At 37.7% G+C, this 72,089-nt stretch overlaps 4 protein-coding genes across 5 annotated transcripts; 3 read left to right on the top strand and 1 right to left on the bottom strand.

The window, feature by feature from the left end:
- The first annotated feature begins 28,063 nt into the window (after window positions 1-28,063).
- On the top strand, window positions 28,064-31,519 carry LOC143616501 (3-oxoacyl-[acyl-carrier-protein] synthase II, chloroplastic-like). 2 transcript variants are annotated; one of them, XM_077089315.1, is made up of 13 exons: window positions 28,064-28,428; window positions 29,047-29,252; window positions 29,349-29,663; window positions 29,745-29,840; window positions 29,920-29,965; window positions 30,053-30,132; window positions 30,207-30,275; window positions 30,357-30,444; window positions 30,526-30,677; window positions 30,750-30,830; window positions 30,953-31,012; window positions 31,092-31,219; window positions 31,299-31,519. In XM_077089315.1, the coding sequence occupies exons 1-12, from the start codon at window positions 28,179-28,181 to the stop codon at window positions 31,206-31,208; spliced, it is 1,560 nt and encodes a 519-aa protein (XP_076945430.1). In that variant the 5' UTR covers window positions 28,064-28,178; the 3' UTR covers window positions 31,209-31,219; window positions 31,299-31,519. The 2 variants fall into 2 exon arrangements, with proteins under 2 accessions (XP_076945430.1, XP_076945429.1); XM_077089314.1 differs by having other exon boundaries at window positions 28,067-28,428; window positions 30,357-30,441; window positions 30,523-30,677.
- A 1,318-nt stretch (window positions 31,520-32,837) lies between these two features.
- LOC143616502 (uncharacterized) lies at window positions 32,838-39,112 on the bottom strand. The gene is made up of 15 exons (XM_077089316.1): window positions 38,645-39,112; window positions 36,964-37,744; window positions 36,666-36,757; window positions 36,373-36,582; window positions 35,890-36,291; window positions 35,636-35,814; window positions 35,095-35,245; window positions 34,885-35,019; window positions 34,749-34,820; window positions 34,531-34,644; window positions 34,293-34,454; window positions 33,977-34,207; window positions 33,808-33,887; window positions 33,634-33,729; window positions 32,838-33,516 (listed from the first exon to the last, which is right to left on the bottom strand). Exons 1-15 carry the CDS (start codon window positions 39,110-39,112, stop codon window positions 32,979-32,981), a joined length of 3,711 nt encoding a protein of 1,236 aa, XP_076945431.1. The 3' UTR covers window positions 32,838-32,978.
- Window positions 39,113-46,892: 7,780 nt separating this feature from the next.
- Window positions 46,893-47,891, top strand: LOC143616503 (uncharacterized). The gene has a single exon (XM_077089317.1). It carries the CDS (start codon window positions 46,893-46,895, stop codon window positions 47,889-47,891), a length of 999 nt encoding a protein of 332 aa, XP_076945432.1.
- A 191-nt stretch (window positions 47,892-48,082) lies between these two features.
- LOC143616504 (uncharacterized) lies at window positions 48,083-50,092 on the top strand. The gene is made up of 3 exons (XM_077089318.1): window positions 48,083-48,170; window positions 48,573-49,574; window positions 49,938-50,092. The coding sequence occupies exons 1-3, from the start codon at window positions 48,083-48,085 to the stop codon at window positions 50,090-50,092; spliced, it is 1,245 nt and encodes a 414-aa protein (XP_076945433.1).
- The last annotated feature ends 21,997 nt before the right edge of the window (window positions 50,093-72,089 follow it).

The following is a 72,089-nucleotide window of genomic DNA, read 5'->3' on the forward strand; positions in this document are numbered from 1 at the left end:
ATCCCAAATTTTTCCTGGATGTCCCCTGACATCCACATAGTCCCCTGTAATTTTTCCAGAACCAAAATCTTCTATTACATGCCCTTTTTACTAAAACCGAGCTAGAATCCCTAGAACTCGTTTAACCGAAAAGCCTACTTAGACTTCTCCAACTGACCTCAAATTTTGTGTGTGACTTATACATGATATAAAAAGCTTATCAGCAATTTTCCAGAATTTTTCATAATATTTAACTATTTTTCACCATTTTTGGCCAAAACCGAGCATTAAATTCACCAAATATTCATCCTTCATCCAAAAATTACCAAAACTTCACAGAACTCATATTTTCATGTTTTTAACACCTCTGTAAAATTTCATGACCTAACTCTAAAGCATCAACAATCTGTCCAAATTTCCCAAAACCGAACATAACCGAATATACCTTTCGTTTTCCGCCACTACAAGCTACAAACTCGTCTTTCCGCCTTATTTACCCCTAAATACAGAACCTACAAACAACATACCACAATACCAAGCAAGTTACACTCACGATCAAGCCATTTCTTTCATGGTTTCGGTTATGATTCCGAAAACAAAGATTTAACCGTAAAAATCCGTTTTTGATTCGTTTAACTCCTTTCTTGGACCAAGATCCTTTGTATAACCCGTATACATCACTTGATCATGCAAGAATCGGTTTTCATCATTGAAACCTCATTTTCTTGCAAACCAACTCAAGAAACGAATATGAACACGTAAATAACACGATTTTACCTCGGTTTTTCTTGCTAGAATCTCGGGTTTTAGTTCAAAGGTTGAGAGGTTTGAAGGATTGTTGGATTTGTGTTTGTGAAAAAAGAAAGAATGGAATGGGGTTAACCCCCTCATTCCGATCGGAGTAGTGTGGGGGGTGGGGTGGGACCCACCTCTCCAATATTAGCCACATATTTGGATTCTCGTAATCCGGATAATGTTTTGGATAATCTGGTTCAGTTCGTTTTTCGGTTAAATGTTTAATTCGGCTTAAAACGAGGCTAAAACGGTCGTTTTTCGGCTTAAAAATGAAATTTATATAAAACCGATTTAAGAACTTTAAAAAAACTTAAACCATGACATTTATTAACTTAAAACATCATATCATTAATTATCGCGCATCTTTTTCGGCTTGATCGATCATCTCTTGCTCGGTTTGGTATTAAAGGTTTCGTTTAATGTACCGATGTACCATTAAATCGAAATTCTTTTTCTGTGCCGTACTTTACTTATCCCGAAGCATTAATGCTTCGTAACATCACTAAATATTATAGATATCGTCTATAATTGAACCCTCGATTCGTTCGGGTTTCAATAACTATCGATCGATTGATCGCATAATCAATACGATGAATTATATATTCACGTACAATCCATACAGTGAACCCTGTATTCTCGTATAATTACTGTGGTAATTCATGTACCCGACATTAAATACGACGTAACTATTATCTACCGGTTAGGGTATACCGGGTTTCGTCGGAATCGTTACATTATTGAAGGATGAAACGGTTGAAGAGATGACAACGAGGTTTAATCATCTAATTGCTGAAATGGATAAGATGCAAATAGAAATTTTAGAAAAAGACAAGATTGACACTATCAAGAGTGTACTTCCAAGCTCTTACTCCACATTTCTAATGGTGTTGAAGGAAAACAATTATTTTGCAAACGAAGACTTGACCGCAATTGAGTTTTTGCAAAAGATTAAAGTTAGGAAATATGATCTGAAATGTCAAAAATCCTCAAAGGAAAGTCATGATCCTTCCTTTTATGGTGGTAGTTTGCCTCTCAGTTCAACCATCTCTCCACTAACAGCTTTTCTTACTCAAGCTGCAAGTGAAAATGCAAATGCTTCATTTGGTGATCCACAAGCTTGTTTCTATACAGCTGGAAATGTGTCTGGTATTTCTGGTTCATCTGGGACATCGGGAAATTCGTCTTCTACTAAACAATTCTCATTTCAATCAAATGTTAACATAAAGGAGGCTGAACAGAACTTTGCCTTCTTGTTTGCCTTTATGTCCTCTTATGAGAACTTGGTGATAGTAAGATTGCTACAAGTGAGTTAACTGATGAAGATTATGATCAAATAGATCCCGATGATTTAGAACTTATGGATCTAAAATGGAACATAGCAATGATCGTGAGAAAAGTTAAACGTTTCATGCAGAGAACTGGAAAAGATCTTCCTGCTTTAAACAAGAAGTTGGGATTTGATAAGTTAAAGGTGAAATGTTACAATTGTCAAGAATTTGGTCACTTTGCAAAGGAATATGACAAACCGAAGAAAGAATATACTGGTCCTCGTGGTCAAAGTTCAAATTCTACAACACCACGAGGTAATGATGCTGAAAAGAAACCATCAAGTTCTTGGTCACAAGAAATGTTGACTAGTGGTGATGATTGGTCACAACGACTTTTGTGCAACGATACTCAAGCTAATCTAGCAATGTTTGGTTTTACTGGAAATGTTCAAGAAGATAGCAGAAGTGAGATGTCATCTGATAATGATTCTGGTTCTGAATCTGATGAGTCAAGCAAAGATCGTCCAATCAATTTTGAATGCATGGCCAAGATCAGTGATTCTCCTACATCTGCTTGTTCTGCCAATCAAAATGAGGTTAGTAAAACTTCTTCAAAAGAGTCATGTGTTGATTGTGATTATAACAAGTCCAAAATTGATTCATTGAAACTTCAAAATGACAATTTGTTGAAAGAAATTGTTTCATTGAAAGATACTTATAGACAATCCTTGAACTCTCAAATTAACTCAAGAGAGAAGATTGAGGCTTTGACTATAAGTAATCATGATTTAAAAGCCGAGTTATCTGTGAAAATGACAATTAATGATCAAAAGTTTCAAGAAATCTTGAAACATCGTTCAAAGATAACTGAGCTGGAAAATGAGGTTCTTGAGTTGAAGAACAAGTTGGGTAAATTTAGAAATTCATCTTTTCTGTTAAACAAAATTATTGAAGTTTCTGGTAAACAAAAGGACTCAAAGAAAGGTATTGGTTTTGATGAAATTCCACCAACATTTCATAATGATTATAAAATTAATCTTTTTGCTCCAACTGAAGAAGATGTGATTCCTAAAGAACCAAGGATTTCAGAAAAACCCAAAATTGTTAAAACTGAGACTGTTAAAACTCAATGTGCTCCTCAGAAACCTCATGTTCAGAGTAATAAAGTATTTGTTGAGAATATGGACAAAGTTATTATTGAGGATGTGTATGAACATGAAATTATACACAAGAACAAGAACGTTTCAAGTTCTAATCACATTTTGTGTGAACCTCATGAATTTGAGGAAGCTGTGTATGGTTCAAACACGACCAAAATGAAACAAGCTGTGTCTGTTAAACCAGTGAAGACTAAGAAATCAGACAAACCCAAAGTGTCTGATGAAGATTTGTTACGTTTTATCAATCCTAATGCTCTTAAGTGATCACCTGCTCGAGTGTTTAAATTAAAGGAATGGATACAATGTTCACTGAAAAGGACATTCCAATTAGTATCATCAAACCGGAACTAATTGAGAGTGTGTTTTACATTGATACATCTAAGGTTCGGGAACTTGAACGTCAATACGCTCAAGCAAAAACATCAGTTTCTTCAGATCCAATAACAAGAGCAAAACAAGTACTAAAACAAGCTAAGCAAGTTAAGTTTGTAAAATCAACTGGAACTGACACGTTGAAAAGTTTTTCTAACTGCTCAAATTTGGATTTTTTACTTGAAAAGGAAATCTGAATGTTCTGATGGGTTTGCTAAGAGTATGACAAAGAATGTGATGCCTCAATCATCGTCTGTGCCACATGTGTCAACTCATTCTCAATATCACCATGTTGATATGAGAAGTTGTTTTCTCTGTGGACAAAAAGGTCATGTTGTAAGAAACTGTAGTCAACAGAACAACCAGAGTCTTCATCCGTTTATCAAGGACCATTCCAAACCGGTTCCTGTGATAAAAGAGATTCTGAAGCTACCCGTGTCATATGATGATGAGACACACATTATGTTTTCAAATGTTCATCCGAGAAAGGTCGTTCATATGGATGAAACTTACGGTACCATCAAACCTAAGTTTATTCCTACTAAACCAATATTCAAGAATGTTAACTCAAATGTGGTTCAGGCTGCGTATCTGAGACGAAAGTCGAAGAAACCATTAACTTATTCACAAGTGGCTGAACAACAGTTGAATGCAACTAAGGTTAAATCTTCTCAAGGAAACCAAGAGGTGCCCAAGACCGAGGCCTGAGCTGCCTTTTTGAACTAATCACTTTTGTTTTGTGTGTAGGGATCATCCAAGACCATTTCTGGTGAAAATTGGATTATGGACAGTGGATGTTCTCGCCATATCACTGGAAATCTCAACCTCTTATCGAACGTAAGAAATATTCAAGGGGGTTATGTATCTTTTGCTGGGAATTCTGGAGGTATGATCACACAAGAGGGTGAAGTGTCGAATGGGAAGATTACATTTGAAAAGGTCAATTATTGTGATAAGGTTGATCATAATTTATTAAGTGTGTCACAGATTTGTGATAAGAAATACATTACCATATTTACTGACAAAGAGTGTCTTATTCTCAAACCGGGTTATGTGATTCCCGAGGATATGGTTGTCATGCGATCACCACGATCAAATGATATCTATGTCTTGAATATGAACTCTCGAGTTTCCACATCAATCGAAACGTGTTTTGTTTCAAAGGAAACTAAGAAAGACTCCATACTTTGGCATAGAAGAATGGGTCACATACACGTTAGAAAGATGAATTATTTAATGGCGAATGACTTGGTTGAGGGGGTGTCGTTGAAAAACTTTAAGTTATTCGATCATTATATTGCTTGTAAGAAGGGCAAACAAAAGAAGAAATCACACACGTCCAAGCTATTTAATTCCATTGATACTCCGCTTGAACGACTTCATATGGATTTGTTTGGTCCAGTGAATCGAGCTAGTATTTCTGGAGACTGGTATTGTCTTGTCGTGACTGATGATTATTCGAGATATTCGTGGGTGTTATTCATGAGTTCCAAAGATCAAACGCCAGTTTTGATACAAAACCTTATCACTAAAATCGAATCACTTTACAAACAAAAGGTTAGGAGAATTCGCAGTGTTAATGGTACTGAATTCAAAAACACTATTCTGGATTTCTTTTGTGTTCAAAAAGTAATTCACCGTGAGTATAGTGCACCCTATGTACCTCAACAAAATGGCGTCGCTGAAAGAAAGAACAGAACCTTGATTGAAGCTACAAGAACAATGCTCGCTGATTCTAAGCTTCCTGTCCAATTCTGGAATGAGGCTGTAAATACAGCTTGTTATACTCTTAATTGAGTTCTGACGGTAAAAGGACTAAAGAAGACCAGTTATGAATTATTGAACAATCTAAAGCCTAACTTAAAGTACTTGGAACCGTTTGGGTGTCCTTGTACTATGCTGAAGAAAGATGCGGGTAAATTTGAAGAAAAAGCCATTTAAGGTTATTTCTTAGGTTATGCTTCTCCTAAGAAACGAGTCTTCAATTTCACGTCCGGTTGTGTTGAAGAGTGGTACCACGTTGATTGTCAGAAGTATACTACTCCTTCACAAGGGAAAGGTCCCGACTGGATGTTTGATTATAATCAATCAATCAATCAATCATACCCAGTAAAATCCCACCGACAGCAGAGCTATAGGTAGGGTCTGGGGAGGGTGGGATGTAGGCACACCGTACCTCTATCCAAAGGAATAAAGAGGTGGATGTTTGATTATAATGCTTTATTTAATTCTTTCACTCCATCAAAGGATCATCCAGATGAAGATTTGGTTCGGGCATATTTTGAAGAACATTTGGAAATTCCAAGATTTGCAAGTTCAAATGATATTGAAGCTCCAATTGCTGCTCCAATTGAAGAACCTGTTGTGGCATCTCCTGTTCTTAATGATGATTCGTCTACTTCATCTGATGATAATCAAGTCATTGAACTTGACAGTGATGTTTCATCTCCTGAGTTGGGTGAACATTACACTAACTTATTCAAAAACGTTGTTGTTTCCGAAAATCCTACTCTTAGGATTCATAATTATCATCCACAAGAGAACATTATTGGAAATCTTGATGTAGGATTTCATACACGACATCAAATTGCCTCTTCAAGTGACGATAATGCTCTTTATGTTCACTCTGACTTACATGCATCTGAAGTTGCTGCTGTTGCTAAGTTTACTTGTTTTCTATCTCTAGTTGAGCCAACAACACCTCGTGTGGCTTTGCAAGATCCTTCTTGGGTAGAAGCTATGCAAGAAGAACTACAACAATTTGCTCGTTTAGGTGTTTGGGATCTTATTGACAAACCTGCTAGAGTCAAGAAAGCTATTCCGACTAAGTGGGTATACAAATGTAAGAAAGATGATCGTGGGGTAATTGTGAGAAACAAAGCTCGTTTGGTAGTTCAAGGTTTTCATCTGCAAGAGGGTATTGATTACACTGAGGTTTATGCTCCAGTTGCAAGATTAGAGTCGATTCGAATCTTCCTGGCCTATGCTGCTTACAAGAATATCAAAGTGTATCAAATGGATGTTAAAAGTGCTTTTCTCAATGGTGAACTTCATGAATAAGTGCTTGTCTTACAACCTCCAGGTTTTGAAGATCCTGATTATCCTGACCGTGTTTACCGAATAAACAAGGCATTATATGGTCTTCATCAAGCCCCAAGAGCTTGGTATGGCACGCTCGCCGACCATCTGACGGATAATGGCTTCAAACGTGGAACTGTTGACTGCACTTTATTTTACAAAAATATTGGTGATGATCTTCTACTTATTCAGATTTATGTTGATGACATAATTTTTTGGTCTACAAACGACGGGTTATGTAAGGAGTTCGAGAAGTCTATGCAAACCAAGTTCGAGATGAGCTCGATGGGAGAGATGAATTTCTTCTTAGGGTTGCAGGTTCACCAGTCTGCGAAAGGAATCCTCATTCATCAGACAAAATACGTGAACGATGTCTTGGAACGGTTCAAGATTACTGCCGTAAAAATCCCTTCTACTCCTCTTCCAGTGGGTCACAATTTATCACCGGATGAATTGGAGGATACCATTGATCCTACCCTTTATCGTGCTATGATTGGTTCATTAATGTATTTAACTGCTTCTCGACCCGACATAATGTTTGATGTTTGTTTGTGTGCTAGGTACCAAGCTAGTCCCCGAGTGACTCACCTGGCAGCGATCAAGCGTATTTTACAATATCTACAGGGAAATCCTGACATCGGGTTATGGTACCCCAAAGATGATTCATTTGATCTTACCGCCTACTCAGACTCAGATTATGGAGGATGCAAGATCAACTTCAAATCTACTACAGCAGGGTGTCAATTTTTAGGAAGCCGGCTTGTTTCCTGGCAGTGTAAGAAGCAGACAACAGTCTCCACTTCAACCGCTGAAGCTGAGTATGTTGCAGCCTCGAGTTGCTGTTCCCAGGTTTTGTGGATACAACAACATCTTCGCGACTATGGTTTGAAGTTTCTTACTACTCCAATTTTAATTGATAATTCTGCTGCTATAAGTATTACCAAGAATCCCGTACAACATTCTGAAACGAAACATATCGAAATTCGATATCATTTTATACGGGATTGCTACGAAAAGAAATTAATTGATCTTGAGAAAGTGCACACTGATTTTCAAAAAGCCGATCTATTTACCAAAGCGTTTAATAAAACACGTTTTAATTTTCTGCTTGGTTTAAATGGATTGAAGACTCTTGCTGACATCTTGAGAAAGTGCACACTGTGAGTCTTTATGCGGCTTAACCGTATGGGTATTCATAAGCATGAATATTTCACTCGCTTTCTAGAGCAAACCCAAAGTCATTAAACTTGATCACTGCTGTACTTCGTACAATTTAAATTACTGACTTGATCAAAATCCGTTGTTAGTCATACAATTGTTCCTCCCTTGCGTGCTTCTTAATACCAATAAGAAACGGCCCCTGGACCCCAGGGGATACAATGTATGTAAGCCGACAGATGGACTCGTTGATACTCACTCACAGTAATAGAAACTTGATGCATTGCTCAAAATTTAAAATTTCAAAAGTTTTGATCAGCATTATAATGGTTTAAGTCAAGTTGGGGTGATTTGGCAAAAATCAAATTAAGCTTGAACCGAGATTAGGGACTGATAGTTTCTGATATTCTGTGCGCTAATTGAACCATTAAAATCATATCACAAAAATGCTCGAAGGTTTGTTATAAGATTTAAGTGGACAACAATATCAATGACCGACTTAACGCCAGTCATAATATCGCTGAAATATAAAACTGTGATGGAAGGGCAATTTGGTCAATATGATTCTCTGCTCAAACTCAACAAAAATACAAAAATATGTACTGCTTTTGATAAAATCATTGAAAAACACAAAAAGATTGTCATTTTTAAAATGTTCGGATATTCTTTTGTAAATACATTCTTTAAATTCGTTAAATTCTTATAAAATACCAAAAATATTTTACTTTTCGTATTTTACATATTATTTAATAGTTTTTAAGTTATGTTTCGTAAAAAAGAAACGATTTTAATGTATTTGGTTATCGGGTTAAAAAGATTCTCGATAATGATTTTATTTAATTTATTTAATTCAGTTATTTATTAAGTTAAGTTAAAATTAAATAAAATTGTTTTAGTTAAACACTAATTCGTTAAATTATGGATAACAAACTAGGGGATTCTTAGCGAACTAGATGCTAGTTCGCTAATCTAACCTAATTTGCTTCCGCTCACTCTCTGTAACGAATCATCCCATTCGTTATGCATATTTAACGAATCAGTCAACGAATCATTTGTTGATTCGCTAACTTAAGGTAACGAATCACAAGGCGATTCGCTAAATTAAGTTAACGAATCACATAGCGATTCGTTAAGTTAAGTCAGGCGAATCAGCCCATTCGCTATCTTTAATTTAAACGAATCACGTGATTCATGCAAGTTGTACCTAGGGAGGCGTGCAATAATATAAAAGGAAGAGACACTGAACAGTCTCCACACTGTTCTCCTTCTTCCTTAACCTTAAAGAAACTCTGCCAAATTTTTCTTTGAATTTCGACCTCCTTATTTTGAGATTTCAAAGATATATTTGAGTTTATAAGGTATAGACGATTGAGACGATATCCTTTTCGTCAAGAATGGTTGTGCTTTGATGGTCTAATTATGAGTTTTTACGGGTTTAAGGGTTTCGAGTTTTTGAAATCCAATTACTGTGTAATTTATGTTATTAAAACTGATGAATTTTGATACCATTGTGATCGGAATCATTTTCCGATACCCTTGGTGGGCTTCAATCATCCTATGATTGTTGTTTGCCGGGTCAATTGTTGTTTCTTGTTATCGGGTTTTACAGTGGGTTCGAGTAACCTATGTTCTTCAAGATTTTGAGTCTTAATCTCATCTATCTTCGATTACTTATGTAATTCCGAGTACAACGAGATCAATAGCGTGATGATTCGACGATAGTTATGGCCAAATCATTCCAAGGCTCTTACTGTTGACTATCCGTGTTCATCCCAATTTTGACCTTGACTCTGTGAAGTCAAAGATTAAGTTTAAATGACCATTCGTTAATATTAGCGAATTGGAACTGTTTCGTGTCCAATTCCTTAAACTTTTACACGAACTAGGATAGCGAAAAGGATCTTACACGAATCAGACTGTGATTCGCTTAACGTATAACGAACTAGAGTCCAGTTCGTTAAAATTCAAATAGTATTTCGCTAAGCCAGTTCGTTAATGATTTACTTGATAGCGAATAACCTGATTCGCTACTGAGATGTAACGAATCAGAGTAATTCATAGCGAATGACATTTTAATTAAATTAAATTTCAAATATTCAATTAATTAAATTAAAAGAATCTAAATCGTCTAAACGCGTAATTAAATTAACTACACATATACTTTGACGATATATGGACATCAACTATAAATACATTGATATATTGATCATCTTCTTACACTCGTTTTTACTTATATAGTTACTATGGCTGACCAAGAGCAACCTTTCCAAGATCAACCTCCACAGGATCAACAGGAACAACAAGCCGAAGTTATTCTACTGCCGTTTGATAAAAAGCACAACATTTGTGCTTATGTAGATCAAGACGTACCTGACTTAGAGACTTTTGGTGCCATGTTGACATTCTTACACCGTACGTACCTGACTTAAAGACTTTTGGTGTTATGTTGACATTCTTACACCATTCCAAGATACACTATGCCATTACTGCTAGACCTAAAGTGTATCTGAGTATTATTAGACAATTTTGGAACACGGTTGCTTACGTTGAAGATGATAAGACCATCACGGCTACAATCAATCGGATTCCAATTACGATTGATGTTGCAGTTATTCGCCGTGTCCTTCATTTTGATGATACTGATGATTATCCGAGTGAGTTTGACAGAAGTTTGGTCAGAGGATTATTCACTCGTCTACACTATAATGGTGACATTCTGAGGTCGATGTTGAATAAGAACGGCGTGTGTGCACCATATGTAACATCCCGTTTTCTAGTTTCGGTTAATAAATGAAAATACGAGTTATTATGAGTCGGGCTAGTGTTGGGTTAAATGGGTATGGATGGACTTGGGTTAAAAGAAAGAAGGAAAGACCATGGGCTTAAGCCCATGATCCAAAATTATATAAACCATTAATCCCTCATTTAATTCATTCTACACATACTCCATACACCACCCAAAACACACACTTAAGCTTCTCTCTAGTTTTCTCTACCCATCTAAACCGAAACCAAGAGGGAAACCAAGAAAGAATCCGAACACCGACCCGAAGTAATGCTAGTATGATGTTTTACTAACTTAAACCGATAGATATAGTCACGAAATGACGAGCCGACACCGTTAAACCGTTTAAGTCGCGAGTTCCGGGTGGAATCGGGTATAAACCGAACCTAAGATGAGCTTAGAGATCACCCTAGCTCAGATCTAAAACGAACGGGACGAAAAACGATGAAAAACGGTGTAAAACGAGGTAAAACGTGTTTTTCCGGCCACCGCCCCGGTTTTCCGGCACGGCGGCGCATTTATTTTAGGAAAGTCAGAGAATGTTTCTGACATTCTCTGACAAACCCTAACCCTAGTTCGTCAGCGAGCGTAGCGAATTAGCAGGCGATTCGTTGAGTTGATTCGCTAAGGAAAGATAGCGAACTAGCCTTAGTTTGTTTCCAGATTCGTTAAGGGAAAAGATAGCGAATTACCCTTGATTCGCTATAACCAGTTCGCTAGAAATTATAACGAATTAAATGGACCAATTCGCTACATAGACTGGTTCACTACGTGAACTGATTCGTCAAAGGACCAGTTCGTTATAAGGTCCAGTTCGCCTAAAAACCAGTTCGTTAAAGGGTTCAATTCGCTAAGATAACCCAGTTCTCTAAGGCCAGTAACGAATCAGAAGTTTAATAAATGACAAGAACAGTCCTTGGACTTAGAAAAGAATGAATTAATTACAAATCAGCCCTTGAACTTTGAGTTAGCGGATTAAATAACAATTAAAAATCGTAATGGAAAATGTGTTACAACAGTTAATGGAAATAAAATTTCTTCAAGCTGACCTGGCAGCTCAACCCCAGTCAGGGGCTCTGCCCCTTGGACCCTGCTAGGGGCTGCCGCCCCTAGACCCCGCTGCCAGGGGCGCTGCCCCCGGACCCCCGTTCGTTGTGGGATACATAAAGATAGAAATTCGACGTAAGTAGTGTTAGATAATTGATACGTGTAATTGTTATACAGTTAGTCGTGCCCAACTGAAGAAAGGAATAACTATTAACGGAGAACGTAACCGACTTCAGGTGAGTTTCTAGCCCCATTCCTTGTTATGTTTTCGGGGCTGTGTGCATACTCGATGTGATTAGTTAATACACTTATCCTAAGTGATAAGTGTATGCCTTATGTGTATTATGTGAAATGTTTCAATGGTTTCTTGTCGGTATATGAACTATCTTCGGAATCGCATGTACTGTCAGGGAATGGTTGATGTCATATGTATATTGTAAAATGAAGAATGAATGATGTATGTATGAAACTTACGATTATGTATATAGAAAGTATGTTAAAAATGGTATGGAAGAAAGGGCACCGGACCCTGATAATATCCGAGGATGAAAGGGCACCGGACCCTTATAATATCCGAGGATGAAAGGGCACCGGACCCTAATAATATCCGAGGATGGAGGGCACCGCACCCTAATAATATCCGAGGATGAAGGGCACCGGACCCTAATAATATCCGAGGTATGTAGGGCGAATGCTCTTTATAACGTATGGCTAGTTATGTATATGTATGAAGAATGATGAACAGGTTATGTATGTAAAGTGTACCTACGGGCACGTATATGTGTATGTAAAGTAAGTGATGTGATTAACTAGAACTCACTCAGCGTAGCTGACTTTTAGTATGCACGCAGGCAAATAGGTTGAGGCAGCTCGCTTGATGAAAGCACATGGCAGAAAAATAAGAGTCTGGCATCTGAAGATTTGAGACGTTATGTTTAATGTTATGATATTTTGAAAGGAAAGAATGTTTATTTTAAGACAAGTTATGGATTTATATGTAATGTTTTAGGAATGTTTTAATGTTCCGCGAAATTTTAATTAACTCTGATATTAAGAACTGCGTTTATGAGTAAATCCAACACCAAATTAGGGTTACCGGTAACGGGGCCTTACACCATACAAGTACCTCCTACACGTGTTATTACATTGTATGAGTGGCTGAAGGGGTGGTTTTGACGAATGTAGATTGAGTATACAGTCGGCATTTGTGGCTTTGATTCTGAACAAGCCATATAATTATTCTGAGTTGGTATTCGATCATTTGAAGGAACAGGTTTAGCAAACCCTACAAACGAAGAAATTCTTGATTTATCCTCGCTTTCTCCAGCTTGTTATTCAAGACTTGATTCCAGATTTGGTTATTGATCAGCAGGGGGTGGAGAATGTACTTCGTCAAGAACATATGACTGCTGATACCGTTCACCGTATGTTGACGTATCGAAAGGAGAAACCACAAGATAAAAGGATGATTGGTCATAAAATCAATCATGATTATGTATGTCCTCCTAATGATCGCTGGATCCACGATGATTCGGATTCCGAGCGCGAAGGGGGTAAAGGTGGGAACGATGGTGACGATGATGATAATGATGATTGAAATGATGGTGATGGTGGTGCATGTAATGCTGCATATCAAGAACAACAAGAGGCAGTTGAAGCTGCTCTAGCTGCCACCATCAAAGATCAACATGAAAGGAAAAGAAAGGGTAAAGCAGTGGCTACCGGTGAACCATCCAAGAAGCCTCGTGTGTCTAAGGGGGCTGGAGTGATTATTGGGGTCCCACCACCTCGTCAAACAACGCCACAACGCTCGGCGGTGCCGCTTACTACTAGCACCCCGATGCTAACTTTGACGACGACCCTAGTATCACATGACAGGTTTGGTCTTATTCCACAAATGGCTTTAACTGAGATACCAAGACCTCCAGCTGTTCTATCTACCGTATCTCCGACAGTATCATTTCCTTCTTCTCCTCCTCCAGCAACTCCTCCTCCTCCACCTCCGCCTCGTGATATCTCCTATATGAGAATCACTCGGCCTCAAGGACCCGTTCAGCCGGTACACCCATCCTTACATAATTTGCCACCAAGTCGTCAAACCGAGATGCTGATGAATCTGCTGCACCTTTATGAGAATCAAATGTCAGCACCAAGAGCGCCTCAGGGAGTATCAAAGACGAATGATGGGTTACGTTTCATACTGCCAGAAAGAGACAAAAGCCCTCCGTGAGATTGTTACGTCTCAGGGGGTGAGATTACAAGAGCAGGATGAAAGATTGAAAGAGTAGAATGATCTTATTCTTCAACTAACCTGTAAAGAAGATGCCTTAAAGCGTATCAAGAAAGATGATAAGGATCCTGATGAGTCAGGTGCCGGGGGTGAGCCGAAACAATCTCACGGTTCAAAGCGCTTCAAATAAGTTAAAGACAAAGAGCTCAAGACGAGGGGGTGTCTGTTAGTGCACGGTTTTGCGTCTAGAGTCTTTGTATTTAACGTTAATGTTTTGTTTATTATTTTAATGTAATAAATAGTTTATTCATGTCTAGTTCGTTAAGGTATAGGCTAGTTCGCTAGGGGATGTTAGCGAACTAGCCAAGCAATAGATTGACTCCTGATTCGTTAGGCATGTTAACGAATCAGGGGGTGCTTCGCTAAGTTATTAATGTAACGAAGGGGAAGCCGGTTCGCTAGGGGATGTTAGCGATCCGGATTACCCCCTATATATATGTGAACACTGTTCACTTGTAATTTAAGTTTTGCAGAGCTATTAACGTATTTTGTGTAATTCCAGATATCAAAGCTTCATATTAATATTATACAATTACTAATCCTAATATAGTGATAATATATACATACATTACAATTGAATTAAGGTAATTACGAGATAGATCCGTATACGTATTAATCGATTAGATCCAGATCTTAGATCTGTTAAGTGTGATTGATACGAGTAGGATTCACGGGATCAAACAAATAGGGTTAAAATAAGTTTAGTTTTTTTTAAATATTAACCCCTTTATATTTCACTTGTTTCCATTTAGTCCCCAAAACTTTTATTCCAAAACTAGTCAATTTAATAAATTAGCATGCTTTAAAATGTAGTAAACGAAAGTTTTTTTATGTTAATGTAATATTTATTTAATAAAATATTATTGTTAATTGATTGTTCTTATTAAAAATTAAAAAAAAAACAAAAAGTGTAAAAGTGACTGGGCGCCAAGTGGCGCATAGCCCCTGGTAGTGGAGAGTTATGACTACAGCCTGTTTTTATACAAAACCATAACTCTGACTGGGCGTCACGTGACGCATAACCCCTGGTAGTGGAGCTTTATGACTACACATGGTCTTACAATAAACTGCATGTCCACCAAACAACATAAAATTAGGATTTTGGATACATTATGAAGTTTATCAATGATATATAAGAATGACCGTGAAACATAACTAATTACGTAATATTGGTATTGTTAGGAATAGTTAGATTAAAACGTGACATAAGTTCATCTATTTAAACGTTCTTCTAAAAGTATATCTATTGGACAAGGAAACAGAAACATTCATATTGAGACAGTGTCGTGTGGACTAGGGCATGAGTTCAGTGTTGGAAGTTTGGGCAAATTCCCAAATGAAGAGTGGTAGAAGGAATCTTTTTGAAAAATTGCATAGTCACGGGAGCCGTAAATGGAGTCCAGGTTCAGAGTTGGCCAAATCTTTACCGCGAAATCGCTAGAGACATCCATTTTGAAGATATTATAATCGAAAATGTGTAGAACCCGTTGACTACCTAAATGGAGGTCGGGGCTCTAAATTTTAGGACGAAAATGGGTATTTTTTTTACACCACGTATAGAAGTTTTTGGACGAAAACGGTTAAATATATAAAACTAAGATAAAAATGGGTGGCAAAGGGACCCATGCCCCCATAAAAAGCTATGCCCCTAATTGAATTTAAAATGACTAGCGTTTGATAGGCTAAACAACAATATTATGTAAAAATAAAAACAAAAAAACAAAAATTAAGAAATGATGAAAGGACTATTGATAATTATCCCTAAACAAAACATGAGATTGGGATTTGGGCATCATGAACATCCACCAAATATTTATTCACATATCATTTGTTCTTCTTTACACTAACATTCTTTTTCTCAATAATGTTACATAATGATACTTTATAAGTTATAACCCTTTCACATGCTCAACTATATATCTATAAAGTGTATTACTTTGGTACATTTATGACAACCTGGTTGCTTCACATCTCAAATTAAACAGGTAAATTCAATGCCTAGTTTAGAAAATCTGGAAGTCCACATGATTATTTGGTGATTTTTCATACTTTTTATTGGCTAGCTGGTTAAAATGGCTTAAGTTATTCAGATGGCTCGTTTTTAAAACGACTTATTTCACGATGCATGACCTAGTTGAGCTAAGAAAGGTTTGAGCATTGTCAGGTGTTAATATTACACCATAAACAAACTCTGCATCCTGACCAGTTTATATTTGGTTTGGACGTTAATGAATCGACTTTTTCATTTTAAATTTAAAAGATTAAAACAGTGTTATTAAATTGGGCTTACAAAAATTACAAATTTTATTTTAAGGATTCAAATGGGCTGTATTAGAACGGGATTGGACTTAGCTATAATACTGGGCTGCCATAGAAGAAAGGAGGAAAAATGGGCTGGAATTAAGAAGCAGAGCGAGACAGTGATGAAAAGTTGAAAACTGGATCCATTAAGCAAAAACTAGGTAACAAAATTTGTCACGTTGCAGCGGTGCATCGACATGAATTTGGTTGGTATTTGTTAGTTAGGTTCGTAACGGTAACGCCAATAATACAGAAAATAATAATAATCATAATAATAATAATAAAGAATACAACGAACAGTAAACATAAATTAGTAAGGCTCAAAAAAGTAACACTAAATAAATCTTTAAAAAGTATTGACGTGACACAATCATGTGCTTACGACAGCAAACCATACCTTTATACCTTTATAGCGTATTAACTGGTAACAAATGTCTCTTTACATGTACAATCCTAGTCTTTTTGTTATATAGAAGAATTATATATTATTAAAATAAAATAAAATAAAATTTTAATAACAGCAACAAATTCATATTCAAAAAATAAATGATAGGGTCATGGCGCATTGCATTGGTGTGTGGTTGATGATATATGGTTGTGTTAGTTGGCTGATATGAAGAAAATTAACAAATGAATACATGTATTATTTCTAAATAACTGCATGGAAATTAGTTTGTTTCTAATTAAGTTAATCAGCTGCAAGAGTTGGTGGTTGGTGACATGCACCCAAGAAGTTAACCGAGGCATGTTTGGCGTACCAATCCTTTCACATGGAAATGGAATACATACAAATACTTTATAATTTATTAATTTTCATACCAACCATACTTTATATGGTTGGTGACATCCATCATGTTCCTGCCCTAATGGCCAGGAACATGATAGATGACCCGGGTGTCCCGGGTTCGAATCCTGATTTCGACCGAATTTTTTCAGAGCATTAAAAACTTGTCATGTCTTCAGGTGGGGTGAGAAAATTGGGTTTTACCGGGAACGCCAAGCTAAACTTGGATGCCAGCGTGGATCCCGATCATGTCAACATAGCTGGCCTGAGTGAGGTGGTGGGGCGCGACTTGGTCGCGCAGTCATAGCTTAATTGTGAAAGTCACCGTTCATAAAAAAAATAACTGACTGTAAACAACACAATACAGTATAATAAACCTAGTAGAATGAAATATGTAGAGGTATAAATGTAATAATTGGAAGTATTCAATATTCACACTATATATAAAATATAAATAATAAATTTTATACGAACAAGTGTAAATATATATAGGTAAATCAAATCTTGAATTAATGTTTCTTTAAATTCAAATAAATCGAAGTTAATGATATATAAATGAAGTTGGAGGAGAGTCACATTAACAATTGAGTTTTTGTTTATGCTTTTAATGCCGACAACGATATGTTAGAGAGAGTGTTGTGACGTGGTTGGGTGAGATATATCCATTTTGGGTGGTCATAGGAATTTGGAAATTCAATTGATGCTTTCTTTTTTACTTATTTAAAATATTTCATTATTATGTATACTTTATATTTTTAAAGACCAACGAATCATTCAAACGGGCTATTGGTTAAATTTATCACATCAGGATACACTCGTCTTTCGATCTGGAAAAAACCGTCACCTAAGGCCAACGCCCGTGAACACTCGCCTGAAGGCACTACGTACCGTCCGGTTGGATAAAACTCGTTCAGTTCAAGGATCTAACTAGTGAAAACCATCTACTCGCTTAGTCTCCCAACATCACCCTGGTGCCTCTGAAACTAAATGATGGGGACGGGAATCGAATCTGGGTCACATGGAACACCAAGTCTTTGCGTTTATATATACCAACATACGTTTAGAAACCCGTTTCTTACACGAATAACATAAAGAAACATTTAATAACTATTAACGTTGCTACGATAAGTAATAGTACCTTAGAAGGTATGTAAGTCTCTGGGGGGTTGCTAGTTTGTCACTTTCAAGGCTTCCTCCTGCAGCAAGAAAGAACTCGTTCGAAAGCAGGCTATAGATCGGGGTCTATGGACCATTCTCCGACGCTCAACATTGTTATAGGTCTGATCACGTTTTCGTCACCTAGATCACAAAATCAAGCTTCAATCATCTCCATTTCAGGCATGAATCAAGACTTAAGTGCTCGTGGGTAGAGATTTTAAGGTCCAAGCTAAAATCTCTCTTTCGTATCATCATATTGCATGAATCATCTTCAAGGTATAACCCCCTTTCTTTCTACTCGATTTCTTTTCGTTTATCGATTCTTACAAGTTCTGGTTCATCCAAATCAAAGGGCTTTCTAAAATAAACCATAAAATCAGTAACTTAAACATAAAAATGTTGGATTTTGATGCATGCATGTGAATGATTTAATTCGTATATGTGTCAGTAATTACATGTGCGTTTTTCACTCGATTAAGACTTGTTTATGACTAGATGCACACATGCATGTATAGATCTAAATGATTTGATGATATGAACATTATTTGTATTAATATTACTATAAATATGATGAGATATTAATTGCATGTCTATTTGATATGATTAGCTCACTTGTACATGCTTAGATCTAGTTAAAACGTGCTTAAAGTTTGTTTTTGTAACATGCAAGATCTGTTGATACATGTTTAATCGTCTTGGTCTTTGTTTACATTTATTTGGTCTTTATGTAATAGTTAAAGGTATAGATTTGTAATTATGGTTTGTCCATTCGCTTAGCATGTTAAGCGAATGGAGTTTTGGATGTTAGGTACATATGGTGAACTTGTGAGCGTATGAGGAGTATTTTGTAGAAGCCATTCGTTGGTCTGTCTGCAAATGGCTTTGCGTAGAGATTCGGCTAATGGCCCCTATTCTATATAAACACTGTAACTTATGTTAGGTACATATGGTGAACTTGTGAGCGTATGAGGCGTATTTTGTAGAAGCCATTCGTTGGTCTGTCTGCAAATGGCTTTGCGTAGAGATTCGGCTAATGGCCCCTATTCTATATAAACACTGTAACTTATGTTTTTGGTAATGAATCAAGTTATTTTATGAAAATTATGTACACACTCTGTCGGATTCTCTCCAAAAACACATAGTGCACACACATAACCCTAATCGATCAATTAACAATATCTAAGAACTAGATTCTAGCTCGTATGAACCGATTGATCGTTGTTTGCCGATAATCATGAGTTCTTAAGACCATAACTGCTAAATGTTATTAACTTCTGGAAAAATAGATGGTTTCTAGTATAAATATGTTTCATATTTGAGATTTGATGATTGGATGTCATACTATGTGTAATTTGATGATTAACGTTGTGTTAAAGTTCAATTCTTAAATCGTTTATGGTGTTTTAATGAATAAAATCAAGATCCGAAAATTTTACAAATTTCTTACTGCATTTGAAGTGAAAATTTAGTATTTTTACTTAAAATAATTTAATAGGTGTTTAAATGCACTTGCGTGCGCGTTTTACGGCTAAAACGTCGGTTAAACGACTAGTTACCGACCCTAGAATGAACACAAGTGTGAAACTAGTTTTGGGTAGATGCTTAATGGTATTTTAAGTATGATATGCTTGATTTATGATATGAGAACTGATCTTTATCTTTAACATGCTTACATGCTAATTTCATGATGTTCACTTAACCGTTAAAGTCCTAGAAACCTCCATGTTTAGGCGAATTTGGTTTAATGTGCATGTTAGGGATATAATAGTTAAAATACATGCTAAGATGGGTAAAATAATATATGTAACACCCCGTAACTGCAGCGGAAACGTAAACGGGATGCAACAGACACATCTGATATCAACAGCATTGCTTATAAAGAAAACACCACTACATTAATTTACATCATATTACATTGTTCGAAGTTTAGTTCCCGTCTAGGCGTTACACATAAGTTTTACCAACAGTACATTAACATATTTAATACAAAATGATCACTAAGCTTCCACAAAAAAGCACGCATCATCAAGCATGTAGCACTTATTCCAGTTTGGGAGTACCTAGAAAGCATGTAAAGAAAACGGGTCAACTACGAATAGTTGGTGAGTTTCACTAATTTAAGTAAACAGTGATAAATCATTATCATAATAATATATTAGCGATGTAATTATGCTGAGCCCACAAGTGAAACCTCTGACTATCACACACAACCCCCGTGGCATATCCCCCGCCCACGGACCTGCCCCATACCGCTATGTCTAACATTACATAGTAAAATATATATAACAACAAAATAGACATGTGCAACTGGCTGGGAAACATCAGCAAATCCATGCCGGACCAGTTGGGTTTGTCAGACCAATAGTACTATCCACACTCTACCGGCTTTCAGTTAATCACTCGTGTTGCGGGGCCTTACAATGTTAGTAACTCAGACAATTACCATCTTAGTACATTTCCGTACGATTCCCGTACAATAAAACATATATAAATACACGCAAATCCATGCGTTCAGTATGTACTTAAACATTTTAGTAACAACATGCTTTCCGCCCCGGGAAAATATTTAAAACAATTCAGGAAAAGGGGCTCGTGAAACTCACCTTATCCAACACAGTACGTGAGCTATTAATCCGGATCTGTAATACGATCCCTAAATTCGTTACTATACATTCACTATTTATATAATTTTAATCGTGTTAACCGGTACATCTGGGGACACTGTTAACCCAGTACTGTACCCGTTCCGGGGGCAATGTTAACCCAGAAACACTTCTCAGGACTCAGATTGTGATATCGTTTAGAGTTCACTAGTCAAAATTACTACGAGTCGTTTTTCCGTTTTACGTGCCTAGCACGGTTATCCGTTTTTACGTTTCAAAAATGAGTTTGGTCACACACGACCCGAAAATAGTTGTTGACTGATAATTTAAGTAAAGTTGTGAATTTAGAGCTCGGTTTAGACGCCCCGATTGGCCGCGGGACCCGTTTCCGTCTTTGGCGTACCGGAAACTGTGAAATCGGTTAAAATTACTCAAATCATCCGAATTATTTTCGGATGATTCATTTTTAATTGTTTAACTCAATTATATGAAAATGGTTCATTTTTAGGGTTTTTATACACCAGTCAGCTCGCTTATGCGAACTTTACCGATTTACGCGTTTTAAGCTTTAAAAGTTTGTTTTTATCTTCTTTTTAGCACAAATAATTATCCGTTTAATCTCGGATCTCGAAATTTTGTAAAAATCACTTTTTGACAGTGGGGATTTTTATAAAAATATTTCCAGAATTAATTTTTATATTTAAAATTTATTTATCTATTTTTAAACACCATTTAAACACTAAATATGTCGTAAATACCAAACGACCTTAGAAAAATCCCAAATTTTTCCTGGATGACCCCTGTCATCCACATAGTCCCCTGTAATTTTTCCAGAACCAAAATCTCATTTTACATGCCATTTTCACTAAAACCGAGCTAGAAAACCCTAGAACTCGTTTAACCGAAAAGCCTACTTAGACTTCTCCAACTGACCTCAAATTTTGTGTATGACTTATAAATGTTATAAAAAGATTATCTGGAATTTTCCAGAATTTTTCATGATATTTAACTATTTTTCACCATTTTTGGCCAAAACCGAGCATTAAATTCACCAAATATTCATCATTTGTCCAAAAATTACCAACAATTCACAGAACTCATATTTTCATGTATCTAACACCTCTGTAAAATTTCATGACCTAACTCTAAGCACATCACAATCTGTCCAAATCACAAACATTACACAAAAACCGAACTACCTTGTGCTTCTAGCTTCAAATCGCAAGGATCTCGCTTTCTAGCCCTTGCTATCAACTAGATACAATACCTACAAGCACAATAACACCACACCAAGCAAGTTACACCCACAATCAAGCCATTTCTTTCACGGTTTCGGTTATGCTTTAAAAACAAAGATTTAACCGTAAAAATTCGTTTTTTGGTTCGTTTAACTCCTTTCTTGGACCAAGATCCCTTGTATAACCCGTATACATCACTTGATCATGCAAGAATCGGTTTCATCTCGGGTTTTCACCCTTTTTCACTTGAAACTTCATTTTCTTGTAATTAAACTCGAGAAAGGAAGATGAACACGTAGTTAACTCGGTTTTTACCTCGTTGTTCTTGCTAAAACTTTGGAATTTTGGATCTTAAGGTGGAGAGGAGATGGAGATCATGGAGTGTTTGTGTAAAAAAAATAACAAGGATAAAGGGATCATTCCCTTTAATCCGATCGGAGTCAAGGAGAGGGTGGGGTGGGACCCACCTCTCCATTCTTGGCCATTCATTTGGATTTCAGGAATCTGGATAACGTTTTGGATAATCTGGTTCAGTTTTTTTTCGGTTAAATGTTTAATTCGGCTTAAAACGAGGCTAAAACGGTCGTTTTTCGGCTTAAAAATGAAATTTATATAAAACCAATTTTCAAAACTTTAAAAACTTAAACCATGGCATTTATTATCTTAGAACATCATATTATTAATAATCGCGCATCTTTTTCGGCTTGATCGATCGTCTCTTGCTTGGTTTGGTATTAAAGGTTTCGTTTAACGTACCGACGTACCATTAATCGAAATTTCTTTTTCTGTGCTTTAATTCACTTATCCCGAAGCTTTAACACTTCGTAAACATCACTAAATATTATGTATCTCGTCTATAATGTATCCCCGATTCGTTCGGGCTTCAATAACCGTTATTCGGTTAATCGTATTTCCAATACGATTAACTGTATAATCGAGTATAATCCGTAATGTGAATCATACATACTCGTATAAACGCATTATAATTCATATATTCATTGTCAAATAACACGTAAATAGTATATACCGGCTAGGGTATACCTGAATTTGCCGGAATCGTTACAATATATTTTGATGTATTGTATGCTCGCGCGTTACTTTCATTTTACTTAATTTATTGTTAAAGTACGAGAAATTGCCATGTTTATGTGAAATACGGTCATGCGGATATGCAATCCTAACTTGCCATGTCTCATAGAGGACTTGAATGTCATACACATTTAACTAGCCCATATTTCTCAAACCACAACACATATTCTTAATCTTAAAGCTACTATATGTTTCTCGGTAACTTGACACTTCTTTGTTTATTTTTAAAGACTCTTGTTTAAAGTATGTCAAGAAAATACTATTAACTAAATACCTGAATTACAAAATGAGAAAATTAGCATTTGCCTCCCTAGAATATATCGTCGCGAGATGCATTGACCACTGAAAATTATTTTGTGAAGGTTGTGCCATTACATTTCTCGGGCGGGTCTTTTTGGCTCCTTTCCGTCAGTTGACCGTCGTTGACTAACAAAAAATGGTTGAAATGACCATTTTACCCCTAAGCCTATAATTAATTCTAAAACTTATCTTTCAAAATCGTGTAGATGATGATGTTCGAATCCCCGACCTTTGGTTTAACAACAAACAAAACCTACCATTTGAACTGATCTGATGTTTGTTATACCTATACAATATGAAATATATATTCTTCACTTCATTAAAGACTTCCTCATCATCATCATCATCTCTCTATCTTAAGATGATGTTGATGCGGCTGATAATTATTATGATACCCGGGTACTTCAAACCCTTGAAACCCTAACAAATTCGAACCAATTACCGACCAATTATTGGTACTTTTACTGTTTTATTCAAGATAATTTCTTAACAATGATGTTCTTGAGACAGCTAAAGAAGAATCTAAAGTGACATTTGTGGTGTAAATTCTCATTTTCACTTAATTAATCAAGAAAAAACATGTTCAATGTAAATTGATGAAAATCTACAAATCACACAGTGATTTCATAATTACCACCTTCATTAAGCATAGAAGCAGTATCCATTTTATTACCACAAGGTACCAGTTTCTGCAAAACCCTAATTCTCTCACTGATCTTCTCACGCCGATGTCGTGCCGCCACCATCTTCCTCTTTGGCTTCTCAGCCACCTCATCGTCGCCAAAACTCACAGGCCGGAAAGCCGCCTCCCGGTATATTATCTCCTTCATCTGCGCTATCGCCTCCGAGTCTGTCTTGTCGGATTCCGACGGAAGTTAATGGTGGAGGAAATAGGTCGACCCGAATCCAATCTGGGTTTCTTGGATCTTGGTGGGTCGTCTAGTTCTTATGCAACGGATTGACTATTATTATTATTATTATTATTAGGGTTAGGATTTGAGATTTAAAGGGATCTGTGTGAAGCAGAAGCAGATGATGGTGCTGAGTGTTTTGTTTGTAATGGGAAAGTAGGGATAATGGGGCTTCTTGATTTTGTTACCATGTGTTTTGGTAGTTATTATTATTATCATTATTATTAAGAGATGATTACCAAAATGCTCTTGGCATCCGTCAGTCAACTGACGGAAAGAGCAAAAAAAACCCGCCCGAGAAATGTAGTGGCACAACCTTCATAAATTCTTTTTCAGTGGTCGAAAGGTCTCACAAACATATTTTCCAGGTAGACAAATTCTAATTTTTAATTGAATATTTTAAAATGAATATCAACATATTTTAACTACCACTAACTTTATGAAATACTAAAAAGATATATACGATAAGAACATGGTAGTTGGTGTCAATCACTCTACCTCCCTTTACTACCTCATTATAATTATAATTCATAAATATAAATTTAATGATTTATTTGTCTTCTATATTAAACCTGTAAATTAATTAAAAAAAAGTAATGCTTTTCAGTCCACTTGAAACGTAAAAGTAAATTAAAATTAAAATTAAAATTAAAATTAAAATCATGCGAGCTCGAAGTCATTTTGCCTATAACTATCTTTCGACCTTAAAAATGTCATATTTCAACCTTTTTATTTTTTATTTTGTAGTGAGGAAGAATATTATATATATATATATATATATATATATCTATAATATATATAAACGAAAACATAAAAATCATATGTGTCACGATGTGTTCACTCCCCTCTTTTTTGGAGTCACCAGATTTGCTTGATTTTTAAATGGAGGCTTCTCATGTATTTTACCCGAATTCACGGGTATGGGTCTTACCAAACCCAGACCTTCCTTAAACAGGTTATAACATCTCATTAAATTAAAAATTATTCTCGCCAAATTATTGATGTGAAAATCCTATAAAATAGGATATAATAAAAATTATTATATGATCTTTTTTAAAAAAAAGATATTATTTATAATTAAGAAACAATCTTATAGTAAACAAATTAAGCGGGTATTGGGTCTCACCAAACGAAAATAACTTTTAAACCGGGGGTTATAACATCGTAGTTATTTGCGAAACCTTTTTTTTATCAAACTCTAAGTATATTATAAATTTTCTTACAATAAATAAAATTAAACTCCAAAAACATATATAAATATTAAAAACAAATAATGTAAAACAGCCCCCGTAATATGGTGAATAAAAACTAGTATATAAATATATATAGAGAGAGAGAGAGAAAGAGAGAGATAGAGAGAGAGAGGGAGGGAGAGAGAGAGTAAACAACATGCATGGCCAAAACCTCCTGAGTTGAGGGTGGTTTTGTTTTTCAGGTGTTGTTGAAGGGACCAAGACATTCTGATATCTCGTTTCATTCTATTTCCAAGTGTATTATTTTATAGAATTTCTACTGTATGTGAACGAGACATTTTTAATATATCATCAAACTTTAAATAAAAAAATAAAAAATAAAAGGACCCTCTATCTCATTCATGCGAGCATGAAGTCATTTTTGCCTCTATCTTTCAACCTTAAAAATGTCATATTTCAACCATTTTATTTTTAATTTGTTCTCTGTGTGTAAACAACATGCATGGCCAACCTCTTGAGGATGGTTTTGTTTTTCGGGCCAAAGACATCTGAGCCCGTTTCTTGAAGGACCGAGACATCCTGATGCCTCGGTTCCATTCTATTTCCACCCCGTCCGCTCTAATAAGTGTGCTATAGATATAGAATAGTCCCAATATTCTAATGTTTTCATGCTAATATATTTATTGAATACTCCAATATAAATATGTTTGGGATTTTATATTATTATATATAATTAAAGAAGAGTTTGGCGCCGCTGGACTATGATTGGTTCGTTTGGCGGCGCCTGAATCACCACTACAACGTCCGAAACAGACAACATGCGTGATTTACCAACGACTGAATTTTACGGACAATTTTGTTTTAGTTCAAGGACCAAAAAGAACGTAACCGAAACCGACCAAATTGATGTCGACTCACCACCGTAACATCGGGAACGCCAACGCTTGAGTTTTACAAACATCCGGGTTTTATCGATTGAATAAACGCCATTTTAGATATTTTATTTTTTCATATGTTAATTTGACGAACTTTTTTTTGGAGAGTTTCAACGCTTAGGTTTTTCCAACATTGTTTATACTGTAATGTAACAAACGTAACTAAAACCGACGAAATTCGTGTCGACTCACCACCACAGCGCCGGGTACCGACAATTCTCGGGTTTACCAACTTTCAGGTTTTAACGGCCAAATTAACGTCGTTTTAAATATTTTATATGCTTTAATGCTTGTGTCTTAGGATTTAGGGTAACATGACAAGTATATAAGCATATTTGACCGGTCTCAGCGCAATGCGCCGGGTAATTTACTAGTTATATTATATTAGGAATAAGATGTCATGTGAAGATCTCACATCACACAAACTCACTCACGTGCTTGAGATTTCATTTCTTTCTTTCTTTCTCTGTTTTCTCCGTCACTCCCCGTATATTATTATCCTTATTATTATCGTCTTCATATTTTATTTTCTCATCCCATATTTAAATGTTTATTCGTAACATGTATTAAAATATATAAAACATTTTTATTTTTTTTTGTCAGCACGTTGTTGTAAACAAAAAGTTTTATTTAAAGCATGTACAACATTCATTTTATTTGTACGCTGTTTAATGTATATAAAATATACGTTTTAAATAATTAAAAAAGAATGACAAGAAAGATATTTAAGTTTAGTTTAATGTCCTTACGGAAGTTACGTTACCAAGGGAATTGGTAGAGACGGGTTGATCGACACTTACCGAGCACATCCACCACCATCACCATCTGTGTGGGTACGTATGACGTTCTTGAATCATTGATATAAAGGTGTCGTCGGTAATGGTTGATTTGTAGACATGATGTAAGTCATTGTTTCCAAACTGAATTTCGCTTCACTAATCCATTCAATTTTGCTCCACTATATAAAAGCGTAAGAATAAGAACCAACAAACCAATTGTTTGATAACGATGCCAGTGTAATGAACTTTTTAGTTATTTTCTTTGTTATTTTGTATATTATATAGAAAAATGATAAATATAAATTCTCCTATGTGAATGTTATAATACATTTTGGAGTGGTTGATATTCGTTTTTTGATTTTTAATTTTCTTTTTATGTATGCTATAATAAACATAGGATACACGCATTTTGATATAATAATCCTACACTGGTGGATTGTGGTAGAAAAACTTGAGTTTTTCAGTGGAAACTCAAGTTCGAACCATACTTGTATCACTTTGAATTGATTATAACAATGAAAAATTTGAACTAAGCCTTGTAAAATTGTCAGTTCAGATCCCAAGCTCCCCTAAATTTTCATCCCATCTTGTGATGACATAACAACGGTCAAATGTCCACTCCTGGGCAGTAAAGCTACCTAATTAGAAAATAAAATAATATCATATGTTTGTAATTAAAATAATATCATATTAGGTGTGGGCCCAAGCAGTGGTTTTGGACGACTCACTCAGATTTCAGCCATGGCTTTCTTTAACACACACACACTCTCTCTCTCTTACTTGTTTTGGTTTTCTTTCTCTCTCTCTCTCTCTCTCAGATTCAACGCACTCACTCACTCAGCAAAGCCACCACCACCACCAGCCGCCACAGCCACAATCAAAATCAAAATCAAATTAAAACGACGACGTATCGTATGTTATTCGAACATTAGTGAATCAATTAATTAATCAATCAATGGCGTCTGCCAGTGTGTTGTGCTCATGGTTAGTAGCCGCCTGCTGCATGTCCTCCTGCCACCAAAATCCCTCTCTATTCTCTTCTTCTTCTAATACTACTACTCGCCGTAGCAGACGCAATAGGCTCCTCTTATCTTCTAAAGCAGCTAATAGTAATAATAATAATATTATTATTATGTCTTCTTCTTTTTTAGCCCCATGCCACCACCGATTCTCACTTCCTCATCCGAATACCCGCAGACCTTCAGGTATTATTAATATTATTATTCACCCCTAATTACTTTCATTTTTATTCCACCTTTTACATGTCATGTTATTATTCAATTCAGCCCTAATTGTTATTATTATTATTATTATTAGTTTTTTTTTAACTTATTCAAAACCAAATGTCTCATACATGCTAACCACTTAATGCCGAAAAATATATCGGATATTGGTCAAGGAGATATCTGTAATTTTAATATCATGTAAAATTCATGTATATAGCAATTCAACACTAATATTTATGTATAGTCTCCTACCATTAACAAATTAACATTTTCCAAATTGCAACACACTAATAATCGTAGCAAATAAGAATGGATTAACACTAAAAGTTGATAATTAAGACTTAAAACACTGATCTCGAGAATATATCGGTCAATATTGTTGATATTATCGATACCGATATTCTGACACCAAGGAACTGATAACCGATATTTCACTGATATATCGACTGCATAGCATACATGCATGAAATGAAACTTTTACACTACATGTTACTGATTACTTTCTACCCTAGTCCTTCCTCTATGATTAGATGTAATTGGATTTCTAATCATGCAAATATTTAAGATGTATGTCTACTTTGGGTTAAATTAAATTAGGTAAAGTAATGGCTATAGCCATTCAACCTTCAATGGAGACGGTCACCAAAAAGAAACTACCAACAAAGCAAAGGCGAGTGGTTGTCACGGGGATGGGTGTCGAGACTCCAATCGGTAGCAATCCCGATGAATTCTATAACAATTTGCTTCAAGGCGTTAGTGGCATTACGGAAATAGAGGCCTTTGATTGCTCCAACTATCCAACTGTATGTCTTTTTATTTTTTTGTTTGTTTGTTTTATAAATAAATGATAAACAAGGATGTTGTTGATTGAAATCGAAATTGGTATTATAAACTGGCAGAGAATTGCCGGAGAGATAAAACAATTCTCGACGGATGGATGGGTGGCACCGAAGCTTTCCAAGAGGATGGACAGGTTTATGCTCTACATGCTAACTGCTGGCAAGAAAGCGCTTGCAGACGGTGGGATAACCGAGGATCAAATGAAAGAGATTGATAAGTCCCGGTGTGGAGTCCTGATTGGCTCTGCCATGGGTGGTATGAAGGTTTTCAATGACGCCATAGAAGCTTTGAGGGTCTCGTATAGGAAGATGAATCCCTTCTGTGTACCCTTTGCCACTACTAATATGGGATCTGCAATGCTGGCCATGGATCTGGTGAGCTTTATTGAATGTGTTTTTTTTTTAAATCTTGCAAGTGGTTAACTTATCGTTTGCGTAATATTGCGTCTGCTTTAGGGATGGATGGGTCCGAACTATTCTATCTCTACAGCGTGTGCGACGAGCAACTTTTGTATACTGAATGCAGCCAATCACATCATCAGAGGTGAAGCTGTAAGTGACATTGTTTTTACCAGTCAATTGAACATCTTTATTTATGTTTAGTTATCTGACAGTGTAGAGAATGTTGCAGGACATGATGCTTTGTGGTGGCTCGGATGCTGTCATTATACCTATAGGTAATTTGATTATTATTATTATTGATATTATTTTTTAGTGCAAGTTGTTCGTTTGTTTGTTAACGAAATCGATACTTACTGATGTAGGATTGGGAGGATTTGTGGCATGCAGAGCTCTATCTGAGAGAAACAATGACCCTGCCAAAGCATCTCGACCATGGGATTCGGTAAGACTCACTTTACTTGTAGTATATCATTATTTTAAATGAAATAATTTGATGAAAATCCATGGTTCAAATAGGGGCGTGACGGGTTTGTTATGGGAGAAGGAGCTGGAGTTCTATTGCTGGAAGAACTTGAGCATGCTAAGGTGGTGGATATTAATGAATAGTTAGTGTTTCTTTCTTTCGTTCCCGCTGGCTGCTAATGAATGATTTGTTTATTTGAACAGAGAAGGGGTGCTACAATCTATGCTGAGTTTTTGGGTGGAAGCTTCACTTGTGATGCTTATCATATGACCGAGCCTCATCCTCAAGGTATGTATATTCTTTTGTTGGTTGGTTTATAAATGAAATGAAGATGAAGCATGTGATTGATGTGTTTATGTTTATCATTAGGCGCCGGTGTGATTTTATGCATAGAGAAAGCGTTGTCGCAGGCTGGGGTGAGCAGGGAGGATGTGAACTACATAAATGCGCATGCTACATCAACACCCGCCGGTGACCTCAAGGAATACCAAGCACTTCTTCATTGTTTTGGCCAGAACAAAGAGGTACTAACCAAACAGAGAAATATGTGTTTTTTTTACCATATTATAAAAAAAAACTTTTTTAACATTTTGCAGTTGCGAGTGAACTCTACAAAATCGATGATCGGTCACCTTCTCGGAGCAGCTGGTGCTGTAGAAGCCGTTGCAACTGTACAGGTAATACTTTGTTTATATTAATAATGAAGTCAATTCCAAATTCAACAATCTAAGATGTGAAAGCCTTGTTTATGTCATCCGTAATTTGTGAAACTGCTAAAATAGATGCCTTTTTGTTGTAGGCAATACGGACAGGTTGGATTCATCCAAATATTAATCTTGAAAATCCAGACGAAGGCGTTGTAAGTTTTTGACATTTATTGTAGGATGTTTGAGATTATTAATAATAATTATAATAAGAATGTGATGATTTGATTCCAGGACACAAAAGTATTAGTGGGCCCAAAGAAAGAAAGACTGGATGTGAAGGTTGGGTTGTCTAATTCATTTGGATTTGGGGGTCACAACTCGTCAATATTATTTGCGCCGTTCCAATAGTGTGGATGATGGTAGGGTAAAAGCCGCAACATTGAACCGCTTCTGTCTGTTTATCTGTGTAATCTTAACAAATTTGTTTTTTGGTTGCAGGTGTGGTGTGTTGGGTCTAGAAACATTGGAAGAAAGAGTGGATGGAGGGAAGCGACTATCGGCTGTCTTGTATGATTTGGACCAGATCCTTTCCATGTGTACTTGTTACAAGTAGTATTGTTGGATTTTTTTACAACATTCTAATGGTTTTGAATTTTGATGATGATGAATATGTTTTTCCATTTATTATTTTACAAGACAATTATAATTTTGTCATTTAAGTCATCTTTTATGCTTCAGGTAGATGAGGGCAATTTAGTAATTTTAGTTTGTACAGATTAGCTGCAACAGAAACAAGGGAAATCTGAACCACTTCTACCAACTCATATTTGACTCAACCTAGTTTATTATTGTGACACTGATTTTCTTTGCTCGTATGTAATCGATCGAGTTGGTGAACCAAATCCTTGCAAAGTTTCTGTTCTAGTATTTACGTTAGAAGTAACGTATAAGTACTCGAAGGCGGGTTGTTCGGGAGGAAAGGGAAAGAAAATTAACCTAAGAACTGACCTGATTAAAATTAAGTTGTTTGGGGTTCAGGTTTAAAGGGTTGGGTAAATTCGGGTCGGGTTTTGGGTTTAACAAGATTTAAAATTTATTCAACTTATAAAACCATATTTCGGTCATGCTTGGGATTGAGTTTGAAAACAACTAACATAAACCATTTCAATAAATGAAAGTCCTGGATTCCTTGACTCAAACGACTGTCATGGAATAAACGAATGTTGTAGAATCATGTGTGGAATGGAATCGTATGTTTTTTGAATCGATTGTTGTGCAACAAATAGTTTGATAGGCCGCTTATTGTTATGGTTTACTTTTGGAATTTCAAAGAGGTTAGCTTAGAATGCAAACCGAATACAGAACAATCAAATGAATACGAAGTGCAATTAATATATAACTTAAAAAGGAGATTGAATACTCCTAACAATCTTACTATTGAATTTACTATTCAGTATTTTAATATTTTATTAATTGTTATAACTAAATCATTAACTATAATTCCATAAACAAAAATAATGATTTTTATTTTGTTTATTTTACTTTTTTTTCAACTAACTAAAATATTTAACAAACTATATTTTTAAACACTAAACTTAGGGAATGTTGGCTTAACGTGTTTTATTTGTCTGTTAAACGATTTTCTTAAACTTTGCTTTCATATTTTTTATAGTTCGTTTTAAAATACCAAAGCTTTTTTTATTATTTAAAAATACCCATCGCCGCATGGTTTTATATCCGCGTCTCAACATTTGATACCTCGCCTTTAAAATATTTTTTTTTGGCTTAGTAATTTATGTTTACGAATTTGTGTTGGTTCGCAGCTATAACGTGCCGGGTGTTTTGATTCTACACATGACAATTTGTTATATTTTTGCATTGACGGATTTATTTCTTTTGCTTAGTCTCAATGACGTAACTTGAAACAGACTGACTTCGCATTGGCTTGCAACGAGTTTGTGGTTTAACGTTTTTACTTATGTTTATTTGTTCGATTTACGGTCTAGTCGTGAAGCATGGGACTCAATTCTAGTTTTAAATGATAGTAAACAAAGCTTTGTAAAAAATGTAATTGAATTTCACCAATATCACATCCCAATCAAAAATAAAACATTGCAAATGATTCAATATCTTCTAGTATGTATAACACACAAAATTTGATAAAAACACGATCATCTTCTAACCGCGTTTCTTCTGGTTTTTCTTTTTTAATTTCAATCCATTAATCGCTAAAGCATTCGAGACGCTTTGCCCTTGAAGCTTCTTAACCACACTAGACATACCTTTCCTTGCAGCCGCCCGATGCTCTGGTCTACGACTAACCAACTTACGGTCCAGTGGCCAATAAGCATACGGCTCAAACTTCCCCTTCCTCTTCAAATCTCCGCCTGCCTTCTTGCTCGAGTATTCTGACCCCGTGTAAGCCCAACCCGACTGACCCGTTTTCCTTCGTTTTTCTGTTTTCCGAGACGCCACACTCCTCACATCAGCTTCAGACTCTGTCGTCTCTTTCTTGAAACGTGTCTCGTCTTCAGCGGAAATTATTAGCCTTCCGTCAGCGTCTATCACTGGTTCATCATCGGACTGCAGCTTCCTTTTCAAACTATCACCGGATTTTAGGGACGATCTTGTCCTTTCACGGTCAAGCAAGTCGAGTGGCTCGTCTTCTAACTCTTCATAACCGTCTTCTGCCAACCTCTTCCTTGCTCTTTTGGACCTGAATTAAAATTATTAAAAATAAAATACTTTAATCTATTATATATATATATATATATATATATATATATATATTTCTACTTTAGTATAAATAAATATTTGAGTCAAAAGAACAAACTTGATTGATAACTTTTTGGAGCTATGTGGGCCCATATCTTCGGTTTCGTCATCACCAAAATCTGAGAATATTTTTGTATGATTCCATCTGCTCAACCTGCGAACAAAAAAAAATATACAGCTTAATTCACGCTTAAATTATCGGATTCTAACTAACGATGATATGTGACCGAACCTTGACGTGGTTGCTTTTGTTAGACGAGACTTAGTTTCCTCGGTGTTGGCAGAATGTTTTCGCTCTTTTCGTTCGTTTATCTGCAGTAACGATATTGTTTAGTTAAACACAATTCGAAAAATGGATAGATCGATCGGTCCACAACGCAACGCAACGCAACGCAACAAACCTTTCTTATATTTGTGAGCAGCTTCATATGCTCTTCGGGCATCACCTCCTTAACAGCATCAAGACCACACTTTTTCACAAGCATTTCGAAAAGCTGCTTCACCTTTGCTTTGAAATGATTCTTGCTGCTACTTTGCCAGCTCAGCAACGCGTCCACCATGCTCCCCATATGACTTTGCAACCCTTCAGCTTGTGACTTGGCAACCAATACCTTTAGAAAACCTAAACTGGCCTGCACCAATAAAGAATTAGAAACACGGTAAAATAGCAAATGTTACACAAATAGTTATAAGTATATATATTGGTTCAATGGATACTTTATTTATTTCTCGGCTCTTTCTTTGAAGAAGGAGAAACGTTGACGGAAGAACAATGAAAGCGTTTGATAGAAGATCGTTGAACTCATATGTCAAACGAGCAATGCCCTTAACCGCTGCACTAATCATGTGAGGTGTCTCCCCAGCAAGGCCACCAGCCACCTACACCAACCAAAATGAATGTTACTTATCGTCTTATCAGTGATAATTAAAGCACCCCAAAATGTTTTTTCTATACCATGTTGAAAAAGTTATATAAGTTCTCCTTGTTTCCACCCTTGTCTTCATCCGCACAGGCATGGCCAATTTGAACAATAATCTCATATGCTCTGTTTCTCGTTTTCTTGTTAGACTGCATGCAAATCATAGATTCAGATATATGAACAAGTGGGGATGTTAAACGAGTAGTAAAATGAAGATTTGTTAATTTAACAGCATGACTTAAGTAGCAAGTACCTCTTTGAGTCCGAGTACAATTTCAGTCAAGAAAGAAGCAACAATTTCACGTTTCATCTGTTCTGAATTGTCCTGCAAAACAATACTTTTAGCATCTAGCCTCAAGTTTATGCATCAAGTGAGTGTTGCCTGTTACCTTTGAGACGTGTGCAATCAAAAAATATAAACAGTCAAGCCTGTGCCGTTTGGCTGAAAAATGACATGAATGCATCACTTCAAACATCAGCTTAAGCAACTCTTCAAGCTTTCTTGCTATGAAACTGTCATCATGCTGTCCAACAAAATTTAAATAAATAAATAAACCACAAAATTTACAGAAAAAAAAATTATTACATAAATAGAATACCTCGAGGATTACTGAGAGAACTTTGTAAGCCTTCTTTTGAATCGAACTTTCAGTATCCTTCAACGCAGGTTCTACCGCAAGAAATAAAAGATCAACCTCCTGTGTACCTAAGCCTGGTAAAAGTGCGACTGCCAAGTCATATAGCTTTGCCCTGTAAATGAAAAATAAGCATTCAATTCAAATTAAACTTGGTATCAGAAACCAATGTCGGTGCCATCGCAGACAGTTCACTGGTCCACGTGGCAGAAAATCGTTGGTACATGTCAGCAATTTTTTTAAAAAATGAAGTTTTTAAATTAAGCTCCATACAAGTGTCGATGCTATTTTGGGAGTTTATTATCTGTATCATATATGAGTGCTGAGCGTTTATTTCCGTTTTGTTTCTTGCATCGCTTTTTAATTTTAAAAACGTTTACTAATTTATTTTTAAGTTTTACTGCTGGTATTGCAATAAAGTTAACCGATACAGACTAAATTCACAACACGCGGGCTTCGTTAACTAGTTAACTATTAAAACTAGGATTTATTTAAAGATGCTTACCGAGTTTGTGCCAGTGAAGTTTCATTTGTAGAGTTATCAATTTCCATATAGCTGGAACCTTTGGTGTCTTGTGTTTTGCCAGCTTCCTTTGTCACCTTTAGTAATTTTTGCATTGTGCCCTTAAACAGCCTCGAGACGACATTTTTGTCAGCAATAGATGCAAACTCACCAATTGTTCTCTACAAAACGGAAATTTAACAAACACTTGAGACGAATTTTATAAATATACAAGACCTCAAAGTCAAACTTGCTACCTGCAAAGATCCACCGTCATCTTTGGAAGATTGAACAAAAACTCCTGATAGTGCAGACAAAATCTCACGTGCAGAGGATCTTAACGCGTCCAAATTACGAGCTACAAATTTTGAAGTGTAGAGGGAAACTGCTCGCTGTTGACTAACGCTGGCTTTACCAGAGGGTTCACTTTCCCCTTCTGTTACTCTTTTATTCTGTTGAACGAGAATCTGCAGACTGGAGCATATTACTCCACGAAAATCAGGCTCTTCGCGGAGAGAACGGCATAGTTCGCTCTCTAAATTCTTAAAACTCTCAAAAGTATCAACGGGATAGTTGCAAAATGAAGGCAGTAAAGACCATAGAGAATATACGAGCCCGTCAAGACTCCTGGCAGAATGAATACGTCCTTCTTGCTCATGCTAGTACAAGCAAACATGTCAAAAGTCAAAACGCTGGATGAAACTGAAACGTGATATAGAAGAGTACAAAAACACCCGTACCTTTGCAGATTTCAGCTTCAAGGCTCGAATATTTACCAATAATAATTCATTAAAAAAGCTTAGCTTAGCACCAACTATGTTCTGCTTCAAGATAGGAAGTAGCCATACATTGACATCGGACGGATCTTGAGCTTCGACATTCAAAGGCAGGAACTTTAAGAATGTTTCGGGCCCTAGTGCAACGATAGCTACACCAATACAATCATGCAACTGCAAAGAAACAAGTAGCACTTTAATGTAGTGATACTAACAAAATAGTGAAATACGAATGCCTTAATGCAACTACAACGCACCAGTTTCCTGTAGAGAAAATCTTCATCTGGCAGTTTTTGTATGCCTTCCAAGCTCTTAAGAGTACCCTTTAAGAAGCAAGAGCTGAACTCACCTGAAAAAGTAGAGTCAAATCACCCACGGTTAGTTCTTTTACACAGTGTTGTAGAACTCGCTAGGCGCTAGTCAAGCAGTGGGATACCGACTAACGATTAATTGGATCAGATTTTTTATATGTAACTTTTCAAAACTGTATATATGTGTGCGTGTGTGTGTGTGTATATAATATGTGTGTGTGTGTAGCTGGGATTAGTTAAGTACCTAGTTTATCAAACATTGCAGCCACAACTTGAAATGACATGTCCCAAACAGCAGCAAAACTATAATCGAGTAAACTTTCAACAGTCGCACAAAGTTTCTCAATAATTGTCGGTGCAGATGTTCTCACACTCCCACTTTTCATAATCTGATCTACGCCCTGTTTGATCAAGCTCTCATCAATGCATGTATGTATTAAGCTTTTTAACGCCTCCATTGCAACCGATAAAGGCTCCTCGTGTTCAGAGCCTAAGATATCTTTAAATGCACTGAAAATAACTGGAAGCTTGACAACACATGCTTGACGGTTAAGAGAAAAAACCTTCTTCATCCCGACATCCAAGAGTCTAGCAGTGAAAGTCAAGTTATCACCAGACATCTCGTTTGAAGAAACCGAGGTGGCTAACGAGCATAACAAATCAACCAACGCTTCAGGAGAGACATCTACAGTTGGTTGGATACAAAGAAAATACAAAGCGTCTGTAATCCGCCGAGTGGCTGCAGGTTGGTGCAGTGCTAAAAGAGATTTGAGGTAACTAAGAATCTTTGTTGAGAACTTGACAGACAAAAGCGGAAGAGTATCCTTGAGGGAATCCAAAACGTATAAGACCTCCTGAGCTCTAGAACCGCCTTCTTTAGAGTTTGAGTTTGTATTTGATCCGCCAGCAAGCAGAAGAAACCGTTCAAAGGTGCTTGCAATGGCTTCACTAGCAGGTGCCAGCACTGACGTTTCTTGGAAGCCTTGCATGACATCACGGAGACAAACATGTGCTTGTCGTCGTACCTGATCAAGGCATAACACTCTTTTAGCATAATAATAGCTAATTTAACATATAATGTTGCAATTCAAAATTTGGTTTGTTAAACTTAGTGCAAGAATATTCATTGCTTATCATAAATACGCATGAAACAATTTTCCTTACGAAAATAAGCATGCATATTCAATGCCTACTTTGGGAATATTTTAGTCAAACATGCCTATTTTGGGCGGTGGAGTACCGACTAGCGATTCATATGTATTAGTGTATATATATACATACAAAATTATTCAAAATTTGATATAAGACTTTTCAAACTTGTTAGTTAAACTGGATTAATAAGTACAATTTTTCAAACACTTGAAAATTTTTGACCAAATTTTACAGATTTGGGCCAATTTGAACCAACTACTGGTTTGATTAGGTATAATCAATTCAGTAATCTTTGACTAATAGCGATTTATACAACACTGATCTTAAGCAGCAAAATTACGAAACATAATCGAAAAAGATCTAAACTTTAATCACATATGCCTCACTCCTATCAATGTTAATTAATAAAAGCAATTCAGTAGCATAGTGATTCACTTTGAATCGCTTACTAATCACGATTTATACAACAATGAACACATATAATAAATAAAAACCTAAACTTTAATCATGCATGCCTCCTAGCAATCAAATTACCTCCATACATAATCAAACATAACATAGATTAGATTAATAAGTATAACTTTTCAAATATTCTGACTCATTTTGACAAATTTCTAATTTACTCGGCAAACCGGTTCTGAGAACCCAAAGTAAGACGCTATTCCTTACCTGGAGGGCCACAAATTTCTAATCGATTCGGTGACTATATACAACAATGATAATAAACAGTCAAATTACCAAACAAAATCGACAAAAATCTAAACTTTAATAACCTTGGGTCGTGAATTGGCAATGAACCCGATGAGCACCCCGAACAAACCCGACACCCGGTCGTCCCACCGAGCCGAACCCGCAACAGCCAACAAACACTTGACACACTTGAACGCATCCGCAACACCAGCTTCCGAGTGATTAACAACAACCACCACCCTTGAAAGCAACCCCGAGATGGTGTCAAACTCCTTGACGAGAGCAGCACGTGAGACGGTGGGGAGAATAAAGGACAAAATGGCAACAAGAGCGTCCACATGGGTATTATTATTATTATTATTAGGGGTTGATGATAATAATAATCTGTCGAGAGATGAAGAGGTGGCGGCGAAGTATGCGAGTGGGGTTAAAGGGTGGTGGAGGTCTTTGAGGGTCTGAGAGATGTCTCCGATGATGCTGCAGATGGTATCGTTGGTGTTGAAGTGGGTTAAGAGTCTACTGCACAACTCATCATCTGGTGGTACGTCCATGGCGGCAGCAGCAGAAGCAGTTAGGGTTTTAGTTTGTGGTAAAATGATGATGATTTAAGAGAGAGATTTGTAAGAGTTAACGGCCATTTTCTATTTTGTCCTCGCATGTTTAAACATTTGTCAATTACGTCCTACCGTTTAACGACATCCGGCTATACCGTTAGTTTAATATGTTGGTTTTATACAAAAAGAATTACTCCCTCCGTCCCATTATAAATGTCCAAGTTTGAAAAACACAAAGTTTAAGGTGGATTGAATGATTACTTTTTTTCTTACCAAATGACAATAATGCCCTTGAAAAGTGGGTCCATCAATATTGTTTATTAATGTTAGTCGTGTGTTTTATGTGTAAACTTGAAAATTGACTAATAAATTTTGAAAATTGACACTTGTAGTGAGACAAATAAAAAAGGAAATGCGGGCACTTGAAAATTGACTAATAAATTTTAAAAATTACAAGTTTTATAATATTTATAGTATTAAATTATGATTTAATAAGATTAATCAAACAAGCAAACTGTTTTCCAAAAATTAAAAGGAGTGGTTCAACTATTAACACGACCACTCTAGCCAACTGGGCTAGAGTGTGAATTGGTCATAACCTGGAACTACAAATACTTAAGTCGCGGACAAGAACCCAAAATTATATATATATGAACCCTAGATTATCAATCGGCCTATTAACCATAAGGTTAATCAAATATAGACAACGACGAACTTAATCATATAACTAGTTACTTGTAACGGTGATAAATTGCGGTTTAATTAGATCGAAAATAGGTCGGCGATGCTTTGATTAAGAACAAGTCCAAGAACGGCGTGAAAATCTAATTAACCTTAGGGGTATTGATGGCACTGCTAAGAGGATTGCGTATGTGTGATGAATTGAGTTAATATGATCGTTATAACATATCTTAAGAAACGGGTTTTGTCAGTCCTTTTCAAATCAATGGATCAAGTCATAACTCACACAAATGTGTTGACAAGAGAGTTAATGACGGGTTTGTTATTTTAGGAAAGATTACCGATTGTTAATGGCGGAAACACTAACAAACATACGGTTGCACTCAATATTCAGGTTAGGAAAGACATACTCAAGATTCACTCAAAAGATTTCCATTAATACGATTACAAAATCATACAAAGGATAATCGGTTTAGGGTTTCTAGAGGAATCCTAGGACAGCCGTCACAAAATATTCTTTTGGTAATTGTGTCTATCCGTTCCTTTCCTAATCCGTACCTTGCGGCGTGCCCTAATAATTCCTTATATAGGACTGACAGCCTAAGACAGCTGTCATTCCTTCTAGAAACCCCAAACATTAATGCATATCCATATTACATAATCACAAAATCAGCTAAGTGTAAAACAAGTCTTCCGGGTAGGCTTTTCATTAAACTTCATTGCCCGAGTACGCAGTGTACTCGCCCTTCAATCAGACTTGGTAAACATAAAAGTGTGCTTGGTGAACAGTTCTCGGGTAACCTTCACTTGAAGAGTATTTTACCAAGTAAAATACTCACCGGGTAGACTTCAGACTTCTTGGCCTTATCAGACTTTGCCCAACAAAACCCTACTCGCAACCTTGTTCTTCCATGATCCTGCCCGACCCTTTGTTATGAATAACTTATTAAGCAAAGTGTACTTGGAAAGCTGTACCTTGCTTTGAGCCAAACCTTACTCGGAAACACTTGAAATATTCCTTTTAACCACCAAGTGTGCCTGGATCATCTTTATTAATGAATACCTTGCTCTTTCTTCCAAATACTTGGCTTCTTGGACTTGGTTGACCAAACCCTACTCGGATAAGCAAAAGACTTGGTCTCTGAAGAACAAACCTGCTTGACATAGTGAACCTTGCCCAGATATACCATACTTGGTGAACCTTATTCGGAAAACCGCTTATTAGCATACCCTGCTCGGAAATCACTAAAGAAGACTGTTTGAAGTAAACCCTGCCCGGAGAACAAAGTTTCATACACGGCTAAGTAAAAAAGCTTACTCGGAGTCCCAATGTGTGCCCGGAGTCCATACTTAGCATTTTCTGAGGAGGTTGAGAAGATTCCAATCTTCCAAGTTCTTCACTTAGTCAAATCCTCTCTTTGGGTCAAAATCTTGACTCAACAGGTTTTAAGGACGGCTTGTTTGTTTTAGCAATTCAATCAATTTTTTATTCTTTTTCCTAATTGTATTATACATTAAGACGGTTTTTTATGCATGAACGATATTCTTAAAGATCAATTTTGATTATAATTACGAGAATTAAGGTGCAAAAAACAATCGGGTTACGAGTAAAGATATGAATACGGGTTTGGGTTTGAATATGGATTATGGGTTAAACGGGGTTAGGGTTAAAGGATATAATAATATAAGTAATATTGCAGATTTTACAATTTGGTCATTCAAGATTTGTGATGGAAACACTAAAGAGTTAAAGTATAGTTTAGGGTAAAATTTGAATATAATCCAAAGTTATTAATTAAATATAATAAGCAAATATTAATAAAATAATATTAACTCGAATCACGCGATATTTCTTGGTAAAATTTCCCGATTATAAAAACGGGTCGGGTAACGGTTAATAAAATAACAATTTAAAATCCGAGTTGTTACAATCTCCCTTACTATAAAGAATTTCGTCCCAAAATTAAAGGATGCTATAACAAAATCATTAGATTGGATGTTTTTACTATATTCCTAAAACAAATTAGTTTGGTGCCACATGGCCCCTTCCTATTGGATGTTTTTACTATATTCCTAAAATAACTACCACTTCCCTACTTTTCATATCAATAAAATAAATCAAAAATATTTATAATTAAATTCATTAAATAAAATACTTATTATGTAGATAAACTGGTTTCCTATTTCATATTCTTCCATCTCCAATATTTTCTCTTTCATACTAACCCTTTAACATAATCCACCATTGTAGCCGCAAACCTTAAATCGCCTATTGTATACCAATCTGTATATGTTAGTTTACATTGTTGAACATCATAAACAATAATTTAAATAGTAAATTTTTCGTGAAATATTTTTAATGTTTCAATTTAAGATTCAATAGTTACTTATCATTTATTATTTTACTTAACCTCTATCTATATGTATATTTTGGTGAATTAGTAATTGATTTATAGTTTCCGATATCTTATTCAAATCGGTTTGATATTTATATCTTAATATATGGGATTTTATAATTTATAATTCTTAGATAATTTTATATTGAAACTATTTCTTGGTTCGTTATGGTCATAATTTTTTTGATATTATTAGACTTTAGGCATTATTATGACGTTACATAACATATCTCTTATTAATTTTTTTAAATATATTTACAAGTAATATTCAAACATACTCAAGATTATAAGAAATACACTATAAAGTATATTGATTTTGTCAAAGATATTACACAAACATAATTATTTCGTGTAACGACCCATTTAATTCATGCACAATCAATTCCAAGAATACATTTCTTAACAAATTGAATGATTATTATTTCTATAAAAGCAACTTTATTTTTTCCAACTAACTACCTTCATCTAACCTTAAATTACGTTTACTCTTAACTTAAACATCTAAACTCGAAGCCTATATATAGATTACATATCTCGATACAAAATCAATATGTATTCTTAAATTGTCACTTTCAATTAAGTGTCTGCTATTAACTATCAGCTTCAAATTTGTGGAAGTCTTGAAAACATTTGAAGGTGAATGAAATTATAAGTTTTAAGGTATGTATCATTTGTTTACAAATTAATAAACTTCGTATTATCGATACTTTATGTTGTGTTTGTTATCAAAGATTTATATACATGTTTCACATGTTAATCATATTATTTTTGATTTTATATTTTAGATGTCTTCAACATCCAAGAGACGAACTAATTCTCAATCATCATATTCCAATAAGAGGAGCAATACAAATGGTTAGTGACTTTGTGCACTTCATTTTAATTTATACGGTAAATCTGATGATATAATAATTATCTTTGCAAACCGTGCAGTGTCAACGTCTAAACAACCATTGCGTATAATAACAGAAAACAATGTAGTTACTGCTCCATTAACATCATCTAATGTTAATCGATTCTACAATGGAGAAGAAAATCACCCGCCAACAAATAATGCACGTACTTGCTCCACAAACTCCAGTAACACAGGTTAGTTATTTACAAGACTTTATTGAATACCTATATCACAAATATATGTTCCCAACATTTAATTTTTGTCGTCCGTCTATTTAATTAACGATTTTTACTTTTTTACATTTAATAGTTGTCACAATAAATGACAAACAAGTAATTGCCAAGGATAATCGAAAAAATAGAAAGATGGTACTTGACGGAAGGAGAAATAAAAGATTGAAGAATGATATAAACAACACATCCACCGGTAAAGTTTAGTTTTTAGTATTTACACTATTTAATAATAATCTTAATCGTAGTTTAATAAAGTTAGTTTGGTAGTTATTTATTGTACATAAAAATTTAAATTAGTGTTATTGATTAATAGAATTTAACTGTTTTCTTACTCCCTCATTTACTTCAATTGACATTACTAAAAATAATATTATATTTACATAACTATGTTGGTCTTCCCTAAAATTTGTTACCTATTAAAATTTTCAATTTATTTCCGGTTACGACATCCTCTTTGGAGGTTGTAATCACTTTGCTATTATCCAATTAATTATATTTATGAAGTTGAATATTTTTTTGTAGAGAATGGAGGTAGTATATTAAATACAATCATACCATCAACTATATCCACTAATTCACAAATGAGGCAAAAACAACAAATATCGATACCTATATTGACATTTAACGGTACCGGTGAAAGTTCCATAGGTTAGTTAATATATTTTATTTTAATTTCCAACATTTTTTTTATTGGTACTCTTTTCGGATTTTGTTGATTGTATATATATATATTCACGTCTAATTATTTTTAATTGTGTAGTTTGTCCTACAAACCCATTACAAGATAGCTTTGTGTATAACCAAAGACATAGCTTTTTTGTAGTAGTCGTGACCAACAGCCATCAGCTGTCGGCTCGTTGGTAAGGTGAGAGCTTCAAGCCCGATTTCTGGTGGCGCACTCCCCACACAACAACCAGAATGAAATATTATTTAATCGTGGAAATGCCATGTCAGGCGCACCTATCAGAATCGGAACAGACCAATTACCAGATCCACCTATCATCGCCGGCATAACCATAAAAAAGATCATTAAAAAAGCGTGAGCCGTTATTAAAACATCAGAGATTTTTTTAAATGGAAGACCTAACACCAATAGTCCTCAAACTACATATAGACAACCAGGTTTTATATCATCAGGTAAGTCAATTAGTAATACTTTTAAAATAAAATTTTAGATTCTCAAATTTCATTTTATATGTTCTTTGTATATTAATAACCACTTTTGTATTATAGGTGTAAATGTCTCCTCTACTTACCATTTGACACCACTGTCTGATATTACCAATCAACATTTTATTTCTTCATTTAATATATCAAGGTCTGGATGTTCTTCCACATCTAGAATGTTGTTAGGACAATCCTCATCAATACATCATGCGTCTCACAAAAGCTTCAATATTCATGAACCCATACGCATGGCAAACTTAGATCAATTCGAGTCGTTTAACGTTGAAGAGGACTCTATCAATCCATACAAATCGATATCATTAGGTACGAGAATTAAAATACTTTTTGTTTTGTTACTTAATATATGTTAGATTAATTTTAGATAAATTTATTTCATTGAATTATATGTAATGATTTTTCATTACAGGCATTATCATTTTTTAAAAAACTGTTTTTAAAATTTTATAAAAAATGAATTTTATAATTTATGGTTTACTTAGCAAAACAAAATTTGTATACAAGTACGTTATTCATAATTCATGATTTATAATTGATTCTTTAATGTAGCTAAACAACTGTGTTTTAAATTGTATTATAAAGGATTTTTATAATTGATGTTTTAATGTAGCAAAACAACCGTGTTCACCATTATTTTTATAATTTTAAATTTTATTAAATTGTATCTACAAGTACGTTATTCATATTAAATATATTGTTGATTTTTATTTTTGTCTTTTTAACAGATTATTTAGATCATGGTGATCAAAATGTCATGTGTGGACTTTGCAAAGCATTATTATGGGATTTTGAGACCAAGAAAGGAAAAACAAACAACGGCGTTACAAGTTACTCACTTTGTTGTGGTACCGGTGACGTTCAACTTCCTGATATGAAGCCGGCACCAATGACTTACGTAAATTTGTTCCGAGGTCGTGACAGGACAAGCAAGTATTTTCTTCAAAACATTAGACGATATAATTCGATGTTTTCTTTTACGTCTCTTGGTGGAAAGATTGATAATTCTATTAATAGAGAAAGTGCGCCGTATAGTTTTAGACTTGGTGAAGAGAATTATCATTCGTTGGGAAGTCTTCTTCCCATGCTCGGAGATAAACCACGTTTCTCTCAACTATACATTTACGATACTGAAAATGAAATATCACACAGACGAGCCATATTTGGGTATTGATTCTTACGTTTTTCAATTTTCACATACATTTATTTATAAACATAATTAATTTAATGAATTTTACATAATTTAATTTTTACACCTATTCATTTTGTTATGTAGGAAACAGATTCTAATAATGAATTATTGGAGAAGCAAATTATAACTTTCCTGAAGGACATGTTGGATTCTCATAATCCGTTGGTTAAAAGTTATCGGATTGCAAGGGATTGTTTTCAACAAAATCCAGAATTGGATTTAAAGTTGAGAATTATTGGAACACGCCGAGGAGATGCAAGGACATACAACCTCCCAACAACTTCTGAAGTTGCTGCCTTAATAGTTGGTGATATTGGTGATGCTGTTGATAAAAGAGATATTATTGTCACAACTCAAAGTGGTTGTTTGAAACGTATTAGTGAATTGCATCCGTCATACGTTCCTCTTCAGTATCCTATATTTTTCCTATATGGTGATGATGGTTATAGTATTGACATATTTCATCGTGATCTTCGAGGTTCTACAAAAAACAAACGCAAGAAGTGCACGATGCGTGAATACTTTGCTTACAGATTTCAAGATAGGCCAGACGATTACCCATTGATGTTAAATGGCGGAAGACTTACTCAGCAACTTTTTGTAGATTCGTACACAATGATAGAGACTCAAAGGTTGCATTATGTACGCTATCAACAAAAAAATCTTAGGTCGGAAACTTATGAAAACCTAAGAAACCTAAGTTCGTCTGGAACATCGGATGTTTCTTCAGCCGGACAACGTATTATTTTACCTTCTTCATTTACTGGCGGTGCTCGATACATGATGCAGAATTATCTAGATGCAATGAGTATATGTAGATGATTTGGTTATCCAGATTTCTTTTTAACCATAACATGCAACCCAATTGGCCAGAAATCAAACGATTTTTACGAAATAAAAATCGAAACTCCGAAGACAGGCCAGATATATTATGTAGGGTATTCAAGATGAAGCTTGATTCATTAATGAAAGACCTAAAAGATAAAGCTTTGTTTGGGAAGCTTCAAGTAGGTACTTTGAATTTTTATCTTTCATTATAACAGAACTTTTAAAACTTATTTCAAGCAGGTACTTTGAATTTTTATCTTTCATTATAACAGAACTTTTAAAACTTAGTGTTGACTATCATTGTGATAATTAACTTACTATAATATATGTATTTAACATTTCTTATATTATTATATAACAAATTATTTGCATGGTGGATAACACATGCTCTAAAAATTTCCCAGAGAAGCTTCAAAATGAGACATCAATTGATGTTAATGGCTTTCCTGTTTATCGAAGAAGAGATCTGGGAAATGTTGTTTTTAAGTCTGGGGTAAATTTAGACAACAGACATGTTGTTCCGTATAACAAGAAGCTGTTAAAAAAATATCAAGCACATATTAATGTTGAATGGTGCAATCAAGAGGGTTCGATAAAGTATTTGTTCAAGTACATTAATAAAGGTCCCGATCGTGCAACAATATCACTGGTACAAAACAATTTTGGTAATGAAGATGAAGTCGTAGATGAAGTGAAGGCGTTTTATGATTGCAGATACCTATCTGCATGTGAGGCGGCATGGAGAATTTTTTCTTTTGATGTCCATTACAGATTTCCTTCTGTTACTCGGCTGCCGTTTCATTTACCGGGACAACAAACAGTTGTTTTTGCAGATGATGATGATGTTGAAGACGTTTTAAACAAGCCAACTGTTGGTTCGTCAAGATTTACTGCTTGGATGGAATGTAATCAACAATGTGATATTGCACAAACCCTAACGTACGCTGAGTTTCCAACAAAATTTGTTTGGAAACAACAGGAAAGGGTTTGGGCGCTACGTAAACTGGGTTTTTCTATTGGTCGAATTCATCATGTTCCTCCATCATTTAATGAAGCATACTATCTACGGATTCTTTTAAACAAGGTTAGAGGTCCTAAGTGCTTTGAAGATATCCATACTGTTGATGGTGAAGTGTGTGCTACATATAGAGATGCGTGTTACAAAAGAGGCCTTCTAGATGATGACAACGAGTACATAGAAGCAATTGAAGAAGCAAGTCATACTACAAGTGGTTATTATTTGCGCAGTTTATTTGCAACAATGTTAATCACAAACAGTTTATCTAGACCGGATGATGTTTGGGAAAAGACCTGGGAGTATTTAATTGATGGCATTCTATACAAACAACAAATTGACCAGAAAAAATAAAGGTTTCAAATTGAATTTTTTTTATGTAGCTAATAGATTATGAAATATGTATATAAAATAAAAATTTTGTAACATGTCTTTTATTCTATACAGATTTGGTACTTTCAGAGGACCAACTAAAAAACCTGGCTTTACTTGAAATTCAGAATTTCCTCCTTCGAAATAATAGTAGTCTGCGTTGTTTTCCTACAATGTCTTTTCCTGATGATGCTTCTATAACAACATCAACAAATCGTTTTATGAACGAGGAGTTGCCGTACGATACAGAAGTGACGACAGGTGAGTTTGAACGACTTTATAATTCATTAACACATGAGCAACGCAGTGTGTATAATGAAATAACTGAAGCCGTTGATCAAAAGAAGGGGGTGTTTTCTTTGTATATGGTTATGGAGGGACTGGGAAAACCTTCTTACGGAAAACGTTATCTGCTTCCATAAGATCGCAAGCGAAAATTGTTTTAAATGTTGCCTCAAGCGGCATAGCATTTTGTTACTTGAGGGAGGTAGAACCGCTCACTCTAGATTTTTAATTCCTATAAATCTTACTGAGGATTCTACCTGTTCAATAACAAAAAATCCAGATATTTGCAACTTAATGAAGCAAACTGATCTGATTATCTGGGACGAGGCTCCTAGATACATAAACATGCTTTTGAATCCTTGGATAGAACCTTAAAAGATGTTTTAAAAGTTGGTAACCGTAATAGTTCTCAACTTCCATTTGGGGGGAAAGTTGTTGTTTTTGGTGGTGATTTTCGTCAGATTTTGCCTGTAGTCCAAAATGGATCACGTAGTGACATCGTAAATGCTTCACTCAGTTCCTCCCATATATGGTCCAAGTGCAAGGTTCTTAGGCTAACCAAAAACATGAGGTTAACCGTCGGTTGTGAACCATCAAATGTTGAAGAGACGGCCCAATTTGCAGATTGGTTGTTAGAACTTGGGGAAGGTAAACTTGGAGGTGACAATGATGGTAATTCTATTATAGAAATACCAGATGATCTTTTGATCGGTGATTCATCAGATCCTCTTTCTGATCTTATTGATTTTGTATATCCAGCTTTGTTACGAATTTCATATTTTCAAGAAAGGGCAATACTTGCACCTTTAAACGAGGTTGTCGAAGACATTAACGATCGATTTTTAACTTTATTTCCGGGAGAAGAAGTAGAATATCTAAGTTCTGATAGTATAGATAACTCTGATAGTGTTGGCCCTGGTTTCGATATAGCGTTGCACTCACCAGATTTTCTAAATGGTATAAAGATGTCGGGTCTGCCTAATCATAAATTGGTTCTAAAAGTTGGTGTGCCAATTATGTTATTAAGGAATATTGATCAGAAAAATGGTTTGTGTAACGGAACAAGATTACAGGTTATTCAACTGAGGAGGCGTTTTATTGAAGTACAGGTTAATTCAGGTACTAACATTGGTCATCGCACTTATATAACCCGTAGTACTTTATCACCGACAGATAAGAAATTGCCAATCGAGTTGAAACAAAGACAGTTTCCTGTATCAGTTTGTTTTGCAATGACAATTAACAAAAGTCAAGTGCAGTCACTAGCAAGGGTTGGAATATATCTTCAACAGCCAGTGTTTACACATGGTCAGTTATATGTTGCATTATCGCAAGTGAAGAGCAGAGCCGGTGTGAAAATGTTTATATTAGATAAGGATGGTAATGTTACAAATAAAACTACAAATGTAGTGTATAAGGAACTATTTAGTTATTTATGAAAAGAATTTTAAAGTTTTTGTTATTTATAATATAATTGTAAATAAATAGTTATTTAGTTGTTTATGAAATTATTCTTTTCAATTTTGTATTACGTTTATACTAATTGTAAAACCAATGTTCTGTTTGGTTGAAACTTATTTTGAAGAACCAGTATAACATATTTCGTTATAATATTTGTTGTACTCACAACTGTTTATAATGCTAATGTTTAATTGAGTGTTGTTGTTAAACGCTTTACATATTTCAACCCGTGTCGTACACGGGTCAATAACCTAGTTAATCATAATACAAAACTTTGAATAGTTAAAACCACCGTTTTTAAACCCGGACCGGACCGGCCGGTCCAACCGGCACCCGGTAGGCATTCCGGTCCGGTTCGCAGCATAAACCCGTTTTCTAAATACCCGGCCGGGTCTGGCGGTTCGCGGTCCAACCGGACCCGGAGACCCGGCGGGTGAACCGGTAAATCCTTTGTTTTCTAGTAAATCAAAAATAAGGTGCATGGTGGGAGTTGAACCCAGGTAAAACGTGATGAGAGTTTTAAGCAATAACACATGAGCCATCCAACCAACTATGATTTATGACTCCCTTAATGAAATATTAACTTAAATATTAGAAATCATTCCATAAAACAGTAAGCATAAATGGACGCAACAGTGGAACAAAATGAAATATTTATGGAAATTTGTTAGTGTGCAATTAAGGTCAAGAAAAATAACTTTGATCATCCACATTTATATATAGTATATATATATATATTTATTTATATATTATTTATGACGTCATCCGGGTCAACTTCCGGTCCGACCTCCCGGGCCGGTCCGACCTGTGACCCGGTAAGTCGTCCGGGTCGATGTCCGGTCCGGGTCTGAAAACATTGGTTAAAACAATGTTCCAAATGTAAATCCGATAAGAGCACTTATATATGGGATGTACCAGCGGCGTATCCACTATGTCCTTATCATCTTTACATTTTTATCGTTATCTCAACTACTTTCGATTCTATGTTATGACACACAATCGTACGCATTATGATTTTCAGACGAGGACTTCGATAATTATGTTCCGGACCATAGTTATTTAGATCGTCGGATGGTCCACATGATCATACCATCTTGTGGATTTAGAAAAAATGTTTGAAAATATAATTTCAATATAAATCTTTTAGGGAAAAGAGTTATAAGAGAGACACCTTTTAAATAAAAATTATAGTTTGGTTATTTAAAATGAAAAATTTTATAAAATAATCCTTCGATAGTTTTAAACTTTACTCGTGAGACATAAAAATAGGAAGTTTTAATTAGTACTTCAATAAGTCATAAAAACGTTACTCCACAATTTATTAAACTAGCTGGCGACCCTTGCTTTTCGCGGCGGGTCAAGTCTCTTACAATGTAAACGACCCTGTGTGTTGCGACTGATCCAATCTTAGAAGAAGTAAATGCGTCAGTCACACCATATTATACAATATTATACAAACGTATGGTTGTGTTTCGTATCCTTCTTCCAACCTATACCTGCATATCCAAAATAATAAGGTAATCCATCCCATCCTTTAATCACCTATATTGCATTACTCCCATATGGGCATTGTAAATAATGTAATTGTTGAATGAAAATTAAGTCTGAAGGTAATATTTTATTGCCATATATAAAAAGTTTGTCCTCATATTACAATCAATCTTAATCTTAAAATTTCATACTAGACACATAATAACTTTTCGATAAGCATATTATACCCAAGTTTTTAAATGGACATTTAAAACAAAACTTAACACTGAATCAAAAGTACCATATATGAAAGCAAAGTCGTAGATTTCAATGCCATCTTCTTTGAAAACTCATTTTGAGAAATGCACATCTAATATAAAAAATAACAGTGAATGGAAAGTACAAAATTGCCCTTTAATTCCTCAATAAAATATAGAAGATAATACTATAGGAATTAAAACTATAGGTTTGAATTTTATACTTTTAAGAAAGTAATTGAGAAAAAATGTATCAGTAGAATTGAATTAAATACCATGGAAAGCATTAGATAGTTATGCCAAAGTTTGTTTTTGATATCATTTATCAAATTTTATTTACACACTAACACCTAACAAAAAGACATACATGTTGTAGGACCTGTAGGAGTGCCTTCACCAGTGCATTTTCTTCTTAGTCAGATTCAAATATCAACAATTTTGCAAACAAACATGCTAAAGTTAACATTAAAATTTAAATAGTGATCCCACTGAATTCATGTAAACTAAACTGGCTTAAATCTTGTGCTGTCATTGGCATATGAATCCTGCAAAACAGATGACAAAGAAATATAAGTGAGAAGGGACACAAACTATTGTTTTACCAAGTTAAATAAGCAATATAATTGATTAGCCTCTAATCATTTGTGGTCGTCCATGTGAAGCTATAAACTAATAATTATGATTCATAAACCTAATTTATGTGAATCCTACTCATATATAGTTACAAAAGTTAAGAAATTTTGAAAAAGGAACTAATCAACTCATAGTCATGGCTGCATCTGGTTGCCTGTTTCAAGCTACCTAATTTTCCAAGCCAAGAATACAACATCATCATCGTTGACTTATTAATCAAAAATCAGTTCAAGACTCCAAATTAACCACAAATTAGTTAACACAATGAACTTGAAAAAGGGTATCATCTATTACAACGAAGTAAGGTTCACGCTTTAGAAGGGATAAACAAAGTAGAGCATAACTTGATAGTGAATAAAATCAAAGTCATCAATAAAAAAGTAGAGCATAACTTGAAAGGATCATTAAGCTTTCTGGTGTCAGCTTCAGTCATGTAGGTGACATAATCATCAAAGTTAGTAGGTCTCCTAGACCTGGATGACCTCCTGAGTTGATTAGCGGGTTCAACATTTTCTTGATTTGAGTGTTTGATGTGCCTTCATTTTCTGTTATAACAGGTTCTGAGTGTGGAGAAGGTGGTGTAGAAGGTTCAATTGCATGGGCTACAAGATGAATAACCGGAGTTACAATAATTGATGAGTCCCCCCCCCTCCCCGCGTCTTGTATTTCTTGCAATTCTTTATAAGGGTTAGTACTGCTCCCACTGATATTGTAATCCTCCAGGAACACGACACGCTTGGTTTCTACAATACGAGTGACATGGGAAGGATAATAGAAACGATAAGCCTTTGAATTTTCAGGATACCCGATAAAGAAGCAGGTAACAGTTTTAGGGTCAAGTTTCTTTAGGAAAGGGTTATAAAGTTTTGCTTCAGCAATACAACCCATACTTTCATATAATTAGGATTCGGTTTCCTTCCTGTCCAAAGTTCATAAGGAGTGTTAGGGATAGACTTAGAAGGAACTCTATTGAGTATATGAACGACTGCTTTTAAGGCTTCAGTCCAGAGAAATAGAAGTAAATTAGTGTTGGCTAACATACTGCGTACCATATCCATAAGGGTTCAATTTCTTCGTTCAGCGACACATTTTGCTGAGGAGTACCTGGCATGGTATATTGGTTCACGATCACATGGCCCTTACAAAACTCATAAAATGGACCATGGGCCTGACCCACATCAGTATGTTTTCCATAATATTCACCTCCTCTATTTGATCTAACAACTTTTATTTGACGATCTAATAGTTTTCCAACTTCAGTTTTATAATCTTTAAAAGTTGTAGCAGATTCATATTTATCTTTAATGAGATACAGGTACATATATCGGGAATAATCATCAATGAAAGTGATAAATGAAGTATGACTAGCTATGCCAGTAATGGGGTAAGGACCACTAATATCAGTATGAATGAGTTCTAATAAATTAGAGCTCCTAGTGGTGCCTTTCTTATTTATTGATTTCATTTTGCCTTTAAGGCATTTGACACATGTTTCAAAATCGGTGAAATTAAGATGTGGTAAGACTTCATTCTTCACGAGGTGGGCTAACCGGTCTCGTGAGATGTGGCCTAAACGTTGATGCCACAACATAGAAGAAGTTTAGGGTTTAGGGTTTTAGGGTTTAGGGTTTAGGGTTTAGGGTTTAGGGGTTAGGGGTTAGGGGTTAGGGTTTAGGGTTTAGGGTTTGGGGTTTGGGGTTTGGTTTAGGGTTTAGGGTTTAGGGTTTAGGGTTTAGGGTTTAGGGTTTAAGGTTTAGGGTTTAGGGCCGCGGGGTGGTTATAGGGCATAATTGTGGATCCGATTCTTTCGTAGGATCATAAAATATTGTATGGAGGTCACCAAGATCGAATTTCTGATCCGATTCAGTGGTTCGACCCATACTCAGTTTTTTCTCCGGATCAGTGAACATACCCCTTTGGCAATACTGGCAAAATTTCGAACGGGCCGTGGGGTGGCTATAGGGCATAATTGTGGATCCGATTCTTTTGTAGGATCATAAAATATTGTAAGGAGGTCACCAAACCGAATTTCTGATCCGATTCAGTGGTTCGACCCATACTCAGTTTTTTCTCCGGATCCGTGAACATACCACTTTGGCAATACTGGCAAAATTTCGAACGGGCCGCGGGGTGGCTATAGGGTATAATTGTGGATCCGATTCTTTCGTAGGATCATAAAATATTGTATGGAGGTCACCGAGACCGAATTTCTGATCCGATTTAGTGGTTCGACCCATACTCAGTTTTTTCTCCGGATCAGTGAACATACCCCTTTGGCAATACTGGCAAAATTTCGAACGGGCCGCGGGGTGGCTATAGGGCATAATTGTGGATCCGATTCTTTCGTAGGATCATAAAATATTGTAAGGAGGTCACCAAGACCGAATTTCTGATCCGATTCAGTGGTTCGACCCATACTCAGTTTTTTCTCCGGATCAGTGAACATACCACTTTGGCAATACTGGCAAAATTTCGAACGGGCCGCGGGGTAGCTATAGGGTATAATTGTGGATCCGATTCTTTCGTAGGATCATAAAATATTGTATGGAGGTCACCGAGACCGAATTTCTGATCCGATTCAGTGGTTCGACCCATACTCAGTTTTTTCTCCGGATCAGTGAACATACCCCTTTGGCAATACTGGCAAAATTTCGAACGGGCCGCGGGGTGGCTATAGGGCATAATTGTGGATCCGATTCTTTCGTAGGATCATACATATTGTTTGGAGGTCACCAAGACCGAAATTCTGATCCGATTCAGTGGTTCGACTCATACTCAGTTTTTTCTTCAGATCAGTGAACATACCCCTTTGGCAATACTGGCAAAATTTCGAACGGGCCGCGGGGTGGCTATAGGGCATAATTGTTGATCCGATTCTTTCGTAGGATCATAAAATATTGTATGGAGGTCACCAAGACCGAATTTCTGATCCGATTCAGTGGTTCGACCCATACTCAGTTTTTTCTCCGGATCAGTGAACATACCCCTTTGGCAATACTGGCAAAATTTCGAACGGGCCGCGGGGTGGCTATAGGGCATAATTGTGGATCCGATTCTTTCGTAGGATCATAAAATATTGTATGGATGTCACCAAGACCGAATTTCTGATCCGATTCAGTGGTTCGACCCATACTCAGTTTTTTCTCCGGATCAGTGAACATACCCCTTTGGCAATACTGGCAAAATTTCGAACGGGCCGCGGGCAGTTATCGGGCATACTTATAGATCCGATTCTTTCGTAGGATCATAAAATATTGTATGGAGGTCACCAAGATCGAATTTCTGATCCGATTCAGTGGTTCGACTCATACTCAGTTTTTTCTCCGGATCAATGAACATACCCCTTTGGCAATACTGGCAAAATTTCGAACGGGCCGCGGGGTGGCTATAGGGCATAATTGTGGATCCGATTCTTTCGTAGGATCATAAAATATTGTATGGTGATCCGATTCAGTGGTTCGACCCATACTCAGTTTTTTCTCCGGATCAGTGAACATACCCCTTTGGCAATACTGGCAAAATTTCGAACGGGCCGCGGGGTGGCTATAGGGCATAATTGTGGATCCGATTCTTTCGTAGGATCATAAAATATTGTATGGAGGTCACCAAGACCGAATTTCTGATCCGATTCAGTGGTTCGACCCATACTCAGTTTTTTCTCCGGATCAGTGAACATACCCTTTTGGCAATACTGGCAAAATTTCGAACGGGCCGCGGGGTGGCTATAGGGCATAATTGTGGATCCGTTTCTTTCGTAGGATCTTAAAATATTGTATGGAGGTCATCAAGATCGAAAATCTGATCTGATTCAATGGTTCGACCCATAGTCAGTTTTTTCTCCTGATCGGTGAACATACCCCTTTGGCAATACTGGCAAAATTTCGAACGGGCCGCGGGGTGGCTATATGGCATAATTGTGGATCCGATTCTTTCGTAGGATCATAAAATATTGTATGGAGGTCACCAAGACCGAATTTCTGATCCGATTCAGTGGTTCGAACCATACTCAGTTTTTTCTCCGGATCAGTGAACATACCCCTTTGGCAATACTGGCAAAATTTCGAACGGGCCGCGGGGTGGTTATAGGGCATAATTGTGGATCCGATTCTTTCGTAGGATCATAAAATATTGTATGGAGGTCACCAAGACCGAATTTCTGATCCGATTCAGTGGTTCGACCCATACTCAGTTTTTACTCCGGATCAGTGAACATACCCCTTTGGCAATACTGGCAAAATTTCGAACGGGCCGCGGGGTGGCTATAGGGCATAATTGTGGATCCGATTCTTTCGTAGGATCATAAAATATTGTATGGAGGTCACCAAGACCGAATTTCTGATCCGATTCAGTGGTTCGACCCATACTCAGTTTTTTCTCCGGATCAGTGAACATACCCTTTTGGCAATACTGGCAAAATTTCGAACGGGCCGCGGGGTGGCTATAGGGCATAATTGTGGATCCGTTTCTTTCGTAGGATCTTAAAATATTGTATGGAGGTCATCAAGATCGAAAATCTGATCTGATTTAATGGTTCGACCCATAGTCAGTTTTTTCTCCTGATCGGTGAACATACCCCTTTGGCAATACTGGCAAAATTTCGAACGGGCCGCGGGATGGCTATAGGGCATAATTGTGGATCCGATTCTTTCGTAGGATCATAAAATATTGTATGGAGGTCACCAAGACCGAATTTCTGATCCGATTCATCGGTTCGACCCATACTCAGTTTTTTATCCGGATCAGTGAACCTATGGCAATACTGGCAAAATTTCGAACGGGCCGCGGGGTGGCTATAGGGCATAATTGTGGATCCGATTCTTTCGTAGGATCATAAAATATTGTATGGAGGTCACCAAGACCGAATTTCTGATCCGATTCAGTGGTTCGACCCATACTCAGTTTTTTCTCCGGATCAGTGAACATATACCCTTTTGGCAATACTGGCAAAATTTCGAACGGGCCGCGGGGTGGCTATAGGGCATAATTGTGGATCCGTTTCTTTCGTAGGATCTTAAAATATTGTATGGAGGTCATCAAGATCGAAAATCTGATCTGATTCAATGGTTCGACCCATAGTCAGTTTTTTCTCCTGATCGGTGAACATACCCCTTTGGCAATACTGGCAAAATTTCGAACGGGCCGCGGGGTGGCTATATGGCATAATTGTGGATCCGATTCTTTCGTAGGATCATAAAATATTGTATGGAGGTCACCAAGACCGAATTTCTGATCCGATTCAGTGGTTCGACCCATACTCAGTTTTTTCTCCGGATCAGTGAACATACCCCTTTGGCAATACTGGCAAAATTTCGAACGGGCCGCGGGGTGGCTATAGGGCATAATTGTGGATCCGATTCTTTCGTAGGATCATAAAATATTGTATGGAGGTCACCAAGACCGAATTTCTGATCCGATTCAGTGGTTCGACCCATACTCAGTTTTTACTCCGGATCAGTGAACATACCCCTTTGGCAATACTGGCAAAATTTCGAACGGGCCGCGGGGTGGCTATAGGGCATAATTGTGGATCCGATTCTTTCGTAGGATCATAAAATATTGTATGGAGGTCACCAAGACCGAATTTCTGATCCGATTCAGTGGTTTGACCCATACTCAGTTTTTTCTCCGGATCAGTGAACATACCCTTTTGGCAATACTGGCAAAATTTCGAAGGGCCGCGGGGTGGCTATAGGGCATAATTGTGGATCCGTTTCTTTCGTAGGATCTTAAAATATTGTATGGAGGTCATCAAGATCGAAAATCTGATCTGATTTAATGGTTCGACCCATAGTCAGATTTTTCTCCTGATCGGTGAACATACCCCTTTGGCAATACTGGCAAAATTTCGAACGGGCCGCGGGATGGCTATAGGGCATAATTGTGGATCCGATTCTTTCGTAGGATCATAAAATATTGTATGGAGGTCACCAAGACCGAATTTCTGATCCGATTCATCGGTTCGACCCATACTCAGTTTTTTATCCGGATCAGTGAACATACCCCTTTGGCAATACTGGCAAAATTTCGAACGGGCCGCGGGGTGGCTATAGGGCATAATTGTGGATCCGATTCTTTCGTAGGATCATAAAATATTGTATGGAGGTCACCAAGACCGAATTTCTGATCCGATTCAGTGGTTCGACCCATACTCAGTTTTTTCTCCGGATCAGTGAACATACCACTCTGGCAATACAGGCAAAATTTCTAACGGGCCGCGGGGTGGCTATAGGGCATAATTGTGGATCCGATTCTTTCGTAGGATCATAAAATATTGTATGGAGGTCACCAAGACCGAATTTCTGATCCGATTCAGTGGTTCGACCCATACTCAGTTTTTTCTCCGGATCAGTGAACATACCCCTTTGGCAATACTGGCAAAATTTCGAACGGGCCGCGGGCAGTTATAGGGCATACTTATGGATCCGATTCTTTCGTAGGATCATAAAATATTGTATGTAGGTCACCAAGATCGAATTTCTGATCCGATTCAGTGGTTCGACTCATACTCAGTTTTTTCTCCGGATCAATGAACATACCCCTTTGGCAATACTGGCAAAATTTCGAACGGGCCGCGGGGTAGCTATAGGGCATAATTGTGGATCCGATTCTTTCGTAGGATCATAAAATATTGTATGGAGGTCACCAAGATCGAATTTCTGATCCGATTCAGTGGTTCGACCCATACTCAGTTTTTTCTCCGGATCAGTGAACATACCCCTTTGGCAATACTGGCAAAATTTCGAACGGGCCGCGGGCAGTTATAGGGCAAACTTATGGATCCGATTTTTTCGTAGGATCAAAAAATATTGTATGGAGGTCACCAAGATCGAATTTCTGATCCGATTCAGTGGTTCGACTCATACTCAGTTTTTTCTCCGGATCAATGAACATACCCCTTTGGCAATACTGGCAAAATTTCGAACGGGCCGCGGGGTGGTTATAGGGCATAATTGTGGATCCGATTCTTTCGTAGGATCATAAAATATTGTATGGTGATCCGATTCAGTGGTTCGACCCATACTCAGTTTTTTCTTCGGATCAGTGAACATACCCCTTTGGCAATACTGGCAAAATTTCGAACGGGCCGCGGGGTGGCTATAGGGCATAATTGTGGATCCGATTCTTTCGTAGGATCATAAAATATTGTATGGAGGTCACGAAGACCGAATTTCTGATCCGATTCAGTGGTTCGACCCATACTCAGTTTTTTCTCCGGATCAGTGAACATACCCTTTTGGCAATACTGGCAAAATTTCGAACGGGCCGCGGGGTGGCTATAGGGCATAATTGTGGATCCGTTTCTTTCGTAGGATCTTAAAATATTGTATGGAGGTCATCAAGATCGAAAATCTGATCTGATTCAATGGTTCGACCCATAGTCAGTTTTTTCTCCTGATCGGTGAACATACCCCTTTGGCAATACAGGCAAAATTTCGAACGGGCCGCGGGATGGCTATAGGGTATAATTGTGGATCCGATTCTTTCGTAGGTTCATAAAATATTGTATGGAGGTCACCAAGACCGAATTTCTGATCCGATTAATCGGTTCGACCCATACTCAGTTTTTTATCCGGATCAGTGAACATACCCCTTTGGCAATACTGGCAAAATTTCGAACGGGCCGCGGGGTGGCTATAGGGCATAATTGTGGATCCGATTCTTTCGTAGGATCATAAAATATTGTATGGAGGTCACCAAGACCGAATTTCTGATCCGATTCAGTGGTTCGACCCATACTCAGTTTTTTCTCCGGATCAGTGAACATACCACTCTGGCAATACAGGCAAAATTTCTAACGGGCCGCGGGGTGGCTATAGGGCATAATTGTGGATCCGATTCTTTCGTAGGATCATAAAATATTGTATGGAGGTCACCAAGACCGAATTTCTGATCCGATTCAGTGGTTCGACCCATACTCAGTTTTTTCTCCGGATCAGTTAACATACCCCTTTGGCAATACTGGCAAAATTTCGAACGGGCCGCGGGCAGTTATAGGGCATACTTATGGATCCGATTCTTTCGTAGGATCATAAAATATTGTATGTAGGTCACCAAGATCGAATTTCTGATCCGATTCAGTGGTTCGACTCATACTCAGTTTTTTCTCCGGATCAATGAACATACCCCTTTGGCAATACTGGCAAAATTTCGAACGGGCCGCGGGGTAGCTATAGGGCATAATTGTGGATCCGATTCTTTCGTAGGATCATAAAATATTGTATGGAGGTCACCAAGATCGAATTTCTGATCCGATTCAGTGGTTCGACCCATACTCAGTTTTTTCTCCGGATCAGTGAACATACCCCTTTGGCAATACTGGCAAAATTTCGAACGGGCCGCGGGCAGTTATAGGGCATACTTATGGATCCGATTTTTTCGTAGGATCAAAAAATATTGTATGGAGGTCACCAAGATCGAATTTCTGATCCGATTCAGTGGTTCGACTCATACTCAGTTTTTTCTCCGGATCAATGAACATACCCCTTTGGCAATACTGGCAAAATTTCGAACGGGCCGCGGGGTGGTTATAGGGCATAATTGTGGATCCGATTCTTTCGTAGGATCATAAAATATTGTATGGAGGTCACCAAGACCGAATTTCTGATCCGATTCAGTGGTTCGACCCATACTCAGTTTTTTCTCCGGATCAGTGAACATACCCCTTTGGCAATACTGGCAAAATTTCGAACGGGCCGTGGGGTGGCTATAGGGCATAATTGTGGATCCGATTCTTTCGTAGGATCATAAAATATTGTATGGTGATCCGATTCAGTGGTTCGACCCATACTCAGTTTTTTCTTCGTATCAGTGAACATACCCCTTTGGCAATACTGGCAAAATTTCGAACGGGCCGCGGGGTGGCTATAGGGCATAATTGTGGATCCGATTCTTTCGTAGGATCATAAAATATTGTATGGAGGTCACCAAGACCGAATTTCTGATCCGATTCAGTGGTTCGACCCATACTCAGTTTTTTCTCCGGATCAGTGAACATACCCTTTTGGCAATACAGGCAAAATTTCGAACGGGCCGCGGGGTGGCTATAGGGCATAATTGTGGATCCGTTTCTTTCGTAGGATCTTAAAATATTGTATGGAGGTCATCAAGATCGAAAATCTGATCTGATTCAATGGTTCGACCCATAGTCAGTTTTTTCTCCTGATCGGTGAACATACCCCTTTGGCAATACAGGCAAAATTTCGAACGGGCCGCGGGATGGCTATAGGGTATAATTGTGGATCCGATTCTTTCGTAGGATCATAAAATATTGTATGGAGGTCACCAAGACCGAATTTCTGATCCGATTAATCGGTTCGACCCATACTCAGTTTTTTATCCGGATCAGTGAACATACCCCTTTGGCAATACTGGCAAAATTTCGAACGGGCCGCGGGGTGGCTATAGGGCATAATTGTGGATCCGATTCTTTCGTAGGATCATAAAATATTGTATAGAGGTCACCAAGACCGAATTTCTGATCCGATTCAGTGGTTCGACCCATACTCAGTTTTTTCTCCGGATCAGTGAACATACCACTTTGGCAATACTGGCAAAATTTCGAATGGGCCGCGGGGTGGCTATAGGGCATAATTGTGGATCCGATTCATTCGTAGGATCATAAAATATTGTATGGAGGTCATCAAGATCGAAAATCTGATCTGATTCAATGGTTCGACCCATAGTCAGTTTTTTCTCCTGATCGGTGAACATACCCCTTTGGCAATACAGGCAAAATTTCGAACGGGCCGCGGGATGGCTATAGGGTATAATTGTGGATCCGATTCTTTCGTAGGATCATAAAATATTGTATGGAGGTCACCAAGACCGAATTTCTGATCCGATTAATCGGTTCGACCCATACTCAGTTTTTTATCCGGATCAGTGAACATACCCCTTTGGCAATACTGGCAAAATTTCGAACGGGCCGCGGGGTGGCTATTGGGCATAATTGTGGATCCGATTCTTTCGTAGGATCATAAAATATTGTATGGAGGTCACCAAGACCGAATTTCTGATCCGATTCAGTGGTTCGACCCATACTCAGTTTTTTCTCCGGATCAGTGAACATACCACTCTGGCAATACAGGCAAAATTTCTAACGGGCCGCGGGGTGGCTATAGGGCATAATTGTGGATCCGATTCTTTCGTAGGATCATAAAATATTGTATGGAGGTCACCAAGACCGAATTTCTGATCCGATTCAGTGGTTCGACCCATACTCAGTTTTTTCTCCGGATCAGTGAACATACCCCTTTGGCAATACTGGCAAAATTTCGAACGGGCCGCGGGCAGTTATAGGGCATACTTATGGATCCGATTCTTTCGTAGGATCATAAAATATTGTATGTAGGTCACCAAGATCGAATTTCTGATCCGATTCAGTGGTTCGACCCATACTCAGTTTTTTCTCCGGATCAATGAACATACCCCTTTGGCAATACTGGCAAAATTTCGAACGGGCCGCGGGGTAGCTATAGGGCATAATTGTGGATCCGATTCTTTCGTAGGATCATAAAATATTGTATGGAGGTCACCAAGATCGAATTTCTGATCCGATTCAGTGGTTCGACCCATACTCAGTTTTTTCTCCGGATCAGTGAACATACCCCTTTGGCAATACTGGCAAAATTTCGAACGGGCCGCGGGCAGTTATAGGGCATACTTATGGATCCGATTTTTTCGTAGGATCAAAAAATATTGTATGGAGGTCACCAAGATCGAATTTCTGATCCGATTCAGTGGTTCGACTCATACTCAGTTTTTTCTCCGGATCAATGAACATACCCCTTTGGCAATACTGGCAAAATTTCGAACGGGCCGCGGGGTGGTTATAGGGCATAATTGTGGATCCGATTCTTTCGTAGGATCATAAAATATTGTATGGAGGTCACCAAGACCGAATTTCTGATCCGATTCAGTGGTTCGACCCATACTCAGTTTTTTCTCCGGATCAGTGAACATACCCCTTTGGCAATACTGGCAAAATTTCGAACGGGCCGTGGGGTGGCTATAGGGCATAATTGTGGATCCGATTCTTTCGTAGGATCATAAAATATTGTATGGTGATCCGATTCAGTGGTTCGACCCATACTCAGTTTTTTCTTCGGATCAGTGAACATACCCCTTTGGCAATACTGGCAAAATTTCGAACGGGCCGCGGGGTGGCTATAGGGCATAATTGTGGATCCGATTCTTTCGTAGGATCATAAAATATTGTATGGAGGTCACCAAGACCGAATTTCTGATCCGATTCAGTGGTTCGACCCATACTCAGTTTTTTCTCCGGATCAGTGAACATACCCTTTTGGCAATACTGGCAAAATTTCGAACGGGCCGCGGGGTGGCTATAGGGCATAATTGTGGATCCGTTTCTTTCGTAGGATCTTAAAATATTGTATGGAGGTCATCAAGATCGAAAATCTGATCTGATTCAATGGTTCGACCCATAGTCAGTTTTTTCTCCTGATCGGTGAACATACCCCTTTGGCAATACAGGCAAAATTTCGAACGGGCCGCGGGATGGCTATAGGGTATAATTGTGGATCCGATTCTTTCGTAGGTTCATAAAATATTGTATGGAGGTCACCAAGACCGAATTTCTGATCCGATTAATCGGTTCGACCCATACTCAGTTTTTTATCCGGATCAGTGAACATACCCCTTTGGCAATACTGGCAAAATTTCGAACGGGCCGCGGGGTGGCTATAGGGCATAATTGTGGATCCGATTCTTTCGTAGGATCATAAAATATTGTATGGAGGTCACCAAGACCGAATTTCTGATCCGATTCAGTGGTTCGACCCATACTCAGTTTTTTCTCCGGATCAGTGAACATACCACTCTGGCAATACAGGCAAAATTTCTAACGGGCCGCGGGGTGGCTATAGGGCATAATTGTGGATCCGATTCTTTCGTAGGATCATAAAATATTGTATGGAGGTCACCAAGACCGAATTTCTGATCCGATTCAGTGGTTCGACCCATACTCAGTTTTTTCTCCGGATCAGTGAACATACCCCTTTGGCAATACTGGCAAAATTTCGAACGGGCCGCGGGCAGTTATAGGGCATACTTATGGATCCGATTCTTTCGTAGGATCATAAAATATTGTATGTAGGTCACCAAGATCGAATTTCTGATCCGATTCAGTGGTTCGACCCATACTCAGTTTTTTCTCCGGATCAATGAACATACCCCTTTGGCAATACTGGCAAAATTTCGAACGGGCCGCGGGGTAGCTATAGGGCATAATTGTGGATCCGATTCTTTCGTAGGATCATAAAATATTGTATGGAGGTCACCAAGATCGAATTTCTGATCCGATTCAGTGGTTCGACCCATACTCAGTTTTTTCTCCGGATCAGTGAACATACCCCTTTGGCAATACTGGCAAAATTTCGAACGGGCCGCGGGCAGTTATAGGGCATACTTATGGATCCGATTTTTTCGTAGGATCAAAAAATATTGTATGGAGGTCACCAAGATCGAATTTCTGATCCGATTCAGTGGTTCGACTCATACTCAGTTTTTTCTCCGGATCAATGAACATACCCCTTTGGCAATACTGGCAAAATTTCGAACGGGCCGCGGGGTGGTTATAGGGCATAATTGTGGATCCGATTCTTTCGTAGGATCATAAAATATTGTATGGAGGTCACCAAGACCGAATTTCTGATCCGATTCAGTGGTTCGACCCATACTCAGTTTTTTCTCCGGATCAGTGAACATACCCCTTTGGCAATACTGGCAAAATTTCGAACGGGCCGTGGGGTGGCTATAGGGCATAATTGTGGATCCGATTCTTTCGTAGGATCATAAAATATTGTATGGTGATCCGATTCAGTGGTTCGACCCATACTCAGTTTTTTCTTCGGATCAGTGAACATACCCCTTTGGCAATACTGGCAAAATTTCGAACGGGCCGCGGGGTGGCTATAGGGCATAATTGTGGATCCGATTCTTTCGTAGGATCATAAAATATTGTATGGAGGTCACCAAGACCGAATTTCTGATCCGATTCAGTGGTTCGACCCATACTCAGTTTTTTCTCCGGATCAGTGAACATACCCTTTTGGCAATACTGGCAAAATTTCGAACGGGCCGCGGGGTGGCTATAGGGCATAATTGTGGATCCGTTTCTTTCGTAGGATCTTAAAATATTGTATGGAGGTCATCAAGATCGAAAATCTGATCTGATTCAATGGTTCGACCCATAGTCAGTTTTTTCTCCTGATCGGTGAACATACCCCTTTGGCAATACAGGCAAAATTTCGAACGGGCCGCGGGATGGCTATAGGGTATAATTGTGGATACGATTCTTTCGTAGGATCATAAAATATTGTATGGAGGTCACCAAGACCGAATTTCTGATCCGATTAATCGGTTCGACCCATACTCAGTTTTTTATCCGGATCAGTGAACATACCCCTTTGGCAATACTGGCAAAATTTCGAACGGGCCGCGGGGTGGCTATAGGGCATAATTGTGGATCCGATTCTTTCGTAGGATCATAAAATATTGTATAGAGGTCACCAAGACCGAATTTCTGATCCGATTCAGTGGTTCGACCCATACTCAGTTTTTTCTCCGGATCAGTGAACATACCACTTTGGCAATACTGGCAAAATTTCGAATGGGCCGCGGGGTGGCTATAGGGCATAATTGTGGATCCGATTCATTCGTAGGATCATAAAATATTGTATGGAGGTCACCAAGACTGAATTTCTGATCCGATTCAGTGGTTCGACCCATACTCAGTTTTTTCTCCGGATCAGTGAACATACCCCTTTGGCAATACTGGCAAAATTTCGAACGGGCCGCGGGCAGTTATAGGGCATACTTATGGAGCCGATTCTTTCGTAGGATCATAAAATATTGTATGGAGGTCACCAAGATCGAATTTCTGATCTGATTCAGTGGTTCGAGTCATACTCAGTTTTTTCTCCGGATCAATGAACATACCCCTTTGGCAATACAGGCAAAATTTCGAATGGGCCGCGGGGTGGCTATAGGGCATAATTGTGGATCCGATTCTTTCGTAGGATCATAAAATATTGTATGGAGGTCACCAAGACCGAATTTCTGATCCGATTCAGTGGTTCGACCCATACTCAGTTTTTTATCCGGATCAGTGAACATACCCCTTTGGCAATACTGGAAAAATTTCGAACGGGCCGCGGGCATTTATTGGGCATATACTTATGGATCCGATTCTTTCTAAGGATCATAAAATATTGTATGGAGGTCACCAAGATCGAATTTCTGATCCGATTCAGTGGTTCGACCCATACTCAGTTTTTTCTCCGGATCAGTGAACATACCCCTCTGGCAATACTGGCAAAATTTCCAACGGGCCGCGGGGTGGCTATAGGGCATAATTGTGGATCCGATTCTTTCGTAGGATCATAAAATATTGTATGGATGTCACCAAGACCGAATTTCTGATCCAATTCAGTGGTTCGACCCATACTCAGTTTTTTCTCCGGATCAGTGAACATACCCCTTTGGCAATACTGGCAAAATTTCGAACGGGCCGCGGGCAGTTATAGGGCATACTTATGGATCCGATTCTTTCGTAGGATCATAAAATATTGTATGGAGGTCACCAAGATCGAATTTCTGATCCGAATCAGTGGTTCGACTCATACTCAGTTTTTTCTCCGGATCAATGAACATACCCCTTTGGCAATACTGGCAAAATTTCGAACGGGCCGTGGGGTGGCTATAGGGCATAATTGTGGATCCGATTCTTTCGTAGGATCATAAAATATTGTAAGGAGGTCACCAAGACCGAATTTCTAATCCGATTCAGTGGTTCGACCCATACTCAGTTTTTTCTCCGGATCAGTGAACATACCACTTTGGCAATACTGGCAAAATTTCGAACGGGCCGCGGGGTGGCTATAGGGCATAATTGTGGATCCGATTCTTTCGTAGGATCAAAAAATATTGTATGGAGGTCACCGAAACCGAATTTCTTATCCGATTCAGTGGTTCGACTCATACTCAGTTTTTTCTCCGGATCAGTGAACATACCCCTTTGGCAATACTGGCAAAATTTCGAACGGGCCGCGGGGTGGCTATAGGGCATAATTGTGGATTCGATTCTTTCGTAGGATCATACATATTGTTTGGAGGTCACCAAGACCGAAATTCTGATCCGATTCAGTGGTTCGACTCATACTCAGTTTTTTCTTCAGATCAGTGAACATACCCCTTTGGCAATACTGGCAAAATTTCGAACGGGCCGCGGGGTGGCTATAGGGCATAATTGTGGATCCGATTCTTTCGTAGGATCATAAAATATTGTATGGAGGTCACCAGGACCGAATTTCTGATCCGATTCAGTGGTTCGACCCATACTCAGTTTTTTCTCCGGATCAGTGAACATACCCCTTTGGCAATACTGGCAAAATTTCGAACGGGCCGCGGGGTGGCTATAGGGCATAATTGTGGATCCGATTCTTTCGTAGGATCTTAAAATATTGTATGGAGGTCATCAAGGTCGAAAATCTGATCTGATTCAATGGTTCGACCCATAGTCAGTTTTTTCTCCTGATCGGTGAACATACCCCTTTGGCAATACTGGCAAAATTTCGAACGGGCCGCGGGATGGCTATAGGGCATAATTGTGGATCCGATTCTTTTGTAGGATCATAAAATATTGTATGGAGGTCACCAAGACCGAATTTCTGATCCGATTCAGTGGTTCGACCCATACTCAGTTTTTTCTCCGGATCAGTGAACATACCCTTTTGGCAATACTAGCAAAATTTCGAACGGGCCGCGGGGTGGCTATAGGGCATAATTGTGGATCCGTTTCTTTCGTAGGATCTTAAAATATTGTATGGAGGTCATCAAGATCGAAAATCTGATCTGATTCAACGGTTCGACCCATAGTCAGTTTTTTCTCCTGATCGGTGAACATACCCCTTTGGCAATACTGGCAAAATTTCGAACGGGCCGCGGGATGGCTATAGGGTATAATTGTGGATCCGATTCTTTCGTAGGATCATAAAATATTGTATGGAGGTCACCAAGACCGAATTTCTGATCCGATTCATCGGTTCGACCCATACTCAGTTTTTTATCCGGATCAGTGAACATACCCCTTTGGCAATACTGGCAAAATTTCGAACGGGCCGCGGGGTGGCTATAGGGCATAATTGTGGATCCGATTCTTTCGTAGGATCATAAAATATTGTATGGAGGTCACCAAGACCGAATTTCTGATCCGATTCAGTGGTTCGACCCATACTCAGTTTTTTCTCCGGATCAGTGAACATACCACTTTGGCAATACTGGCAAAATTTCGAACGGGCCGCGGGGTGGCTATAGGGCATAATTGTGGATCCGATTCTTTCGTAGGATCATAAAATATTGTATGGAGGTCACCAAGACCGAATTTCTGATCCGATTCAGTGGTTCGACCCATACTCAGTTTTTTCTCCGGATCAGTGAACATACCCCTTTGGCAATACTGGCAAAATTTCGAACGGGCCGCGGGCAGTTATAGGGCATACTTATGGAGCCGATTCTTTCGTAGGATCATAAAATATTGTATGGAGGTCACCAAGATCGAATTTCTGATCCGATTCAGTGGTTCGACTCATACTCAGTTTTTTCTCCGGATCAATGAACATACCCCTTTGGCAATACAGGCAAAATTTCGAATGGGCCGCGGGGTGGCTATAGGGCATAATTGTGGATCCGATTCTTTCGTAGGATCATAAAATATTGTATGGAGGTCACCAAGACCGAATTTCTGATCCGATTCAGTGGTTCGACCCATACTCAGTTTTTTATCCGGATCAGTGAACATACCCCTTTGGCAATACTGGAAAAATTTCGAACGGGCCGCGGGCATTTATTGGGCATACTTATGGATCCGATTCTTTCTAAGGATCATAAAATATTGTATGGAGGTCACCAAGATCGAATTTCTGATCCGATTCAGTGGTTCGACCCATACTCAGTTTTTTCTCCGGATCAGTGAACATACCCCTCTAGCAATACTGGCAAAATTTCCAACGGGCCGCGGGGTGGCTATAGGGCATAATTGTGGATCCGATTCTTTCGTAGGATCATAAAATATTGTATGGATGTCACCAAGACCGAATTTCTGATCCGATTCAGTGGTTCGACCCATACTCAGTTTTTTCTCCGGATCAGTGAACATACCCCTTTGGCAATACTGGCAAAATTTCGAACGGGCCGCGGGCAGTTATAGGGCATACTTATGGATCCGATTCTTTCGTAGGATCATAAAATATTGTATGGAGGTCACCAAGATCGAATTTCTGATACGAATCAGTGGTTCGACTCATACTCAGTTTTTTCTCCGGATCAATGAACATACCCCTTTGGCAATACTGGCAAAATTTCGAACGGGCCGCGGGGTGGCTATAGGGCATAAGTGTGGATCCGATTCTTTCGTAGGATCATAAAATATTGTATGGAGGTCACCAAGACCGAATTTCTGATCCGATTCAGTGGTTCGACCCATACTCAGTTTTTTCTCCGGATCAGTGAACATACCCCTTTGGCAATACTGGCAAAATTTCGAACGGGCCGTGGGGTGGCTATAGGGCATAATTGTGGATCCGATTCTTTCGTAGGATCATAAAATATTGTAAGGAGGTCACCAAGACCGAATTTCTGATCCGATTCAGTGGTTCGACCCATACTCAGTTTTTTCTCCGGATCAGTGAACATACCACTTTGGCAATACTGGCAAAATTTCGAACGGGCCGCGGGGTGGCTATAGGGCATAATTGTGGATCCGATTCTTTCGTAGGATCAAAAAATATTGTATGGAGGTCACCGAAACCGAATTTCTTATCCGATTCAGGGGTTCGACTCATACTCAGTTTTTTCTCCGGATCAGTGAACATACCCCTTTGGCAATACTGGCAAAATTTCGAACGGGCCGCGGGGTTGCTATAGGGCATAATTGTGGATTCGATTCTTTCGTAGGATCATACATATTGTTTGGAGGTCACCAAGACCGAAATTCTGATCCGATTCAGTGGTTCGACTCATACTCAGTTTTTTCTTCAGATCAGTGAACATACCCCTTTGGCAATACTGGCAAAATTTCGAACGGGCCGCGGGGTGGCTATAGGGCATAATTGTGGATCCGATTCTTTCGTAGGATCATAAAATATTGTATGGAGGTCACCAGGACCGAATTTCTGATCCGATTCAGTGGTTCGACCCATACTCAGTTTTTTCTCCGGATCAGTGAACATACCCCTTTGGCAATACTGGCAAAATTTCGAACGGGCCGCGGGGTGGCTATAGGGCATAATTGTGGATCCGATTCTTTCGTAGGATCTTAAAATATTGTATGGAGGTCATCAAGATCGAAAATCTGATCTGATTCAATGGTTCGACCCATAGTCAGTTTTTTCTCCTGATCGGTGAACATACCCCTTTGGCAATACTGGCAAAATTTCGAACGGGCCGCGGGATGGCTATAGGGCATAATTGTGGATCCGATTCTTTCGTAGGATCATAAAATATTGTATGGAGGTCACCAAGACCGAATTTCTGATCCGATTCAGTGGTTCGACCCATACTCAGTTTTTTCTCCGGATCAGTGAACATACCCTTTTGGCAATACTAGCAAAATTTCGAACGGGCCGCGGGGTGGCTATAGGGCATAATTGTGGATCCGTTTCTTTCGTAGGATCTTAAAATATTGTATGGAGGTCATCAAGATCGAAAATCTGATCTGATTCAATGGTTCGACCCATAGTCAGTTTTTTCTCCTGATCGGTGAACATACCCCTTTGGCAATACTGGCAAAATTTCGAACGGGCCGCGGGATGGCTATAGGGTATAATTGTGGATCCGATTCTTTCGTAGGATCATAAAATATTGTATGGAGGTCACCAAGACCAAATTTCTGATCCGATTCATCGGTTCGACCCATACTCAGTTTTTTATCCGGATCAGTGAACATACCCCTTTGGCAATACTGGCAAAATTTCGAACGGGCCGCGGGTTGGCTATAGGGCATAATTGTGGATCCGATTCTTTCGTAGGATCATAAAATATTGTATGGAGGTCACCAAGACCGAATTTCTGATCCGATTCAGTGGTTCGACCCATACTCAGTTTTTTCTCCGGATCAGTGAACATACCACTTTGGCAATACTGGCAAAATTTCGAACGGGCCGCGGGGTGGCTATAGGGCATAATTGTGGATCCGATTCTTTCGTAGGATCATAAAATATTGTATGGAGGTCACCAAGACCGAATTTCTGATCCGATTCAGTGGTTCGACCCATACTCAGTTTTTTCTCCGGATCAGTGAACATACCCTTTTGGCAATACTGGCAAAATTTCGAACGGGCCGCGGGGTGGCTATAGGGAATAATTGTGGATCCGTTTCTTTCGTAGGATCTTAAAATATTGTATGGAGGTCATCAAGATCGAAAATCTGATCTGATTCAATGGTTCGACCCATAGTCAGTTTTTTCTCCTGATCGGTGAACATACCCCTTTGGCAATACTGGCAAAATTTCGAACGGGCCGCGGGATGGCTATAGGGTATAATTGTGGATCCGATTCTTTCGTAGGATCATAAAATATTGTATGGAGGTCACCAAGACCGAATTTCTGATCCGATTCATCGGTTCGACCCATACTCAGTTTTTTATCCGGATCAGTGAACATACCCCTTTGGCAATACTGGCAAAATTTCGAACGGGCCGCGGGGTGGCTATAGGCATAATTGTGGATCCGATTCTTTCGTAGGATCATAAAATATTGTATGGAGGTCACCAAGACCGAATTTCTGATCCGATTCAGTGGTTCGACCCATACTCAGTTTTTTCTCCGGATCAGTGAACATACCACTTTGGCAATACTGGCAAAATTTCGAACGGGCCGCGGGGTGGCTATAGGGCATAATTGTGGATCCGATTCTTTCGTAGGATCATAAAATATTGTATGGAGGTCACCAAGACCGAATTTCTGATCCGATTCAGTGGTTCGACCCATACTCAGTTTTTTCTCCGGATCAGTGAACATACCCCTTTGGCAATACTGGCAAAATTTCGAACGG

This window comes from Bidens hawaiensis, unplaced genomic scaffold (genome assembly GCF_021521415.1).
Source record: "Bidens hawaiensis isolate Kalapana, Puna unplaced genomic scaffold, B.hawaiensis_p1.1 tig00047636_1, whole genome shotgun sequence".
Taxonomy (NCBI): Eukaryota; Viridiplantae; Streptophyta; class Magnoliopsida; order Asterales; family Asteraceae; genus Bidens; species Bidens hawaiensis.

Bases quoted from the DNA above. Each gene is read 5' to 3' on its own strand.
- LOC143616501 (XM_077089315.1), top strand. From the start codon at position 28,179: ATGGCGTCTGCCAGTGTGTTGTGCTCATGGTTAGTAGCCGCCTGCTGC. The intron at 30,133-30,206 runs GTAAGACTCACT...TGGTTCAAATAG, and splicing joins CATCTCGACCATGGGATTCG to GGGCGTGACGGGTTTGTTAT. The intron at 31,013-31,091 runs GTAAGTTTTTGA...ATTTGATTCCAG, and splicing joins AAAATCCAGACGAAGGCGTT to GACACAAAAGTATTAGTGGG.
- LOC143616502 (XM_077089316.1), bottom strand. From the start codon at position 39,112: ATGGACGTACCACCAGATGATGAGTTGTGCAGTAGACTCTTAACCCAC. The intron at 36,758-36,963 runs GTACTTAACTAA...CTACTTTTTCAG, and splicing joins TGCAATGTTTGATAAACTAG to GTGAGTTCAGCTCTTGCTTC. The intron at 34,208-34,292 runs GTATCCATTGAA...TTATTGGTGCAG, and splicing joins AGAGCCGAGAAATAAATAAA to GCCAGTTTAGGTTTTCTAAA.
- LOC143616503 (XM_077089317.1), top strand. From the start codon at position 46,893: ATGGTGGATAACACATGCTCTAAAAATTTCCCAGAGAAGCTTCAAAAT.
- LOC143616504 (XM_077089318.1), top strand. From the start codon at position 48,083: ATGTCTTTTCCTGATGATGCTTCTATAACAACATCAACAAATCGTTTT. The intron at 48,171-48,572 runs GTGAGTTTGAAC...GAACCTTAAAAG, and splicing joins CGATACAGAAGTGACGACAG to ATGTTTTAAAAGTTGGTAAC. The intron at 49,575-49,937 runs GTAATGTTACAA...AACTTTGAATAG, and splicing joins GTTTATATTAGATAAGGATG to TTAAAACCACCGTTTTTAAA.